This window comes from Chlamydotis macqueenii, chromosome 23, assembly GCF_036417535.1.
Source record: "Chlamydotis macqueenii isolate bChlMac1 chromosome 23, bChlMac1.mat, whole genome shotgun sequence".
In the NCBI taxonomy this organism is placed as follows: Eukaryota; Metazoa; Chordata; class Aves; order Otidiformes; family Otididae; genus Chlamydotis; species Chlamydotis macqueenii.
The window spans coordinates 6,071,235-6,133,764 of NC_141578.1; the positions used below are offsets into that span (position 1 = coordinate 6,071,235).

Genomic DNA, 62,530 nt, shown 5'->3' on the forward strand with positions numbered 1-62,530 from the left:
CATTCTCCTGGTTTCCTAGGTCCTGGCTTTGTCAGCACACACCTGACCCATCTGCCATCCCATCTCTTGCACCACACCAACAGTTTCTGTTCCCTCAAGGAGAAAGCTGGAAGCACCAAGACAAAATGCTGTGACGATTACCTTGTCAACATCTTTCCTTGAGCTAGCACGAAGGAGCAGTTGGGGATTCATCTGAATCAAACCCCCTTTTCCTGCTTCATTTCTTCCTGGCTTCTTGCGCTCTAACGCGGTTACATACCACGTGGAGAACGTTCTAACCCTAAGCCCAAGGCAGGTGCTCTGAAACAGTGCAGGAGAACACGAGCAGGAACGGACATCAGCCATTACCACGTGGGCTCAGAAAGACCAGACTGGAAACAGCTTCAGTTGCTGAGTAGATTTCTCTATTATTTTGCCAAGGTTTTGTTGTTTTAAATATTTACGATTAGTGTCTAATCCAGAGACCTTTCTCAAAGGCCAGGGCGGTGCTGGCAATGCCGCGATGCTCCCCAGCATGGGCAGAGCCCGCTGCCTTGAGTGGCCACAGGCGCCCAAAGCCAGGTCTGGTGTACCCCACACATAGCTCCACTGGCAAAACGCACCCGTGTGTGGCTCCCGCTGAGCTTTCCCACTGCTAGCAGAGCCTGGCAAGTTTCCCCTCAGGAAAAAAAGAAAAATAAAAAAAATTCAAGCTTTACCTACATGAGCTACTGAACGAAAAAACCACAAAACCCACAAAAGCCAACTAAGCAAACAAAAAGGAGATAAAAGCAGTTTGCTTTAAGGCAGCAGCTTTTCCGAAAGCCCACAGTAAATCTTTAAGATTATCAATAATGAACACATTCCATGTCTTTTTTTGTCGTCTCTTAAATCACTTCTTCCAGTGGAAAGAAATCATTCCGGGGGGTCGTTCATATGCGAGCTGCATTTATTATCAAGGAATTGAGACTGCTAGAAAGGGAGAGGAGTAAAATGAGCCTCGACAAGGCTGGAGGGGGGCGGGGGAGCACACCGCAACTTTACAGTCCTTCCTCCACCTATTTGTCACAGCACCCCAGTAATGAGCACTGGAATTCGTCTCTCTCTAATGACACTCACAGTGGTAGATGTTTTCCCAAATTTAGTCAAGTGACAACATGAAGTCTTTAATATGCAAAGGAGCCTTTTGTGTAACTCACCAGAACTTTGGTGTCTTGTCACGCCTTACAGAAATTCCAGGAGAAACAAATTGCAGTAATCATAGGAGAGAACAAGTCAGAAGGAATGTGTCACGGCAATAATGAAATCTTCTGTTGATTCTTGTGTACGTGTAGACATACATTACATAAACCTAAATGTAGTTTCTTATAAATCAGCGATTCAGCCCTAAGGAGACCACATACGTATCACACATCCAGGCAGCAGTAAACATGGTTGTCACTTCGTCACTCCTCCCGTTCCCCACCTGCCTCAAACACAAGCACTGTGCCTTAAGGCCCATCTTCCATTCCCGTCACATTAGTATTTTCCTCAGCTGCCAAGGCAGTATGAAAGCTCACGCTCTTTGCGTACATCAGATATTAGCCTGTTTGGAGACCAGGAGGACTTCTGGCAGGACCGTTCCCAAGTCATAGCAGAAGTGGTGCTGCCAGCTCTCACGCCACGTAAGGCGCAAGTTTGGCCTCAAAATTATGAGGTGGGCTTTGCAATCATGGAACTGAAAGGGGCTGGGCTCCCTACCTGTGCTGTGGGTCTCAGTTACAGCTAATGGGTTAGAGACACCCAAAATGCAGAGGGACAGGGTAAAAATAACGCTTTGATGGCAGCAACGACATGGTCTCATCATTCTGCTGATGATCCCCCAAATCTGCCTGTCCCCACAGTGCTGGGTGACACCAGCAGATGTCAAACCCACCACAGAGACAGGTCCCAACGTTCAGATAAACACAGTTAATGTCCTTGGGCTGCCAGCACACTGTGAAACCCATGTTTGGCCACTGCATGCAATATCAACAACTTCCCGCTGATTTTGCTCTTGGCATTCCCAGCCACCCTATAGCAAGATGCAGAATGGTTTCCCTTTTTCTTAAGTGCGGAGGAAATAAAACAAAATTACACTCTCCTTCTAGCCTCTAATTGTTATCTTAGAAAATCCTGGCTTAACATGTTAAATTAAAAGAACGCGTCATTTTCTCCTGATAATTTTTAATTGATCACATCTACAACATAGGTGGAGCTGCTTGGCTAGCAAGGGTCCACATCAAACAAAGCGTCCTATTTGCTTGTGATTTCCCTGGGGCATCTTTTAAACCATTAAAATTTACAAACAACTTGATTTCTTATTAACACAGTTTCTTAATTGCTTCCATGGGAAAAGAGTCAAGTTATTTGCATCTTCTTTCTTAGGGCTCCAGGGCTTTAGTGCAAACATTTCAGGATAAGCGTTCAAACGAAGCTAAAGCAGAAGCACCGCTCCAGACCCGGTCCAGGCTTGGACGCGGTGCAAGCGGAGTCATCTCTCCTCCCGGCTGGCTTGGATACATCCTGCAAGGCCATTTTGAACCTCAGACTGATGAGTTTGACAAACCAAGGGGTGGTTCTCAGGCACATTTTTGGATAACATATTATTGGCAGCTTGCATCAAAGCCAGCTTCCTCCTACGTTTGCCGAAAGCTTCAAACAAGCGCAGCACCAGAGACCTCCAGCTCTAGAATTTAACACCCAGCAGTGACCTTCCAGGAGATGACCTGTCCCATTCAAATTCACAAAAAAGCACTGTGTTCACAAAAACCCAGTGCAGATCTCTCAAGCACAGTATATCACAGCCAGCTTACAGGCAAGAGCATTCTTATTCCAACCGAGTACCTCATCATTTTAATGCGTTAATCAAATCTCTGCGGTTCAGGACTGAAGCCTCCGCATTCATCATCAATTTGAGACCTACCTATTATTTAGGTTCAGAAAATTACTCGCTAAACAATCAAGCATTACTTTCTCTGAAGTCTTTATAATCCGAGTGTTTTCCCCGTGCAGAGCCCGGCAGCAGCTCTCTCTCGGCTGGCTCTCCTGCCTCCTCCCAGGGCGGGTACCAGACACAGGACGAGCATCTTGAGAGCCACTTCATCTCGCTGCAGTTCAACTCTTCACCTGGAGTGAAGCAGACACTCCAGGCAGGCCATTAAACCAATTTTAGCATTTTCTGCCTGCCAGAGGCCCCTCCAGAACCCCGCACACCACCACGGCACGCAGCCTCTGCTCCAGTACTCGGCACAACTGAGACCAGAGTTTTCCTTGCCTGTGTTTTTCCTAATGGGGAGCTTGGAGAGAACAGGAAAATGTGCTGTCAGCTGTTAAAAACACATTCCCATGAGGCTTCTGACAACTGTCAGAGGCCAAGAGATACGTTACCCAAATTCACCAGACCGACTCTACCTGATGCATTCGGTAACGGCATCGGGAAAATGCAGCGGCGAGAGACCCACGCAGAGACCGCTCAGACCGACCTCTCCCTCCCTGCCCCAAACCCAAGCTCCCCACGGGCTTGGGAGCAGTTTAAACTCATGCTCAGAATTTTTCAACAGCAAACTGTGTTTCTCCAATAGAAGTGTTTGTGCAGAATGTTACATTTTGAGATTTTTCACGTATGCATTTCTATTTGAGAAATACTCCAGCAGGGTCTGGGGATCCATCGGCTGCCTGTGGGAACAGATTTCAAGGAAGTACCTACATCTGAAACGGAAATTCCCAGCTCCTCCCACACATTTTCCAAGGAGACCAAGCACTGTTCCAATTTGTGTGCACTCTCAAAAACTTGCAGCAAACGGCACCTAATTTGCCATAAGCTGTTACACGTCACAAACACACTTTATATGTAGACAAAAATATAAATCCCAGTGCTATATTGAAACTGGATATCCCCCAGATGTCAGGAGTCTATTTCTTGGCTTTAAATATCAGTGGAAAATACAAAGAGATCCTTTTAGTTAATACTAATTATTATTCAGTCTGTCATTAACAGCAACCGCACACACTTTGATAGATGGGTTGAGAAGCAGCTTTGTTTCATTTTACTGTCGATTCCGTGACTAGTTGCCAAACTTTTCTTATTACCGATAATTAGATCCTGTTAGTCTAGCATCTGCTTCTGCTCCAGCACCGAGTGCAGAGGGCTCCTCGTCCTGCATGGGGGGGGTCTATATCTAGGACAGGAGGGCATCTGAGCAGACTTGCCAGAAGTTTGAGTGGGCAGGAAACGCTGCCTGCACAAGAGCATGGAGGGGAAAAGTAAAAAAAAAAAAAATCCACACCAAAACCACCCACCTTCTTAGCCTCCTTGGTCTGAACCAATTTTAATAAGATGGAACACCATATGTTAAAATATATGCAATAAAATGACTGGCAATGGCAACATTTACAATTCCTACTAATAAACACGGAATGGCTTCAGGTGTGTTTTTGCACTTAGGACACATCCATCAGGGTATGGCAAAGAAAGCTGGGGCACAGAGAACCCACTGCAGGAGCCTCTCTTGAAATTCCAATCAGTTGATCCATACTTTTATAAAATACTCCGCTGGTGTCTCCTCAGGGCATAAGAAATGTTTATAAGATATCTGTTAGACACAGGGATTATGAGAAATATGGAGATTTATTTTCATATGTAAAACTGATAAGATCTCTGAAAATTTAAAACATTAATTTCATGAGACAGCAGTTTTGCAATTCCTTTGTTCCAGCAGACAATGGTAAACAATGTTCCAGTGACCTCCAGTGGGAACCAGGGGAAACACACCCATCCTCTGCTGGTGCAGCAGAACTCTTTGTTCGTGAAACCTGGAGCAAGGACAACTCGAGTGAAAGTCTCCCGGTTCTGACAGAAAGATAAGAAAAGAAAAAGCCACACAGACACCTTGCTGCTCTCTAAGCCTGGGTTCACGTCTTCATGGGACACAAAACACAAGAAATCAACATAACACGCATGGAAAGCATGTGAAACAACAGGATGCTTGATGCCAGGAGCAAAGCAGCATTAACTCCTTTCAGCTCAAGAGCGTTGATCTGCTGGAAGTAAGGACAATTCAATAATAAATAAGCTCATCATTATGGTCTAAGTTCAGAATTCTTCAACTTGTACATGCTGATATAGCATCTTTAATTGTTTTACCCTGAATTTTTAGTATCTCAAGAAATACAAGCCATGAGAAGTATACAAAGACATGCTAACCTCTTTAATCTCTCCAGTGGGGATGGGTTATCTGTGCCAAACTTGCGGCATGTGCCTGGTCTGCAGAGTAAAGATCATCTCCACCAGCAGCTGCTGATGTAAGGCTGTGCCGTATCTTGTACAAAGCGGCCCGACCCCAGTGAAAACAGAAGTGCTGCATAGTGGTTCACCCTCTCTTCTCTCAACACAAGTCAAGGTGTCTTACATCGGGTCTCATTACCCAGTTATCTCACTAATGACTTCTGGAGGCAGGCATCAATTGAAGCACTTTTAGTCTAAGATTAATCCACTCCCTTTCTTTTGTTGCTAGGGGCCCGGGAAGAAGAGGAGGAAGGTAATTTTTAAAGCAGAAGTCCTTCTTATCACCATCTGGCCCTGATGAATATGGGAAGAACTCTGTTGATACATTAATAAATCCAGTATTGTGAGGTAGAACAGATAGCAGGAAGAACGCATCAGTCATCAACATAAGAGACTCTGTTAAACTCAGAGCAATGACCTTCAAATTGAAGAGAAATAGTAATAGAAGGGAAAGCCTGTGTCACGTAATGCATATTCTGGCCCTGATTCAGGAGCCACTTGCCATTTGGAAAGTCAACAGGACTGAACATATTAAAAATCTTCTCCTGATCTCACCTTTCCATAGCCACTATCCAGGCCTAAGACCCACAGCAAAGTTCACCTACAAGCGGATCGCCTGGGACACCGTTCCTTTTAATGCATCTACAGAAACACACCACCTTCTGCAGCTTCTTGCTCTTGGAGAGACCAAACACCCACAGCCCATCGCTGGCTGTGGCTCCAGCAGTCACACCCCCACACTAGGGCCCACAGCATGTTGTTTTCCAAGTCATCCCCCGAAACAGAGCAGCAGGTACAGAAAACTCTTCTCCCGTACCATGTTCCCAAGAGAACTCACCTCACACTGTTTCTGCCAGATAGCGCAAGAAAAATAATTGTGCATTTTGCCTGTTTCTTTGTTTAATGAAAGAACTAACATTTCCATAAGAAATCATTTAATGTTTAAAACATCATTCCTCATTGAAATAACACTCCACAGAAGGGCAATTCTTCATCATGGAAAACACACTGACACAAGTGCAGGGTCTCTATTTGCTACTGTCTGCACAATATTAATGTAGAAAATAATATATTGGCTTGAATCAATACTTCCCCGACTCCTCCATCCATCAGCCCCCCTCCATTTGATATGAGTCCTTCCATGTCATGTTCTCCCAGACTGATGAGATCAGAGCCCCTCTTTCCAGTATGAGTGATGGTGCGTAGATGCGTAATTGCCCAATAAATCACAGCCTCTGGACCAAAGATCCAAGATCCTCTGGGTGCCAAGGAGGCACAGCAAACATCATAAAATACAATAAGTTAATTAATTACAGTGAGATTTTTACCACCTTTAGACAGGTTGGGTATTACTTGTCACATAAAGATATCCTGAAAGATTCAGCCAAAACCACCTCCCTGCAGAATCAGGGCCTGAAACTACAGACCTTTCAGGGCAGGGACTGATCATTCATGGAGGCAATGAGGGTGAAGGGCTCCAACATGATACTGGAACACAGTATCCTGAGCGCTACGAAGACCGAAGCATCACTGTTATTCCACGCCCACGCAGTGCCTGCTTTAGGACTTCACACAGGGCTTCCAGCTGTTACAGAGGACTCTGCATCTCAGGGATTTCATCACAGGAACCACAAGAACAGATCGGGCAAGGCTGGGGAGAACAGGTATTCAAAAGGGACACCTTGTCCGGTATCTGATGTTCATTAATTGTCACAAATATACAGCGGAGGGACTCTTTCCCTAGTGCAACCTCCCTGCACACACCCCTGGGTCAAGCTGGGAGCCCAAGGTGCCTCTTCTTCTCTGCTGACCCTCACATGTGCTGCTCAGCATCCCAGCACTACAGAAAAAAGCATTCCAGCTTGTCAGAGTGGGGGGGCAGGGGAGAACAAAACAAAAAAACACCAAAACCACAAAAAACAAACAGATCAAACCCACTCATTTCTGGCCCTTGTGCAGCTGCTGCAGGCAGCAGTCACATCATGCAGACGCGGCTGGCCCCAGGTCATGGGAGCCGCAGGACCAGACGCTGATAAGATGCACACTGTGTTCCTACACCCCACAAAGCTTCCTAACCACAGCTACAAGGCTGTTAGAAAACACAAATTGGGAGATGGTATTTCATAGCCACAAGGCGTAGGCATTATTTCAATTATTTCTGACAGAATTTAACACCAGCAAAGCCTGAAGGAATGAAGACCTCCCCGGCAGTTCCCACCCTCAGCCCAAGCCATGGGGCTCGTTCGCTCCAACACACGCGCTCACCTGAGCGAGCGAAGCCTCAGCCTGCTCACTTGAGTTGAGGAAAGCCAGCAGTGCCCAGAACCCCCTTGTTTTACAGGCATCCAGTTCCCCAACCTTTCATCTTTTCTGCCAGCCCTGCAGGATCAGGCATTAATATCTCCGTAACCTCTTGTTCTAATTACGATAGCAGATCCTTGGTATTTGCCTCTACGCTGGCTTCAAAGCCGAGCGCTGACAGGTTGCTGAAGTGTTTGTGCATTTTGGTGAGTGGCCCTTGTAAAACAGAAATTATAATGAACGCACCACAGGAAGCCTTAAGAAAAGCACGCAGTCATTATGAAGTGACTGGAACTAAGAAATCTGAGCTAAGCTTTGGAAGTTATCACAGGGGATGCTCGCTGTGGTGAACCACAGCAGCGGTGAGATGGCCCCAAATGCTTTGCAGTCACTGGTTGGAGACCTGGCCGCTCTGTCCAGGACCTGTCCTTTCCACAAAGCCACGTTTAAATGGCTCCAGACTTTCTGCTCCTCACAGCCTGCATCATCTTACACACAACATTAAAGCAGCAATGGCTCTGAAGAGCACGGCCAAAGTAGTTGGAGGTAAGCATATCAGCAAGGAGTCTGTCCTGTCCAAGCTACAGGAATTTTTAGAAGGACTTCAGATATGCAAACACGTCCCTGATGTTTTAGTACCCAGCTCAGTCCTTTGCTGGTCCAGCCCAGACATCTGCAGCAGTGGGAGGTTTCCAAGCCAGGGCTGCGAACCCAACCCAAGCTCCCCAGCACAGCCCAAAGCTTTTTTGGAGTCAGCCCACACGAACCAGGCCAGGAAGGTTTGACCCCGCTGTAGATGAGCCTCGAGCTTAAGGCACAGCCCAGGATGCAGGATTGAATAAAGTTTAAATCCCAAAAGCTGCTTAAGCCTTAGGATTGCTATTTTTTGCTTGTCTGTACCCAGACAGACTGAACTGATAACAGCCTAAGCACCTTCTGAACTCACTGTTTGAGATACCACAGAGTTACAGAAAACATATTTTACCGTTCCCTGTATAAATATCACCAACTCCCTGCCCAAGCAGCATGGGATGCCAATAGGATACAGCACAGACAAAAAAAAAAAAAAATACACATTCGCAAAGAAAGAAAAAAAGTGAGTTAAACTCTCAGGAGCTGAAATGACTCAGGTTCTCACTGAACAAAGAGAAACCTCATTGCTCCACAGCTTCTTTGGTTACACAGAGCCAGTTTGGTAAACAGGCTGCTGCCTCACAGCCCCAAGACCAAGCACAGAAGGAAAAGAGCTCTCAACTCCATCCCTCCTCCAGCTTCAAACAGAAGTGTTAGCAAACATGAGAAACACTCTGACTTCGAGAGAAACAATCCTTCCTTCCTCTGACCACCCACTCCAACCCTCCCAGCTTCCCCTACTACACATTGCATCCAAGCTGTGCAGCAACCAGACACTCAGAAATAACAAAAAAGCAAGAAAAAAGAAAGCAAACACCACAAATACCTTTTTTTTTGCCCAGCTTTCCAAGTCCTCCAAAGCCCTGCACGTCCATTTCTCTTCTGCTGCCCACCGCAGTCCTGGCTAAACAGGGTTTGCCGCGCGGCACTGGTGGGGCCTCGTCATCCCAACGCAGCTCACCTTTCTCTCGTTGTCCCGCATCGCCTCCACCTGCCGCTCCCAGCCAGGCCAGCCCTGCCCCGCAGCACCTGCTTCCAATAGAGCTGGTCTGGCCAGAGAGGTGGGTACTTGCTGGCCCTGGCAAAGATGCAGAATTAAAAAAAAAAAAAAAAAAGAAAGAAAAAAAAATATTGGGGGAAAAATAAAATAAAATAATTCAATTGGAAATTTCATTCCCTTTCTAAACATCTCTATCTGGGTTTCTTCTCATGCCAGTCTCTAACTTCACAGCATACTTGGCCAGCTTGGCCTTTGAAAAGATTTTTTTATTGATCAAGTGCTACACAGACATTTATGCGTCTTGGAGGGAGGAAGAGGCAGGGAAGAAAATTAAATTACTTTGCTTAGTGATCTTAATTATCTGAAATAATTATCTTCAGTCAATTCTCAAACAAGAACTCTCTGGAGAACGGTGTATTTCAGTTTGGATAACGGGAAAGGCGTTGAGTCCAAAGGAGTACATTTTGTAACTTATTTACATATACCTAATTAACCATCTGAGTGAGGAATCCAATCAAAGCTTCTCCATTACACTTAATTATTAAAAGAAATTTAGAGGGGAAAAAACAAAAGGAGGGGTCTAAAAGAGTTCTCTGTGACTCGAAGGATAATTTTAGCAAAGAACCGAACAAATGGGTGAAAGGAGACCAGAAGTAAAATATTTTTATGAGTAAAATCTTTTTAATAAAAGCGATTAATTTTCTAGCCAGGCCCCACTAGAGAGGCTTGGTAACGCTGGTATTTTGTACACAGCTCTACGCTGGGACGAGCGCAAAGGTTTTTAGGCTTCCCAGAACCAGGCCTGTTCTTCATCAAGACCTGTTCGGCGGAACGCAAGGGAAATGCTTTGTTCTTGCTGCGGCCGCGGCTGACAGCTTGCAGAGAAACGATCCCCGCCGCGTTCCTTACAGAAAGCATTTAAAACTCCTCCAAAGAGTTTTTGCACAGATTTCTGCACCCAGATGCCTGCCTCCCAGCCCGGAGCGCGGGAAAGCACGTCGTGCTGCCGGACGCTGCCGGTCATGAGTGAGAACGGGATTTGGCTTGGTTTCGCCAGGAAGTGACTGGCCGTACGCAGCTCGGGGCCGGTAGCCCCTGCGCATAGCCCAGGGCAGGGAAGCAGAGCCAGGGGCTGGCGGAGGGGCCGTTCCCCCGGCCTGCGCAGGGCCCAGCAGTGAGCATTCGCCTCCTTCCTCGCCCCGCGTTAGCTGTCCACAAACTTGTACGGCAGAGGAGAATATCACTTCATTTATATGTGAATATGTTCAGCGGGAATAACTCCTTCCGAAGGTGTAATAGGCTCCAGCACAGCAGGATATTCTAATTTTGATGCAAAAACTCTCCGCCTGCATCCCTGTGGCTCTTTCTTACCATCCCATCGCCTCTCTCGGCCTCCGCGGGAAGGGGCTGCGCTGGGGCCGACGGATCGGCGGCTGGGCTCCCGCCGGCCACAGCCGCAGGAACGTTTTTCATCCAGGGGTTTGTTAGATTGGCAAGGCCAAGAGGCCAACCCACTGCCCACTCACCTCACGTCTCACACAAATAACGGCAGCGGAAGGTTCAAAAGCCTGGAAAGCGCAAAGGAAGGATAAATTTATTTTACTTATTTCCCTTCTAAATTGCAAGGAAATTCTTGGTGTCTGTGGCTCTCCTGGTTCAGACAAAAGAAATGAGAAGGTTTGTATGAAACTGTTGCTTTCCCAGAAAAAAAAAACTGTATGCACAGGATTACATAAACAGGGCCAGCATGCCTGTCTCAAGGCCATTTGACCCATTTGTGTGTCTTTTGTCAAATTTGTGGAGAACTAAGACTGAAAATGACCTTTCACGCTCATCCAGCCCTTGCTGAGGTGGCATGAATCTCTGCTGTTTTCCTTTCTGTGAAATAAAACCAATAACCCGCTGCCGAGCGTGCCGGTTAACAGTCACAACACACTCCGGGCACCCCGGATGAAGATAAAACACTGGTTCCGTGCAGCCGGGACAGTTCCTCGTCACAGGGAGTTTCTCTCCTGAATTTCCTTGTGCAGAGAAAGGAAAGTCAGCCCTCAAGGTAGTTCAAGGGCTTTAAAGCAGGGTGCTGTTCAAGGGTTCAATCAAAGCAAACAGACTGCTAAAAATAAACTGGCATCCCATCTGTTGCCAGGCAGGGAATTCGGCATCAACAGCCAGGGAACGGGATGAAAGGCTGTGATAAACACCTTGAAATGGATATCTGAGGAATTCCATGGCCTCGGGAAAACGCTCTGATTTTCTCTTCCTTCTCTTGCGCAAAAAAAAAAAGGTTTTTTAATTTATTTTTCCTAAGGGGGAGAAGTGAGCGTAGGCTTCTGCAGTACGCGGAGGGAAGCGAACAAATAGCGAGTCTCAGGGGTTAACGACGTCCAAATGAACTGCTGCTGATAAACACGATGGGGAGCACAGAGGGGTGCGTGTGCCCCGCTCATGCTGCCCGCCCCGCTGCCGGACTGTGCCTGCGCCCCGCGAGCCACGGACTGAAATCCCATTCCCTGGGAAACTATCCCACATTCTGCTCCCTCCTGACAGCAAAAGCCATTCCGTGACAAAAAAAAACTTTGCTCAAGGAATAAATATTTTGCCAATCAGCAGCACGCTGATGGACTCCAGTATTGCCACAGCAAAGCACGGGAGCGAAAACACGATGAATAAATGGTTTTCATGCTGGTGAGGTGCCTGGACAGATCGGTTTGGGATATCTCTGCAAATTCATTAGTAAGTTCTGGAAGCCAGCTTCCTTTTGGCAAGCGTCCCTCTCGTTCCCCGAGGAGCTGGCATCCGCATCCCCCGGGCCGCTCACTGCTTGGCTCCGCGCGCTGGCAGCAATCTGCGCTGGTGTGTCGTGTGTGGTTGGGTGTATTTTTTTAAGCAGAGTAGGAAGGCAATGGAAAATAATGAGAAAATGCTTTGCTAGGGAAGGATCTGGTAGACTGGTCTTTGCTCTTCATCTGCTTCTCCATTAATTATCTGCAGAAAATACGAACATTTTAGTTCAGTGAAATACGACAGGAGCGTGATTTCAAGCCTGCATTTGCCCCTCCAGAGGCCCTTCTCTCCCAGGAGCACCTTTGCCTCAGCAGCCTGATTTTCCTGGCACTGAATCCCATGCCTCCTTCCAGCTCCCATCCTGTCTGTCCTTTCGCCTTTCTTTTTGTCCAAATCTGGTTTAACCCTGCACCTCGAGAGAAGGCAGCACTGCTCAAATCTCTCACGTGCACGTGGGTGCATAACCATGAAGCTTTCACAGTAAATCTGCCTTCACCGTGTGCTATCGCCATCGCGTCCTCAAACCCTCTGTGTGATTTCCCCCCGTATCCTTGTGAGAGATGCTTAGAGCTTTTGTTGTGATTCAAGCTGTGAGATTATTACAAATTAGAAGCTTGAAATGAAGCTTTAGGATGTAAAACAATAAGCATCACAGCCAAGAAACCTCTTCACCAAGCAAAAACAGAACAGCTGTTTAAAGTCAGGATGAAGATCAGTGGAGTTCCAAACATACAGACTGGCTTAAGCAGAAAAAAAAAAAAAAAAAAAAAAGTCCTAAGTGTTCTCCATGCTGTCCAGAGCTGTTTGTGAGGGTGTGGGCAGTGGCGGGACGTGCGTCCCCCCACGGCACGCTGGTGCTCTGCATGCCAGCACGGGCGTCCTGAGCAGCACCTCACAAACAAATAACGCTCTCACTCCTCATTTTGCTCCCTCTACAGCGGCCTCATGGCAGCTTCTCTTTTACACCCTGCACGTTGGCAGGGATGCTCAGAATACCTGGCGTTCCTCTCTGCCAATGCCAACCTGAAAACGGACACCTGACAGCTATTTCTAGTTCTTCGCAATATAAATAATGAATGGTTTCATACTGAGAGGAATCAAATGGCACCAGATGACTCTGGTAATAAATCAGGAGAAAGGCAGGTGGTCTCTTGTCTGGCATCTCAAAGCTGATGTGCAGCTTTATGAGGAGGGAGGTGGCTCTGGTACAAAACTCATCAATATAAATCTCAGACTTTAGGAGCTATAGCACTTTTCATGCCAGTTTTAAGCATTGTCGTAATTCTGGTCTTATATGAAAAATCCTTGGCAAGGGGGTGGGCTAAGGAACACACCTGCACCGCTCTGATTTTGGGGTTTATGCTCATCACCGTACCCTAAATCAAACTTTATGTCATTCATTGGGACAACTTGCTTGCTGCCAGTCTGGCTAAAGAAAATTCTAGTAAATACCTGGATATCTGGGATTGGGAAACACTGATCTAAAAATCACCTTCTTCCACTTAGCTTGACTTGCCTTCAGACCGCAATAATAAGTAATAATTGTCATCACATTAATAGCTAAGCCCCTCTTTCATCACTGCCACGCAGGCCATGATGTTCATATGTGCGCGCCCGCGCCAAGGGGACCCGCGGGGTGCCAGGGAGGGGACACCCCCGTCGCAGCGCCGTGTTTTTGTGCTTGAGTGAGGAGCAGAGATTCCATGTTTGGAAACCGCCCCTGCCTGAAACAACTGCGAAAAGGCTCGAGCTAAATAAAGGCTGCGAAGAGCGGGTGAGCTTGTCTGCCTGCCGACAGCTAGCAGCTCCCCCGGCACGCCGGCTCTTCCCTCGCCGCCGTCTGCAGCTTTCCTTCCCGGCACGCACAAATCCCAGGGACGCTCAGCACGTATTTGAGTCATTTATCCCTTTCTTTACCCAGCTATTCTAGCCTTACTCTCTAATGTACTTGGAAAACTTTTACTTCTGGGCAAAAAAAAACCCAAAAAGACCATGTCACCATACCAATTACCCACTTAGACAGCGTGGCTGAGGCGGACTGGCAGGTCGCCTGAGCAGGAAAGCCGTTATCTGCCATCAAATTTCATGGGGAGGAGGTGGGAAGGTTCCTTCTGACAAGGAACAAGAAGTGGTTTTGATTTAGTGCTGCTCTAACGAACTGCGCGGAGTGTCTGAAGATGACAGAGTACCTGGAAGGCAGCTGGTTACCCGTAAGGATAACTGCCACCTCCTTAGACAGAACAGAGAAATGGTTGGTTAAATAGGTTGGGAAATATTCCCTGTGTCATAGCAGATGTTGGCTGCCAGCAGCCATCCCACAGCCATTTCCAAACGGTCAGAAAACAGATATTCTGAATAATTACATCTAGCGGGATCCAGGTAGATAGAAATTTCTCTGAGGGATAATGGCCCATTATGAGTAACAGGACCTCGGGAATCGGTACCAAACCGTGCCTCTGGCCATCTTACACGTGGGTGAGTGAAGCGAACACTCTCGAGTGCTGGTGGTCAGCCAGGTCTCATGGGAAATGTGAGGAGAACTGAAGTGCAGTTTACAATTTCAGGCCAAGCCGGCTTTTATCGGTACTCCCACATGGCAAGAGATGGACTCTGTGACTGCTTATGAAATGTTTTGTCATCTAGCTTCCACTTTTCAGCAAGCTGATGAAAAAAAAACAAACATAAATCCATCAGACATGTTGTCTAACCAGCTCCTGATATGTTTTGGCTACTTACAGAGAGTAAGAGAAGTCTTTGGAGCAGATGTGAAATTCAGATCTTGTTTGCTCACTTGTCATCACTCAAAAAGCAAAACAAACACTCCCGCTCCTGCAGAAAATTCGCCCTGGTGTCCCGCACCCCGCCTCGCCGTGCCGCGCGCCTGCTCGGTCTCCCCCATGGGTAACGGCTCCTCTCAGCCCCCAGCCCAGTCCCACCTCCTTAAAACTCGCCGCGAAGTGCACGAGGAGCAGCGCTAGCAAGCCCAGGAGATTTTGTACACCGGTCTGGGCGGCAATTACACTGAAGACATCAGTGGTGGAAAATACCAAGGATGCCATCGTACGGCACCAGAGAGCAACAGGTAATCCAGAGAGAGGCATGGAGAACAATTTCACTGACAGCTTCCTAAGCATTGATCTCTAGCCAGCGTGCGTCTCAGTACTTTCACTGCGAGTTCCTCTGCCTCGAGAGGGACATTTTGCAGGTGCGTGGAGCCACCTACAAGCTCTGGATAACACAAAAAGCAGCCAGGATAGCCATTTATTACAAATGCTCATTTTCGTGCTGATACTTCAATGTGCTCTCCAAACTTCGTGTTCCTCACGCGGCACTCCGAAGCCCGGCACTGGTGCAGCAGGACTTCCACCCGCTTCTCCCGAAGCGGCGTACGCGGGTTTTCAGCATCTCCCTGTACCGCAGCTGCCTCCCCGGCGCTTGGCGGGGTCCCTGGGCACACGCAGAGCAGGGGCGTGACCGGCAGCGCCGAGGGAGGGAACGGCAACCCCATCCTCCGCCCGACCGCTGCGCTGTATCACTTACAGGAAGGGCTTTTCTTCTTCTTCTTGCACCTGTAATCACAGATAAAACAGAAAAAAAAAGTGATTTGAAGCTGCTATCCGGTGCAAGAGGAAAATATCTTCACAGAAACACACATAATCGCGCATGAGATGAGCCCAGAAGAACCTAATTGGATTCTTACTTAAGCCAAATTCTACAATACCGTTATCTCCTTGATTATTTACTGCACACAGGAGTAAGCAAACGAAGAAAAATTGCTCTTGGTAAAAAGTCTTTCAGCCAGATTTCAGCATCCTGAAAGATTTCTTTTTTAACTGAATAAAATAAAGCTACATTTTTACTGGGAATACCTTAATAGTTTTGGGTTTTAACAGCCATCACGTGTGCAAAAATAATTGTTCTGGAAATTCTGAATTTTATTGCTCCTGTAATCTTTTTTTTTTTCCCTGTAACGACTGATGTATTTAACCTTCTCCCTGCCCGGATTACACAGCAGGGAGGTGTCCTGCCATTCGCAGGCAGGCAGTTTCCCGTTCAGACCCGGCACGTCACTGATGACGTTCAGAGGACGCTGCCAGCACGCGGCCGAGGCTGAAGCTCAGTGGCAATCGCCAGACGGAGCTGCGGGACCAGCCCTCGGTGCATCCCCAGCACTTCTGTGGTAAGGGCATGGAAAATCAACCGAAGCACGGATGCAGGCTGTCCTTGTCTGCGCTTTGCATCAGTTATCCCCATCTTTCCAGCCAGAGACGGTCGCTTCCTCCGAGGCTCTCCGAAGAGAGGAGCGGTCACAGCAGCGGTTGGAAAGGACAAACGTCTCCAGGCTTCACGTGCATCACCAGCCAGCACTCACCATCATTTCCCAAGCCCAGCCTCCCCAGATGCACAAAATTACATTTTGCTTTTTATGGATGCATAATTAACCCCACGAGTAAACATCTATTCAAACCTACATAATTAGTACTTAATTTTTCAAGCAGCTAATGAAAGGCCCCTTTAGGTTGCTAATTGGCTGCTACTTCCTATTAGTCAACTCTGAGGACGAACTATCAGCACGGGGAACGCACGGTGCAGCCCGGGAACGCCAGGCCCAACGCCGACAAGAAGGATGGCCACGCATCTGGGCACGGGATCAAACGCACCGCGCGGGGGCTGTCTTACCAGGCGGGCGAAATGGGATTCCCAAGCAGCTGTCCTTCAGCTGCAGAAGTTCAGTCTCAGCCCCAAACCCACAGCGTTTCATTTTTAGCTGATGGGGTGGCTGTAAAGTCGGGGACGGTGGTTTGCACAGGGGTCAGGACGTGTGCCAGGAAGACAGTTTTCTATGAAAACAGCGGCCATGTAAGAGACGTGCTAGCTGGAATTATTTAGGGACATATAGTCGAGCTGTAGAGTAAATGTGCCATTGAACAGCGTAATTAACAGCACACGCCTATCAGGAGCTAATTGCATGATTCTTTACCATTTTAAAATGAATGGCTACCACTTAGTTCCCAGGAACATAACTCCAAGGTTAAGAGGAACCTGCAAAACCTGCGACTAAGTTGTCTGGATAACGCAGTTACCAATCCAAATACTTTATTTATAAAAATAAAGCTTGAAGAAAAGAGCAGCTCTTTCCAACGGAGACAGTATGGATACAAGAAGCAGCATCTACGCTCGCAGCATCCCATTCCCAGTCACGCTCTGAACGAAGGAACCTCCTCACTTCACAGGCAGCCTCTGTCATTTAAGGCAGCGAAGGAAAGCAAACGATGCTTACAGATTCCACTTCAGAGGAAAACGTTATTGAATTGCTCATTACTTCAAGGAGCTCATCTAGCACAACCCCTCCCCTGAGTGACTGCTCAGAAATCCCAACAAACTCCCGGTTCAGTGATTTCTGCTCCCAGGCCCCGCTGCTGCGGTGGGCTGTGCTGCAGTGCTCTCTGCTGGCACCAGCCCGGGAATTCCCTCCTCGGGATCCATCCCAAGGCAAAGCTCTCTGGCATTGCCTGGTGAGCAGCACCCAGCACCAGGTGCTATTTTCGTGAAAATCCCCTTTGCACGCTGTTCACCGGCCGCCCGCGGCGGGGTCGGGGTGACGGTGCCTTTCGAACACCCCTGCAAGCGGGCGGCTGTAACGCGCGCATTGTGTCGCGGGTGCCCATCACGCCTCCTCACCGCTGATTCACGCCCTTAACAACGAGACTGCTGCTCGCTCGGCGTGCTTTGGTTAATAGCTGCCGCTTTAACTCCAGCCCACCGAGAGCTCGGCCAAAGCCCCTGCACTGGGTTGCCCGCTGTCCCAGATTTCCATCAGAGGAGGTGGAGGGCCACCACCTCCAGTGATTCTTCCACAGCAGAGCACACGAGGGAACTTTCCCTCTGACTCCCACGGGGCTGTTGGGGTTTTTCTCGGCATGTTTCTGAAGGTCACGCTCAACACCGGTGACGGGGAACATCGCGGCTCTCGCACACCAAAGAGCCCTGCTCCACTTTCCTTTTTTTCAGGCAAGTTTCTCCCGACTTCTAACTGGTGGCTGTCCCTAGCATCGCCCTGCTGCAGCCGTGCTCTGTCTGTAAGATTGATATTACATCTACAGCAAGTGGCACAAGAGCCAGACAAGGCGTGTGTACCCACTCCAGCTTATCAATCACCACCGTCTCCTCTGCCACACAACTGACCCAAGGGCTGGAATCCAGTAAATGCTTCCCTTTTGTTCTCATTATCTCTGCCTTAAACTTCTCCCAAAGCAATCACATTATCACAAATCATGGCATTTTTAATTTCATTTCCCCTTAATCAGCCGGAGAGCGCTCCTCCTTGCAAGGCAAACAAAACCCAGGGGGCCAGGCACCCGCATCACTCACGGGGAGGATGGATGCTCGCGCATGGATGCCAGCTCGTTCTCCGTGCTGGCGCTCTGTTTGGAACCACCGTCCTCGAGAACCTGTTTCGGTCACGGGTTTGGTGCTCTCCTCCTCTCCCTTCCCCGTGCACAGGCACCGTGCCTGCAGGCAGCACTGGGCTCTGCTGTGGGCTCCTTCAACTGAGTCTGTCCCAAAATGCCCTCCATGGCCCAGGTCTCCGTGTTATCTGAGTTTTAACTGTGGCTCTTAAATTTGAGTTAGGATATGACTGCTGAGAGCTTTTGAGAAAGTAAAATAAGTTAATAAGAAAAGCCCAAAATCTTATAAAATAATAATAAGTGAGCTGAGAACTGAATATGACAAAGACAATAATACTGAAAGCATTAAACTGTTCTTGTGTTTTAAAGCTGGAATTAACAGACGGGGATGAAAGAGCAAGAGGCAGAAGTGGCCAGCACCTTCCAGGTCTGTCCCCAGGCACGGCGGGTTTTACACTGGGGTGCAAACGGAAACGTCCGTGCTGCAGCAGGACCAGAGGGATTGACCCGCACGCCCGTGTTCATACGTACATATGTGTCAAGGCATGTGTCTATAGGTGTGTATACACCCTAAGCCGTGACCTCACATTACTCTGATGTTGGTGTCTCACTGCCTGCTCCTCGCTCCAGAGGAGGCACGGATGGGGCCGCACGAGGGCTCGTGGTGCTGCCCCACAAAGACGTTAAAGGGAGGAAGAGATGAAGCTTTGTGAGGGTTTCAGGATCAGATCAATGCAAATTCCACCGAAACCTAGCACTAAAGAAATCCTTAGCATGCAAATCCACATCCAGAAATTCTGACTAAAGTCCCCGACACTGTGGAGTTCACGGTGATGGAGTCCGGCCAACAAAGAAATGAGGAATACCAAACAGCCTTCGCCTAAGCTGCTGAAAAAGAGATGTTAGGAAAAACAATGTGATTTTCTAGTATTGCCTCAGAGTGGATTTATTCCTGATATAAAACTAAACTTTGCAATGACATGCACCTTTTTCATGCATTATTCTAGATGGCAGTGTAAATCAACCGAGAGTGCAGTCAGTAAAGTTGTTATTGCCATCTCTAAAAATCCTACACTAGAAAAGATTCAAAGAATTATTACTATTTCCTATATTCATATGTGCTGTGCTTCGTGGGAAGGCACACACACAGAGGTTTTGAAAGGCAAAATAGAGCCACTCTGTGATTTAAAACAGTCCCAAACTCCGGTGATGGAGATTAATCTCTGCTGCAATGATTTTTCTCTATGGTTTTGTGCCTTCTGAAAATGGTGGAGAGCATCACCTTCCCCGTGTTGGAGATGAGAGGGCTGGAGTACCGGAGCACCCCGTTGGGACATCCCATCCCAGTCCAGTCCTGCTCCATCCTGCGCTGCCCCACAGAATCCCCAGCATCATATAAATGAAAATGAGGCATTTTTAAATACTGAGAAGTCATTTGTTTGGTTAAGGCAAATCATGTTTGCATTCCACCCAGGAATATTGCAGTACCCAATTTGGTACTTGCGAGGAGAGGCTGCTGCCGCACACCGGGCACCATTTCTCCCCGCGGCAGCTGAATCCATCCCCGCCGGCGAAGCGCTCACATTCCATGTCCGCGCTGCCAGGTACAGCCGACGGCGTATTGACGGCGACGTGCACGCACCGCACACCCACGGCAGCTCCCGCGCGTGGGGATTTGCTCCCCGCCAAGCGCTGCCTGGTTACCACCACGGCGGAGCCATCGCCGCCTCCCGCTGCCGCCGCGCGCCCCGGCGGGCTCTAATCCCCCCAGACCGCCCGAGCGCGGCCGGAGCAGCACACAGGAGTTGCTTTGTTCGTGCTGACTTGGGTAAGCAAAATGTTATTTCCTTAATAGCCGTTTGCTTTTCCGGTCTGTTCTGTGAGTGAAGCAGGTGGGATTCCGGCTAACCTGGTTTTTTAACGGATTTTATCAGTAACAGGGAATACTGGAGGACTTCTCTGCGCAGACTGCCAGTCTGGCATCCTACAGCACCCATGTTATATTTAGCACTTTCATAGAAAGCTGCCTTCTGACATCTTACTTCAAAAGTATTGTAAGGAATCTGAAATATTTATAACAAAAACTGTGATTTTGCAAGTGTTTACCAAGGAGCGCTAAGTTAACGCTCTGCTGGGGAGTGGATGGAGCGGTGGGATGAATACGAGACGTTTGATGTGCATTTGTTTTTCATGGCGAGCTCATGTTTTCAGTTTGTTGTTCTTTTGTCCCTGAGCACAGGGGCTGGTCTGGCAGTTGGTTCATTCACATGCAGATTGCTTGTTTTGCGGTGTTTTTTAAAGCAAAGCCCTCTGACTTTGTATTCTGCTTTTTTTTTCCTGTAAACTTCTAATTCTAAAGGAAAATCAGGAAAGCAGCCTGCATCTCCCCCTCCACACGTAACTTTGTCACAAGACTATTAATCATGTCTTACAGTGGTTTCGTTAATGCAGTATATCCATTCGGAAGCAGAGCGTTTGTCTGCAGATGGATTTGTTACTGCGAGATATGAAAGCGGAACAAATTTCCTCGGGAAATATTTAAGCAAGGTCATAATAACACCCATTCCATTCCAAGCAGTGATGCGTCCGTTGCCGGAGCAGACGGGATAGCAGCAGTCACGTTTATTGACTTAGTCTGCAGAGGAGCCCAAAGGTTTGACATCAATATCGAAACCATTTACTACTTCCCACATACGCTCGTCAGACTGAAGTCCTGCACACCGCGTCGTTTGTTGTGGTAGGGAAGAGGGGGGCTAAACAAACCAATGTTAGGTACTTCGATTTAATCACCAGAGGTCTTTACCTACATTAATTTCTGAGCATTTCCATTTCATTTTACAATCTTAACACTCGAGCGTTCTCGCGCTGTCAAAGGGTGAGCGGGCAAACACAGACCCGTCTCTAGATCAGGCGTTTAAAATGATGCATTTTTGGAGCGTGCGTTGGGTGTGCTCCGTCCGTGCGTCCCACTGCCGCGGCTGTGGACGTGCCCGCCGAGCCGGGGGCGATGCCGCGGGACGGGGTGTCGGGGTGGGTCTGACAGACGAGGTACGTCAGGAGCTGGTGGAAGCGTTCAGATGGACACAAGGGAAACCTGCCAGTCCAAGCACAAAGTTTGTTTGCCCGACTTTTCTTATGATGTTTTCTGTTCCCGGGGAAAGCAAAGCTTCTTCAGCTAAGCGAGCAGGTACATTAAACCCCCTTACCCATGTGCTGTGTGCTAGAACTGAGAAAGCTCTGGACATCGTTGGGCCAGAGCCTGAATAAATAACAAAAAACTAACAAATATATCAAACATTGCGTTCTCACAAACTGCTGCAAAGTGCAACAAGTGGCTTAACCAGACTGGGAGACAAAGGTGAGATCCCAGAGCCCGCAGCAGGACAGCCGCAGGTCCCGTAATCCTGTAACCACGGCGGGACCGCGAGGCCCCCGCGTCCCACACCAAGCCCCTCTGCAAGTACCTTCCTCTGTGCCAGAAGAGGAAAAAGTGCTGAGAATAATAGGATCCAGCACGAGGAAGGGGGAAGGTGGGCAAGTGCTCATCATCCGAGCACGTACGCAGCTTTACATCTCAGGGAATTCAAACATTTCATTATTTTGCTCTCAGAATAGCAGCACTTACTCCCCTTCCTCCCAGCAAGGCGAGGAGGCAGGAAATGACTCGTGATGGCACAGAAAAACTGAGAAAGCAGGAAATCAAATACACATTTAGGGAGCCGGAGCTGCTCATCCAGCCCGTCCTCCAGACACCAGCAAACCCAAATGTGTACACAGAGCGACAGAAGGAGGAACTATAAGACGAACAGATGATTCACAGGAGACTAAAGCAAACAAGACACTACCTTCCCTTAGAAGCAAAATCCATTTTAAAAATAAATTTGTTGAATTCACAAGGAATTAAATACAAGGATACTGAAGAATTGAGCTTAAATGAGCAAATGTTGGGCAAATTTGACACTTGTGCTGGAATGGGCCAAATTCACAGAAGTGAGCGTACCTGGCCCCGCTGCCACCTCCCGCCTCCGTCCCGGTGCCGTGGCCTGGCCCATTCATCCCAGGAGGGATCACTCTGCGCCGCGCCGCTCCCGGGCTGTCCCCAAGGAGCTGGAGCCAACTGGGCTGCGCTTCAGCAGGAACGGAGACTAAAATACTGCTTGTCCCTGGGGCCAGGCTGGCCTCTTTTTTTTTTTTTTTCGCTTCATATCCTTTATTTGACAGCAAGCTGGGAAAGAAACAGAGAGGTCATCTAAATTTTACCTGTCATTCAACACCACACTGGCATCATGCAGTTAATATTTATTTAAAGTGGATAAGACTCACCTTCCACCAGCAGCTGAGTGTCTCTGCTGAAAATTCTCTTTTTGTGACATTTCAGTTCTGTAGAGATTTGGGATGGGCGGACGACTGCGAAAGAAAACTTTATTTTTGGGATCAAAATATCAGCAGAAAGGTTTCTACTAATTGACCAGCATTTCAGTGAAGAATTTTTGATCTTCACTGGTTCTAAGCAGCAAGATAGGGCTGGTTTTTATAAGGAGGTGTATTTCTGAGAGTGACACATGCGTCAGAATCCAGAAGGTAAATAAAGGTCAAGTGCACACTCTGGCCTGTGATGGTTTTATAGACTGAAGCCTTCAACTGCTTACAACTGAGGCAATTTTGTTTTCAATGATGTTAGGTTAACCTTTAAAAAACTGTGTCAAGGAGCTCAAAACCCTGAAACCCTGCTAATTAAGGAGATAAACTAGGTTCAGGGGGAATTCCGTATCTAAGTTGTCTGTCACGGAACAACATCTTTCGGCTTTTTCTCTGCTGTAATACTCCTGTCTTTTCCAAATGCTTATTTTTACAGAAAAGACTGTGCTTTGTCTGGGGAAGGCTCAGCTGCGTCCCCCAGGCTCTGGGGCCGCGGTCCCTGCTCTGGAGCAGCGCGATGCTCCCGGGGCCAAGGGCGCTGCTGCCGGCACCCAGGGATATTTTCAGTCCATTTCTTTTGTACCCTGACAGTGTGGACAAGCCACCTTTTTTTTTTTTTTTTCTAGTCTCAGGGCTTCGTTCTCACCTTCCAGCGTACTTCTAGTTCTGTAATGTTAGACCTGATCTTCTTAAGGACGCTTAGATATTTGTTTCACATTTCACACCTCCCAGATCTCACACGAGCTCTAATTCCCCGCCCCCAGCCCCCCCGCTCCGGTGAGCTCCCCAAGGCCGACACCGCTGCTTTTGGCACTACAGCGGCGCTGCCCAGCCTGTAAAGAGCTTAGCGGTGGGGAGGAGGTGGGGGACCGGGACTCGGCCAAGGTCAAGGTGCCTGCGAGCAGCAGCGCGTGTTCCAGACGCACGGATCAGCTGCGGGTCCCACAGCCGTGCTTACCGACAGACCAGATTTCCCGCAGATCCGTCCTCCAACGCCAACGTCCTCCAGCCAGCACCCTGCGAGAAAAAGGCAATGGGAAGGTTATGACTCAGAGCGAAAGCAACCTGTCAGTTAACAAAAATTAAAGACGACAGCAGCACAAACTGTACAAGACAGAGCAACAAAATGTTTTATATCAGTTCCCCTCCCTGCAGTCATGAGGTCTTTAAATTATTATTTTAGCAACAGAGCAGATCAGCTGTAATCCATCTCCATCACTAACTGTACCTAACCTCTAATCCATTAAGTCATGGATGCTTTAATTAAAGTTAGCAACCATTCAGCAGGGGTTTTGAAACCACTAAATATGAAGCACGACATAAACATTTGTGATTGCCAACGTGCGCTGAGTGAGTACACTGACAGGAGAGCATCGCCACGTGGTCACCTGCTCCTGCCCTGCTGATCTGGTACTACGCTGCAGGACGGAACGGCAGGGACGTGGTCAGCACTAACAGTTGTGGGTAGCAAAAACAGCACAAAATTTCACATACTTGAAAAGTCTGACTCCTCTGGCCAAGCAAACACCACTCTCAGCATCCCAAATCCAGCCAGCTCCGGGGTAGTCCCCTTTGTCACGCAAGCACCTGCCACATCGGTCACCTCTCTCCTCCTCCTCTTCCTCGCAGCGTTCCCTGCTTCCACTCTGGAGGAGATGGGTCGCAAGGAAGAGGACGACAGCAGCTCCTGGAAGAAACAGACGAGCAACATTCGAAAAACATTCATTTTCATGGAGGCCCTGGGATCGTAAGTACCACAGCTGCTCCCCAAACAGAGCCACCCCCAGATCCCGGCCGATGGGGTCAGCTCCGCGCGGTCCCCTTTCCCGCTACGCCTGCACGGCAGCTCAGTTAAGGTTTTGCTCTTCTGCTGAGCACGGTGGTCCGCTGCTGCAAGGTCAGGCAAGGCCGGGGCTGGCTCTCGAGGGGTATTGCAATGCCGAGTTGTATATTTAGCTCCCAAACCCTGACTCAGTTGAGGGATGAAACAAGAACACGGATGTTCAAGTTGTACAATACTGCTGTGTGAGTTATCAGCTTCATTTGCCTATTCATGCGAACGAGACAAGAAAACATTGCCAGGGTGGTGGAGGAGGAATTGAATTACCTCCGCCAGCGAGTTCCACCACGGCAAGGTTTTCTGTGACTTTAGAACCCCCCAACGCTCCTAAAAACCAGCAACTCTGAAATCTACTGAATTATCACGTTCCTTGTCAGCCTCAGAAATCAGTTAATTTATCCAGCAGCTTCCTCTAAAGGAATGAGGTTAGGAAAAGCTTTGTTCTCTCCTAGCCAACTTGTTGATTCATCATTTTTTAATAAGGGGCATAATTATCATAAACTGTTTGGGACAGATACACAGAACAGATGCCCCAGCATCTGATTTGTAGGTTGTTCATTTCCTACTGTGACATTAATGGGAAGATTCAGCATTAGAAATTGGGATTTTTCCCACATGCAATGCTTCAGCTAGCTGAAGAATATAAATGAAGATCTGGGACCTAAAACTACTTGGAAAGTCACTATCACCTTCCCCCAGCATCCACGACTCTTGGATCTGGGACCTTAGCAAGCACGTCCCTGCCTGTTCCCGGAGAGCTCTCGGGAAACCCGAAGGCATTTCCACAAAACAGCCCTCGGAGCTCAAAGGGATAAAAGGAGAAAAACGTGTGAAATAAGGAAAATGTCCCAACCCCACCTGCTTTTGGGGCTAGAAGAGAGAAGTCCACTGCACATTATTTACTGAGTGAAACAAAGATTTGAATTCATCTGTTGGGATGCCTTCCCACTTCCCAAAAATCTATGGGTTTGGTTTTTTTCAGGGTTGTTTTGTTTTGGTTTGGTTTTTTTGTACAAGGAATCCCTCATCCTTGCTAGGAAGCAGTCCTGGCAGAGCCCCATTCCTCACAACCCCAACGGTCTTGCACCTTGTTTTGACAGCACCCAGGGCCCACAGGAGACAAGCGAGGAGCGGCCTTTGGCCTCTGCTCCCCCCACGTCATCGCCGGCTGCCGCTCGCTAACAAAGGCACGCGAGATGGGTACAGCTCCGTGCTCAGCCAACCTATCTGCAGGGTGTGCTGGATGCCTGCTTTGGTGGGTTACAGGAGAGGCAGGGTTTCTGCCCTCGCTTGTTGGGTTTGCTGCCATAGCGTCCCAACCGAGACGGCGCTCACCGTCCTCGCCCTGCCCTCCAGCTCCCCGCAGGGCTCTGCGGGCTCGGTGGCAAGCTGCATTTAACTGCCATCCATTAATCTGATGAGGACTACCGAGGATTGACCTGGCAAAGTGTGCACTGTCACCGTCCCGAGACACGTGTTCAGCTGCCTAAGACAAAGCTTTAACAGGATTGCAAGCTTTAGGCATGTTATAAATACCCGCTCATCGCTGCACTGCGCTGAATCCGTATCAGGAGCACACAAGACACTCATTGTCACTTTGTCACTAAGGGCACACGGGTTTAGCAGTCTCTGACAACACATTAGATGCTGAATGAAAATATGAACTGAGGTTATCTGGCCATTTTGCACTTTAGATACACAGAACGTGGGTTGATATACCCAACCTCAACACAACGGGGCTCTCCTCGCTGCCATCGCCTGCCTCAGGCCGAGGGGCAGCGCTGACCGGGGAAAGTGAAGGGCTGCCCCAGGACAGGGGACTGCGAGGAGACACGGTTTGTACCAGGCAGGGATCTGTCCCCATCAGAGCGGAGGCTGTTGAGATCTCCCGCGGCGGGTCGTTAACCCCAGTGGGCACCCGAGCTGCGGACTGCCCCAGTCACTGGTACTGAAACACAACTTCTCCTCTCTGCAGAGGAGCCTTTTCGGAAGTTTTCCTGGTGAAGCAAAGAAGCACTGGCAAGCTCTTCGCTCTGAAATGCATCAAGAAGTCTCCTCTCATGAGGGACAGCAGCTTGGAGAATGAAATAGCAGTGCTGAAAAAGTGAGTATGTACCCACACCATACTGCAAAGTACAACAGACATCCGTTCCCATCCGTTCCCTTACGTGCGGCTCTGCAGTAAGGATAGTATAAAGACTGTTGGGTTTTCCACCCGAGAAGCCACTTTGTCCTTGCCACACTTGTTTCTGACCCACATTTATCTTTGCAGAATAAAGCACGAAAACATCGTGACCTTGGAAGACATTTACGAGAGCACAACCCACTTCTACCTGGTCATGCAGCTGTAAGTGTCAGCAGAGCCAGCTCTCTGTGCAGGGCCAGGGCAATGGACCCTGTTTCAGCATCTGCACTCCAGAGCCCCTCACACGTAAAGGCGGCACGCGCCAGAGCCGCTCCAACACCCCTCACGACGAGGCGAGGGCCGCGTGGTTTGAACTCACCGGGCCGCTTCTCCTGCTGCCTTGGCCCACGCTCATGTCAGCAGCAAGTTCTTAAACCAAGATTAGGATTGATTTATGCAAATTAATTCATCGCAGTTTAGCAGGGCAGAGACAGACGCATTTCTAATTAAAGCTGTGCCACGCAGGGTTTCTAGAAATGAAAACGGGCAACGTGTCAGCGGCAGGGAAAGCAGCTCGCTGTGGGCATCAGCTCTGAGCACCCGGCTGCTGCTGCTAACTTGCAAATTCAGCTAAAGCAATCACACAAACACACGGATTCGCTTGTGCAGCGGAGCCCCGAGGCAGACCTGCCCGCAGTGCTGGATGCCTGCGGCTCAGACCGGCCTCCTAACCTTACCCAAATTCCCTAGGTTTACCAGTAACGCTTACTGGTACCCTGAAATCGCACTCAAGAGCATCCATCGGCCTCTCAGCCTCACGAAAACTCTTGCCCAAGGAACGGTTCTGCTGTAGGTGGAGTTGTGAAAAGACCAGAAAGTTATCTTGCCTTGTACGGGAAAGCGTGGTTAGCTTTGCTTAATCTTTTTTCTCAGTCTTTTTCTTTCTGAACTACCATTTCCACAGGGTATCTGGGGGAGAGCTATTTGACCGAATTTTGGAACGAGGAGTTTACACCGAGAAAGACGCGAGCGTGGTGATCCACCAGGTCCTGACAGCAGTGAAGTACCTCCACGAGAACGGGATAGTTCACCGCGACTTGAAGGTGACTCCTGTCCCCCAGCAACCGCGGTGCCTCGGGGAGCTGGCGTGGCTGCCGGCTTTACCTGCTCTGCCCCGCGGCTTTCTGTTGCTCCTTTCCACTTTTCTTCCACAAATTTCAACCTCCGACCTCTCTGTGTTCACAGCCTGAAAACCTTCTTTACCTTACTCCCGAGGAAAACTCCAAAATCATGATCACAGACTTTGGCTTGTCTAAAATGGAGCAGAACGGCATCATGTCCACCGCCTGCGGGACTCCGGGATACGTTGGTAAGGATCGGGAATGGGTTTGTGCTGGTGGGCTGTCTGGGAAAAAGGTTGCACACCTACAGGACATTGCCTAGCAAAAAGGAAAAAAATACATAATTACGTTAACAACAACAGGCTACTCCCAGGCGCATGTGAGTACGCTCACAAATGAGCGTAGCCTGCAAAATCCCAGAAAAGTGCAAAGAAAAGGATCATTTTAAGACCAATATATTTCAGCATTAGTCATGTATTTACTGAAAAATTACAAAAATAATTTTAACACAATGGGATTTTGACATCCACCAGATTGCATTGGCTTGATCCACGGTTTACTGGTGAAATCCTCAGGAAGCAGAAATTTTCAGTGGTTGTCTCTACTCAACGGCATAAAACAGGCACAAAAAGCACAAACCAGTCCAACTGGTAAATGGGGCCGTTGCTGGCTGATTCCCTGCACTGGCACCTCAGAGGCCAAGCGTACACCAAACCATTGCTTTTCCCAGTATTGGATAATTTATTATGGCTTAGCGTTCTCATTCAGCTTTGCTGTTCTACAGCCCCCGAAGTCCTCGCCCAGAAACCGTACAGCAAAGCCGTAGACTGCTGGTCCATCGGCGTCATCACCTATATCCTGTGAGTAAGAGCAAACAGCTTCCCACTTCTTTTTCCGTGAGTTTCCCAACTCCTTCCTCGCTTCAGACACCACTGCAGAGCGGCAGCGCAAGCGGAGGCGACGCCGGCCCTCCCGCGTTGCTGCGGGAATACCGCAGCCGTGCGTTCCTCCTTTGTCCAGATTCACTAGACCATAGAAATGAAAGGGACGTGAGGAACCAAGTACTGAGCGGAGATGAAAGGAATCACATTTTCTCTATTATGTGCCTCATCCTATGCTTTGTTTTTTTCAGTTGCCTACAAATACCATTCAATCTTCCCCGGTACTTTTTGTTTCATTTCCTCCCACGCCACGCAGCTATGTACCAGCTGTGGCTTTGTCCTTTCGCTGCTGCAGTCAGGTTTTTCACTCTTTTCTGCAGCTTTACCCATACCCCGAGGTGCCAGGGACAGATGGCTGAACCGCGCAGCCTCCCCATCACTCGCTGGCACTGCCCGCGCACGTCCAGCCTGGCTGGGCTGCAGAGGAACCTGCGCGGACACGGAGGGCAGCGCTGAAGGGCCGCGGGCTTTCTGCTCTGTTCCAGGCTGTGTGGGTATCCGCCTTTCTACGAAGAGACCGAATCCAAGCTGTTTGAGAAGATTAAGGAAGGCTACTTTGAGTTTGAGTCTCCCTTTTGGGACGATATCTCCGAGTCAGGTAAAGCTCCCTCCCACATCTCCAACCCAGTGCCCTGTGACCCACGGGAATGGTCCCACACCAGCTGAGCCCCCACGCACCCCCCGAACGCCCTGCGCCCGCCTCAGCGGGGACGGGAAGGGGTGCAGTGTGGAACCGAGGCACCCACGCAGCAGCAAACCCCCAGGCGCGGGAGCTGGCCACAGAGGCTCCCCATGCTGCAGCGGCTACGATGCCGGAGCCAAGCTGCGCTGGCAGAGCTTGGGGTGCTCCGCGTCCTGCCCATAACGCCGTGTCCTCGGCGGAGCCCTCTGTTAACCTAACCCTGCCTTTCCCAAACTATTAGCGACCTCAGCGCTAATTTCCCTTGGAAGCAGGGGAACTCCAGGTTTTTTTCACCTTGTTCTTCCAGGATTTTTTTTTTCCTTTTCCTGTTCCCCTTTGGTTTTCTTCCCATCAGGTCACATTTCCTCACAGCAACGCCGCGAGCCGTGTCAGCCACGGCGCCCTTCCATCACTCGCCCGCTTGCGGAGCGCACCTGCAGTTTACTGACACCAGCATCTTAGCGGCGTAATTTAAACATCCATCTCTGATATACACAAACAAAACTAGCAGGAGGTTTGTTGGGACTTAATAACAAACACCGCAAGCCTCTCTGCAAAAAAAAAAGAAAGAAAAAAGAAAAAAAAAAAGGGAAGGATGCAAGTGCTCTTTAGGGCAACTTCTAAATCTGCTCAGTTTGCCCTTTCTTATGTTTTTAGAGTTATTTTTTAGCTGAATAATTCAACTCAAATGCATGTAATTGAAAGGTGAAGTTTGGTGCATCTCCAGTTAACGTTTTTTCACCCAGGCCCTTCACATCTCCCTTGAAGGGAGAAGCAGCACGAGCAGCTCCTTCTCAGGGCTGACCTTTGCGATGCTCATCCACCGGTGTTTGCCGTGTCTGGTTAGGATCCTGTCTTGGAACAAGGAGAAAATAACTTCTCATCTCTGCTTCTCCTCCTCCCAAACAGCCAAGGATTTCATCAGACATTTACTGGAGAAAAACCCGAACACGAGGTTCACCTGTGAAGAAGCCCTGCGGCACCCATGGTGAGAGCACCGGGCCCCGGCAGCGGCTGTGCCGCGGGGATTTGCCGCCTCCGCGTCGCGCTCCACGTGCTCGGTGGCAGCCGAGAACAGGGGTGTCTCCCCAGCCCCCTTATTAACGTCACCACCTGCCTCCGCGCGGCCCTGGGTGTTTCTTTTTCGCGTGCGAGGAAGGAAAACGATGAATAATTAAAGATGCAATTTGTGTATATTTGCCTCCATAAACAGAGGCAAGGAAGAAATCCCTTTCTGAGCTTCTCCAGGCTTTGAAGCGCGTGTTTGTGTTACATTTTGTTGCTGTTTTTCCTTTGGGTTTAATTATTGCTGATTGAACGTAAAAGCAGTTAGTTGCCTCCAGAACGCGGAATGCCTTACAAATGCCATCTGCCTACGAGCCCATTTTCTCCTCTCCCCATCTGCAGGATTAATGGAAACACAGCCCTTCACCGTGACATATACCCATCTGTCAGCGCTCAGATCCAGAAAAACTTCGCAAAGAGCAAATGGAGGGTAAGTCGTTTGCCGGGGGAGCCCGGAGCCATTTCACCAGCAAACCCCGGTTGCTGCCACCGAGCAATGAGCACGGCTTCGGCTGTGCGGGTGAGCGCCCGCAAGCTGAGCTTCTCCAAACCTGCCTGAAAATTGCACGCTGTCAGTGTTTAGAGCAGACTTGGACCAGTATTCCCTGCTGCAATGCATACCGGTGGATTTACCACAAACATCGCGCCATAATGGCCTCGCCAAGAAAGCAGAGGGGAGGGGAGAGGATGATTGCCTCCAGACTGAGAGAGGGGAACTGGTGCTCCTTCAGCAGAGCTTTGGGGAGCTTCATCCAGCTTTTCCTCCTTTCAGCCTGGAAGATAGCTTGGGAGTTCATTTGTATCAAGAGTTTTAGTAAGAATTTCAGTGGGCAGAGGAATGTCGTAGGAACCACGTGTATGACAGCATTTTAAATATTTGCATTCAAAACTCAGCTCTAGTCTCCATTTCACACTGCGGGGTAATTTACAGCTGGTTCCCTGATTTCCTCATGTGGAAGTGGCTGTAATCTTCAAAAGCACCTGCAGTTTGCACTCAATGGAAACAGTGGTGTTGATGCCAGGAACAAACACATCCCACTTTTCACATATCGTGCAAAGAGCCAGTGCTAGCCGGTACAGCGCTGCCCGCCCTGCGCGCACAGGCATTGCCCGAGGGGGCCGGCCTGTTCGTCCCGCAGCACCCACCCAGCCCGGCATCACCATGGGGTTTTTGTCTTCTTCCCCAGCAAGCCTTCAACGCCGCAGCCGTTGTGCACCACATGAAGAAACTCCACATGAACGGTCACGCAGCGGCTGACAGCACCCTCCCCGTCATACAAGTCTCGGAGGCGTCCAGACCCAACACACCCATGGTGGCCACTCGGCCAGCAACGCCAAACGAAGACAAGGACACGTCCCTCCCTCTGGTCCCCGTGCAGGGCTGTCCAAACGCTCCCGCTCCGCTGGAGCAAGACGCAGGGATGAGAGAGGGAAAGCTGCAAAGCCACTCGGAGAACAGACCGCTGCCGGCGGGCAGCAGCCTGGTCCTGCCGGATAACCACAGCCCACCACCCAGAACTTCTTGCGGCTGCAGTCCAGCCTGCGTGGGGCACGAGAAAACGAAGACGTCCTTCTGCTCCGAGACGGTGCTTCTCAAAAAATCCACGAAATCTCAGTAGGTATCTGAGTCATTAGCCATAATTTCCAACGAAGTATACAGGAATAACAGTCTCTGGAAGGAGCTGCCTGGCACTGGAGTTGCCAGCCCCAGGTGGAGGTAGAAAGAAGGGAGGAATAAGGACAGAAGCAAACGTTTTGGCTGGCTGGGTAGCGGTGCCCAGCCAAGCGTCTTCCGTGCCTGTGGGAGCATCAGGTGAGGCGCGTGGCCTTGCGTGGCAAGGCTTGCCGTGAGCTGAGCCCACCGACTCCAGCACGTTCGCTCTCCAGACTCCACAGTTGCCTGTGGTTAAAGCTGCTGGTGCCAGTTTCTCAGCTGGTGCTGAGCGACTGGACCTTGCCTTTGCGGCAGTGCTGACCAGCGCCCAGCTCTGCTTTGCTTTCAGCAGCTGGTGTTCTTTATATTAAAAACACAACTTCAGCTGCAGAATGATTGTAAATATTGCTATTTCTCTTTTTCTCTTCTTTCTCTTCTTCCATTTCCAACCAGCCATTTCAAATCAGGAGTTCTTGTTCCAATGAAAGCCGGTAAACACTCCTCTCACTGTGGCACTGGGCAAACTGGAGTTTGTCTGATCATGTGACGAGGCAGCGGCCACCGGGCTCCCCACGTCGCCAGCAGTAAGTGCTCCAAGCTCTCATCACCAGTTGCTTTTAATTAATCCCATTATGGCATGGAAAAGGGAAATGCCCAAATAGCAGAGTGATTGTACATGAAACAAACTGACTCTCAGGTTTTTTTGCAACAGAAAAAGCCTTACCTAAACCATCTTTCAAGGAAGAAATAATCTTTCAGCTTCCATTAAGGCCAATTCAGTAACTCTGAGTCTGATTTTTACACTTATAACACGGTGTGCGAAAGGAAGACAAGCATGGTGGGCCTGTCATATCAAACTCTCCAGTTACTGAAAGCTGCTCACTGGGAATCACGCTGGAACCAAACAGCCCCATCAGCTGGGATAAGGGCTCTTCCGCTGGGTCTCAGCTGTGGCCATGAGCAAAGAGTTGACCACAAGCTGCTGGTCCGTGGCTGAGCACAGGCAGGGTCTCTCTGCAGCCTGAAAGGCCATTCCCTTTCCCGGATTTGGTCCAGGCAGGTCAGTTAGAATGGAATAGACTCTTTCAGTTGGAAGGCACCTACAATGACCATCCAGCCCAACTGCCTGACCAGTTCAAGGCTGACCAAGCTAAAGCATGCTGTTAAAGGCATTGGCCAAATGCTTCTAAAACACAGACAGGCTTGGGGCATCCACCTCCTCGCTAGGAAGCCTTTTCCAGCATTTGACCAGACTCTCAGTAAAGAAATGCTTCCTCATCCCCAGTCTAACCCTGCCCAGCACAGCTTTGAACCATTTCCATCCTGTTTGACCGCAGCTGGTGTTAATTCTGGACTAGCTAAATCGTTATCAGTTGCACCACATTACACGTGCATGGGAGCATTGCTGTCAGATCCTGCAGTACAGCCTGCTCCCCGGCTATCAGATCCTGCAGTACAGCCTGCTCCCCGAGGTGAGCAGATGCTAGCATAGCTCTGCACAAAAGCTACACAAAGTGAGCTCCTGTCATCGTTCATGGCAGTCTCTACCGATGCGATTGTGTGAACAGAACTGTAATACACAAAGGGTTCATAGAAGAGACAAACGCAATAAGATCTACCAAAGGCTCCAGAAAGGTCCATCCCAGTGATCAGTCACGCAATAAACCTTTGTAACTGAGACAGACGGAGGGATCTGAGCTGCTCCTAGCCCCCATGCTACTGCTTGTTAACAGAGCACGTTTTGACGGTAGCAATCTAGCGAAACAAAGTTCAATCCTCAGCTGACATTCTCTCTCTTGCAGAAACAGAAGGGCTGTTTTACTCTTTTCTGCACTTCAAAGCCAGACACCAACAGTGCACGCGGGAAAGGAGGCTGTGTCCCGCCGGGAGCAGGCGGGCAGCAGCGTCTCAGAGAGCAGCGACCGACCGGTGAGGAGCACAACTTCGTCCCAGGAACCCATCAGTGCAGTGACCTCGGCGTGTTGTGGATCGTTAAAGCTGGGAGAAGGCAAGGGAAAGTCTGAGGCTACTGCTAGCGTATTCAGTGTATATGATCCATACGACACCGCTCCATGCTACAAGCTTTTGTTTTAGTTGTCCGATGCATAACAAGTGCACTGCACAACATCAACCCTCTAAACCAAAGCCATGCAGAGTTCTTCTCAGTGGCAGCTCAGTAATTTTTACAATCTGTGTTCTATCCATGCTTGGATTTTCGTTAGTCTCAGGCCTCGGCACCTCTGAAGTGCGGCGTCAACCAGCTGCCTGGGCTGCAGAGTTCTCACTTCAGCCACAAACGGAGCGACAACCTGCTAGTAATTCTCCTTATGTCTGATAGAAGTCACAGCAAGGTCTGAATTCCCTGCTTCCCAGTCTGTAATTGCACAATAAATACTTGCTTAATAAAGCTGAGTTTTGTTTTGTAAAGTGCCTGCTGGTTATTCATAGAAATTTGGTGTGGAAACGGTCTGTTAATTCCCTTTTAAAGCATCCCCCGTGCATCCGCAGACCTGCTCCCTCTGGTATTTTTCTGGCAAAGCGTGACATGGTAAATAAGCAGATTGCAGCAGAAAGTCAAACAAGACATTTGACTTCACCTTTAAGTAGGAGATTGTGTTTCTCTTATTTAGATAAATATAGGTACGTTGTATAGATATTACAGAGATAAAATTCTCCATTTCTGCGATCTGCTTTGAAGAAAGATCTAGGAGGGAAGCACTGAAGCCACAGCAAGCTTTAAGGATTAACTGCAGTGTAGATAAAAGGTTTTAAAAGGCCCCACATGAGGGTTTTAATTTGAACTTGAATTGGCTACAACAAGAAAAAGAAATGATGTCTTGGTTTATAAACCCCTCTGGAAATGACAGCTTTGGGGATGTTTTTATTTGCAATGGAAGATGGATGTCTCTCCCCCTTCTTCCTCCAACCACTGGGCAGCTTCAGCCAGTCCAGCCACGCTGAGCCCTCTCCTTTGGCTCGGTGCAGCTATTTTCCAGAGGTACAGAAACTCAGTTTGCTAAAAATAGAGACGTTAGGCACATGAGAACTCCAGCCAGAAACTGGGACTAAGCACACAAGTCCGTGTCTGCAGAGGAGGAAGGCAACGTGGCTGGAGCGCGGGCAGCTCGCTCAGGAGCAGCTCTCGTAGTAGGCAACGCGCTTGTTGATGGCATCCCGGATCCTTCCCACCTGCTCCTCCAGGCCTGCCAGCCTGGCTGACTTGGACATCAAAGCCTCGTTGCTTTCCTGAATTTCCGTCTCTAAAGCTGAGGAGAGAGAGCAGGAAAGGGTTATGCGGTGGTCAGGCAGGAACAAGGCATCATTTCCCTCCCCATTGCCTTGCGCTCAGCCTCCACTCCCTCCTGCACAGCTCCGACGGGGCAAGGAAAGCCAATATCACCGCCTCCTCCTCCTCCCGCACTCCCCCTTCTCCCCCTCAAAAAACCCCAACACAACTGCTCCAAACAAAGCCATTAATTTTGAACGCTTACAAATGGAAGCGAGCATGCAGAGGCAACTGGGGGCACATGGGCATTGCAGGCAGAGGGTCAGGCGTGGCCACCCACGCACCCTCGCAAACTCCAGATTTACTGGCAGATGCAGCCCAAATCTGCACCATCTCACTGCCAGAAGTACGTTGTCTTCCTTGGAGTTTCTTTCCCTCACCCCTCTGGGAATCAGAAGCCCTTCCCCAGCGCATGAGGTCACTGCATTGAGCTCACGGAGAGCCTTACTTTCCATCCTCAGCATCATGGCCAACGTTTCCTCAAACAGAGCCTGTGCCTCCAGGTCTATGCTCTGCACCCTGCTGCCCTGCTCCCCGAGAGCCGGGCTCTGCTCCGTCCTTCTCTTCAGCTCAGCGTACAGCACTTTCACTTGCTCGAAAGCCTGTGGAAAAGCAAATGAGCGGTGTAGGTAGGATCAAGCAAACAGACTGAGGAAAAGGGGATTTTCCAATGCTGAATCCATTTCAAATATTAAACGGATACTGCACTAGAGCTTTGCCATGATATGCACTCATGTTATCATGCAAACGCCTAACAGTTTGTGATGCGCTCCGAACGATGCTGATTGACGGCTGTAAGGACTACTCTGCCTCGGGCGGGAGATACAGCAGAGAGAAGTTTCCAGCAAAAAGCATCAGGATTGAGAAAGGTCCTGGAAAAATTCAGCAGTGGGGTACTGCATCAGATTAATAAGAAGTGACACCACACCGCACAAGCCGTGCCCTGAACAGAAAAGCCTCCTCGCCTTATCTAACAACGCTCCAGGCCACAGCTGGCTTGGCTGTCTAGTGACAGCGGGGATGCGGAGCTCAGCTGTGGCCGCTGACGTGCCCGAGCCCGGTACCTGCTGCGCACTCCTGGCCTGCTCGCCCGCCTCCTCAGCCGTCTGCCGCGCGTCGGTGGCCCACAGGCGGTTCTGGTCCACTCCACGCTGCAGCTGCGACAGCCTCTCCACCAGCCCGTCCAGCTGGCCCGCGATGGACTTGACGTTCTTCTCGGCTGAGCCCAGAACAGCCTCGATCTAAGAGCAGAGCGCTCCATATTAAGAAGGAAATCACATCCAAATCCCACTCCTAATGTTTTTTTCCTCTGCACAGGGACCAGCTACGCTGCTGGACAGGCACATCGCAGAAGCGGGGTTTCGGCAGGGAGTGAGGACTGGAGTTTGGAGAAGCACACAAGTGAGGCACAGCAGAAATAAGAGAATTTTACAGCAAAAGCCTCACCAGACCCCATTTCCCAGCTGTGCTGGTGCAGGGCTCTACCAAGCAGGGAGGTTTCAAAGGAGCGGTGAGCAGGGCACAGTGCCGATACTTGGGAAGTCACCGCACATCACTTGCCTCGTTGACGCGCTCCTGGATGAAGCGGAGGGAAGAGCCAGAGCCCCTGATGGCACCCCGGGCCTCCAGGAGCACCGTGTTTGCTCGTCGCAGATTCCCCACCACCTCCTCCACGTTGCCCTCCACGGCGTTCGCCCGGTTCCTGGGGAAACATGGGAAAGGGCCAGGCGTGAGTGCGGAGAACGGTACGGGCTGGAAGGCAGGGTTGCAGAGGCAAAACAAGCAAGGTCGAGAAGGCCGCAAACTATTTGGGCTGGGTGACAGAGCTCGCTGTAGAAAGCCAGGCTCCCTCGTCTCATCACCCAGCAGGTTAAGCAGGTGTCAAGACACTACCAAGGAGTTTACCTACTTATCCCCCTAACCTTCGTGCTGGGATATTGCTGCGAGCCAACACGTGACAAAGTAGATGCTCCAAATTTGCAAGGACGCTCTGTAATTACTTTTTAAGGGACCATGGGATAATCCTCCCAACTTTCACCCAGAAAACAAACAGCCCATTTAATCTCCTCGTGCTCTCTTGTGCAATTAGGATGTAGGTCACCAATATCTAGTAATACCAGGGCAACCCTGTCATCTCCCATCACAGGGACTTAAGAGATAGAGAAAAGCCTCCGTTACTTTTGGTAAAGACCTTCTTGTTCCAGAACCTAGAACAAGATCTGTTCTGGGCAGCTGGATTTCCTATCTGCATTGAGGCACCAGAGAGGTGTCTGTAGAGACTGCAGACTCATTCTTTTAGGTGCAGTACAGACATAGAAGATCCTGGGCTGAAACTTCCGATTGTGCAAGGCAGCACAGCTCCAGTGGAGTGAGATTTCAACCCAACTGAGAACCACCGCGTCCACTCCGGCTGAGCGACCCTCAGCTGCTGAGAGCCCGTGAACCCCAACTGACCTGGCTTGTTCTGCCTCCTGCTGAAGCTCCTTGGCCTTAACGATGTCCTCGGCCGTCTGGGCAAGGATGCTCTCCGGGCACTGCAGCTTAGTCGCCAGATTTTGGATCTCGGTCATTTTTCTCAGGACTGTGGCAGCATTCGTGGGGAGACGTAGGGAGAGAACAGACTCACTGATCTCCTGGACAGCGGCGGGGTCCATATCCTTGTCTACAGAGCAGACAGACAGATGGTGTGAGAAACGGGAGAGGCGGAAGGCGGGAGTGCAAACGCAAGGGAGGATGAGGGCGAGCATCCGGCCATGCACGCTCTCACACACACAGTCTCTTCCTTTCAGATAGCTGCCATGATCCACTCTGAATTTAATCCCCTTGAATTTAATGTACTTCTCAGTGACATCAGCAAAACTTTCAGGAAAGGACAGAAGTGATCCCTTTAATTTGGTGAGGAGCACACCATGGCTAAGGCCAGAGCAGGGTCAGGTGGACCTCACTGAGCAGATGAGGCGGTGTTTCAAGCCAAGCCTTTTGTTATTTCACAAGTGCAAGTTAATAAAGGGGCAGGCAAAGCCCAAGGGACATTAGCCCAGCAATTAGCTCAGAAATACCTTCACTCATCATTAACACCAGGCAGCACCAAATGACCTGATTTTCTTATCCAGCTAATGCTCGTGAGGCTCATTATGTCATTACAGTCTGTCCGCGAACAATACGTTATCCCATCGGTTTATAGGACAACAAGGAATTCTCGTTGGATTAATAGTCTGCTCCAGAGAAGATTCATTTGCCTGTTTATCTCCAGTCAGCGAGCGTTGCCGCTAAACTTCTCTGCATCGGGTCACCGCAGCAAATCCTCAGAGAGCACCAGCCCAGGGACGGGTTTGGCCTCGAGCCCCCGCGACGGCACGAGGCTCTGCGGCAGAGCGCAGACAAAGGACCGGCTCATCCCCAGCTTTTCACTTGCCTTAGTTCAGTCCATTGTTTAAGAGCAGTTCCTGGGGGGGTGTTGGAGACCCCTCCACGAAGCCCTGGGCACAGGTTGAGGACGTGCGGTGCCTCCTGCCCTGCACACCTCAGGGTTGGCCCCCAAATGTCCCCAAAAGGAAGCGGGCAGGGTCTGCGCCGGTGACATCCCAGGGAAGTCGGCACAGATAAACCAGCCAGGATTCATTTGGGTCGATCTGAAGGGCACGGTCAAGCCTGAGCAAGTCAGGTGGCCAAACTGCAACTCCTGACAAAATCACAGACTTCTGCACGGCTGAAATCCCTTCTCCGTTTTCCAGAACACACAATCCAAGCCTGCTTCACTGTCTCAGAGGATGCGCACTGCCTTTGCCACGTAAACACCCTTGTTCAGATAAACTGGAGCTTAGCTGGGGTGACCTGTTCAGCTGCCTCCCTTGTACTGTACTCTCATACATAACATCACCGTAAAAATCAGGTTTTTCCGTGCACAAGCCGAGCTGCACACACACACTTTACAGCTTCGCTACCTGACAAGAAGTTCCGAACTTGCTGGACGAACTGCTGGATGCGCCGCACGTCCCCCTCCATCTGCGTCCTGGTGACACTCATCTGCTCCGCCAGCCGCCGAGTGTTGCTTTGAATCTCATTCGCAGACATCTCTGTTGTTTTAATCTGCAAATAAACAAAAGCCTGGTAGAGCTGTTTCTTCTTGACCTGGAATCCCAGCAGCCCTACCTCAACTCGGAGCGAACTGGACAGGTCGCTCTGAAATTACGCTGTTCCCCATTTTTAATACACCACTGCTTTACAGGACTGTGAATGTTAAAGACGGGGGGCTGGATTTGCAAAGGAAGCTCTCAAAGAGGGGCAGTACTGTTTAGCTTTCTAAAACACCTTTGAAATGAATTTTGAATGACTTTGAAAACCCACTTTATGTTTGTGAGCACCCGAGAGGCCGCAGGGAGAAGCCACAACAGCGCTGACACACGCGCTCTAGGCTGCATCCAACGTTAGAGCAGAGACACCTGCAGATTCAGAGGGGTTTCCAAATCCCCCCTGTCTCTCCCATACTAATCCCACACCAGGAGGAGGAGGACAGGGTTCCTCGTGGCATCTCCAGAGCCCCCTGCGTGCCTTCAGCTCTGTGGCTCCCGCGCCGGGTGGAGGCAACTCCCACGCGCGCACCAGGGACTCTCCCACTCAAAAACCCCTGAATTTCTGAAGCTATCCAAAAGATGAAGCCTCAAATACAGTTTGGCATTGGGTATTTCACCACAGCCGCTTCTTTCCACAGCGGTCCCCCCAGGCTCTGCTGCTCAACCCCGAAGGACGGAGCGCGGGGCTCGGCCCGCTGCCCGCGCTCACCAGCTGCGCCGTCTCCCGGAGCCGGGTGCCCAGGCTGCGAAACTCCCGGGCAGCTTCCCCGGCCGTGGCGAGGGCCCCGCGCGACAGTGGGAAGATGCCGCGGCAGGGCCGGCCGTTCCCGCAGGCGCTGCTGTTGTCTCGCGGGCAGAGCTGCCCCTCGCAGCGGGCGGGCGTGCACGTCTCCGCTCGCAGGCCACCGCAGATCTGGAGAGGGAGAGAGCGATGGGTCAGCCAGGGCCTCAGTGCCCTCAGGGACGCAAACCGGCTCATGACAGGGGCCAAAGTTCCTCCAGACCCTCGCTAAGGCAGCTGGGGAACAGCAACTCTTCCCCTCGGGGCAGGGGAACCCTCTCCAACGAGTGCAGTTTGCTTTAGGAGGGGGAACGGGATGAGAAGACCCTGCTCTCCTGCCCAGACATCAGTGGTTTTAATAGCACAGCATCTTCTGGAGTTACCGCCCGCCAAAGCGCACGCTGCAGCAGGGGCACACGCAAACCCAGAGCCGGCGCAAGCAGCAGCGCGGGCTTGGTCGCTTGGGAACGTGTTGGTGCCCTGAAAATCAGAGGGGAGGCTGGTGGTCTCCACAGCAACCGTGCACAAGGAGACACCGAAATGGATCTCCATGGCAATAACAAAGCAGCCAAGGAGAAATAAAAGAAACCTCATCCAGAAATTAAGTGGGACTTCGAGATACAAGAACTGACACACGAGAGTGTCCTTGGAGGGAAAAGCGCGTGCTCGGGCGGGGGCAGCAGGCAAGGCTTCGGTGTCTGTGATCCCCAGGCAAGGGATGCTCAGGCAGTTCTCCACTGATGTCCCAAAGCAGGAGGCTGCTTGGGTGCCATTGATGAGCTTCTCTGGACAGAGACTTTGTCCTGCCATGCTGCGCTGTTTGAGGGAAGACGCACGACCGCAGGACGAGGCTTCTGCGTCCTGAGCACTACAGTGCCCTCCTGAAACCTGGATATGTGCAGTGGGGAAGCCACAAAACCACTTTGTGTCTTCACCTTATTTATGAGAGGAGTCAGGTTGGGGGACGAGGCCATCTCGCCCTTCAGGGACAGCAGCTTGGAGGTGGACCCCGCAAGCCCCCGCTCCAGCTTCGCAGCTCTCCCGCGGCTGTCCCGGGATGTGGCCAGCAGCCCGGAGGCACCGGTGACGAGGCTGTTGGCATTGGTGGACGTCTGGTAAGCAGATCTGATTGTCCTGAAGGCTCCTGCAGGAATAAAACCGATAAATGACACAAATGCCTCCGTGACTCATAAATGCAGCAGAGCTACCCAAGCGAAGGCATTGACTGTACCCTGCGAGTGGATGTGTGCAGAGAAGAGGGGGCCAGCCGGAATGATTAGTCACTAAGGCATCACGAGAAAGCTCCTTTTATTTCCCAAATGCCTTTCAGCCATTCCTTCAGTGAGCTACAGAGCTTTCATGGAGAGAGTTCTGGATTGGGGTTAAAAGATCAGAACAAAACTAAAGCACGACGACGTGCACGTGCTGGATCCCGAGCTCTGCTCCGTGCAGCCCAGAAGGGCTCTGTGGGGCAGGACGTGGCTCTTCCAGAGCCCTCTCCCTGGCTCCCGAGCTGCCCCCACCCTTCCCCTCTGGCCCAGCCTGGAAGGAGAGCGGCCAGGACACGGAGCTGTACGCCCTGCTCGACGGCAAGGTGCAGAGCAAACTGCCCCGGCAGCGGCAAACTGCACGCGTCCCCGGCCAGCTGAGCCGCATGGCAGCGGGGAGGGGGAGGCAGCAGGGAGACGCTTGGAGAGAATGAGCTGCAGCAGGGATTTAATGGCAGCCTACCACCAGCATCATCACAGGGCTTAATTAGCTCCTCTCCTAAGCGCCTGACAGCTGCCTGGCTCCCTTCCCCACCCCTCCATCTCCTCCATCTGCGCACAACCTTCATTATCTCTGCTCCATCCCGGGTTCGGTGACACGATCCCAGCGGGGCTCCCCGCTCCCCGCTGCGCCCCAGCGACAGGGTTTGCGCCCACGGAGTGAGCCGCCCAGCCCCAAAACACCGGAGCAAATAACCCGACAGCGTGAAATCCCGGGTCGTGGACCAGAGGCCGGGCAGAAAGCATCCCTCTCGTCGGGGAGGGAAGATGCAGTCGCTGTTCCTGAGCTAACAGCAGGTTAAAAACTCCATCTCACCCACCAGCCTGTGGGAAACCACCAGGCACAGTCATGTTGAAGTAAATTAACAGCTGCAAATTAAGAGATATTAGAGCTGCAGCAATGTACCTGACAGATCCGTGCTGCGGCTGGTTTCAAACTGGGACTTCTTGCTCTGATACTGGGTGTTAGTGACAAGCAAGCTGCTGTTGAGGGCTTCGAGCTCCCTCGATAGAGAGGCAGTCTCATCCAGGAAACGAAGGTCAGGATTTACACCTTGGATCTGCTCTCTGGAAGAGAAAAAAAAAGCAGAAAATGTGAATTCAAGTAGAGAGTCAAGCACCTGTAGCCAGAGAGCAGGGCTCTCCCGTGCTGGGATGCTGCCAACAGCCGGTGAAAACGCACTCCTGAGCCCGGAGAGCTGACAGCTGAGGACATGCCATGGCCTTGCAGGTCTGCAGAGGTGCCAGGCTACATCTCGCATGGCCGTGCCCACGCAGGGACCGGGCAAGATGCCGACCGCCCGGCGCCTGCCCGCTGGCCTCCTGCCTTTGCAATATTTTGCACAGGATGGGCACGTGTGGAAGCGCTGCTTTTTTGCATCCGCAGCCACTGGATGAGCAGAGCAAGATTTTCAGGTACAGAAACGAAGCAGAACACGTGCGAGCAGCTCAGCGTGACAGGCGGAGCGAGCACGTGGAAAAAGCCAGCATCCCCTCCCGGCTAAGGGACGCACCCCGTCAGCGGCAGCCATCCCTCACCTGATCGCAGCGAGCGCGCTGCCCGCCCGCGCCAGGCTCTGCTCCGTCGCGGGAGCGCGGCCGAGGATGCCCTGCGCCTGCTGCACGTTGCTCTCCGCCTGCGAGAGGCGGGGGCCGAAGCGGGACCCTCCGCTCCCCGGGGGCAGCCGTGAGGTGGAGTTGCCGAGGCCGGCCTGGCGCAAGCGCAGGCGCTGGATGTCGCCGTCGTAGGCGCGGAAGCAGGGGTGGCACAGCTCGCAGCCGGGGTAGGTGCTGCAGTAGCCCCGCTGGCACTGGTCACAGCGGGGGCCCGTGACGCCGGGGCGGCAGAGGCATTGCCCCGTGATTTTGTCACACCCCACGTCCTCCGTGCCCTGGAAGTCGCAGTCGCACTCTGGGGGATGGAAAGATGGAGAGACATAGATGGAGATATATACATTTAAATTTATTTTTTTCCCTGACCAAAAGGAGAAGGAAAAATACATTTAAATCTATAAAATCAGGCCCTGTTAGTGGGGTGCCAACGCAATCTGAAGTCCATGGCCAGGAGGGGACTGGCGGATGCCTGGAGATGAGGGAGAGGAACAGGCATTAACTAGGAAGCTGTTCCGGAGAGGAAATGTCTTTCGAAAAAGAGCATGGGAAATGCTGATGTCAAGACACAGGCCAGGTGCTCTTTCCCAGATAACCCGGGATTTCACCGTGATAAACAACACCAAGCCAAGTGGATGCTCCCTACCTGTGCACCCGGCCCGGACGTCTCCGTAGTGCCTGTCCGGGCAACCCTGCTCCTGCGCAGCAGAGCACGTCCGTCCCGTGAAGCCTTCTCTGCACGGACACTGTCCTGTGAACTGGGCAAAGCGACACACACCAGTGAGCCCTGGCGCTCAGAATTTGTCATGGGTTTGTTGGTTGGTTTGTTGGGTTTTTTTTATATTTAACTTCAATTTTCCCAGTTGTCTGTTAAGCCTGAAGTGACACATATGCTTTTCATTGACAAACAAGGATAATTAACTTGCCTTCCCTGTGTGCAGATCTCTTATTAGGGCTTCCTTACTAAATACCAGGCCTTTTTAAATCGCTTAATTGTGCCTTGATAATTACCATCTTCTTTCATTTTCCTGAATAGCCTGTCACAGTGTTTTCTAGGAAACGGGAACACAAGAGCAGGATGCGCTAGGGAACGCACGGCCCTTGTGCGGAGGCTCCCAGGGACGGGACGGGACAACGGAGCCACCCCACGAGCGGTTCCGATGCTCTGAGGGAAGCGATCCCCAGCGCGGTGCTGCCCCGCGGGGACACGGCTCCGTTGGCAGTGGCACCCCTGGCTGCGCAGCTCGCCCCCCGCACCGCCCCCGGGCAGCCCCTCTCCGCAGCGCTTGCAGAGCTGGGAAAGGAAAAAGAGCGCAAGCTTGCAGGTGCACAGGGAAATAAAACAGAAACACTGCTGAAACACGCTGAATCTGCCCTGAGGACGCTCGGGGCGGTCTGGCCGGTACCTGGTTGCAGCGGAGGCTGCGGGAGCCGTGCGGGTGGCAGTCGCAGGGCCGGCAGCCCCGGCCGCTCCCCATGTCCCAGTGCTCGGCGGCGCACTGGTCGCAGTCATTCCCCACCACGTTGGGCAAGCAGAAGCACCTCCCCGTCTCGTCGTCGCAGGGCATGTCCTGCCGCGTTCCCAGCACGTTGCAGGTGCATCCTGAAACAGGGAGCGTTTTGTCACATTAAAAATGGGGGCAGAGCACCAGCTCGGCTCCCCACAAAGCCAGGTCCACGGAAGCAGCTTGCAGCCAGCCCAAGACAAGCTCTCCCGTCTCTCCCTTCACCCCTGAGCCTGGCACAAAGGAGCTGCAGACCCGCTCTCACCCCACGGTGCCCACCCAAGCGCCGGAGCAGCCCGAGGGTCTCAGCGCCCCTCCAAGCCAGCCGCACGGCGACGCTGACCCAAACGAACGGCTGCCTTCTGCATCCGGCATCCCCAGCCCTGCGCACTCGGAGGGGATACAGCCCCAGGCATGCTCCAAACTCCACTTTCCCCACGCTTTTTTCCAAACTCAGACCTCAGACAGGCCACAGCCTGAGCGCAGAGGTTTAAAAGCCTTTGCAAAACAGGGCTTTGGCGTGGGAACCCCAAATCAAAGCTGAGAACCACATCCCTCTCAGAGCCACCGAGGATGCTGGGCGCAGAGGCGGGGTGGGAGCGCCCTGGGAAGCGGGGGACGTCTCGGGCCGTACTCACTGCGGCACCCCATGGGGTTGGCGTTGGCCAGCTGGGTGAACCCCGGCTTGCAGAGGTGGCAGCGGTCCCCCTGCACGTTCTCCTTGCAGACGCAGCGCCCCGTCAGCGGGTCGCAGATGGAGCCCGGCACGGCGCCATCCGGGTCGCACTCGCAGGCTGGAAACGTGCGAGAAACGGCACGGCTGAGGGGGGCGAGGGGCAGCCGGGGGTGCGGGGAAGGTGCTGCGTGGGGGTAAGCGGGCACTCACGCAGACAGGCTTCAGGATGGGCAAGATCCTGCTGCTGGTTGCGGAAATAGTTAGTTCTGCAGCGCTCGCAGTTGTGGCCTTCGGTGTTGTGCTGGCAGTTGTCACAGACGCCCCCGCTCGTCCCGCCGCTGGCACGGAACAGCTCCGGGTCGAAGTGGCACGATGTCGAGTGACCGTTGCAGTTGCACTCTGAAAAAAAAAAATATTCAATGAAACAGCCCAGCTAGCGCTGCAACCACGCGAGCCCCTCCGGCACTAGAGGGTGCCCACGTCCCTGCGTGGCACGGTGACACCCGCCACCCAAACTGCCACGGCCGGACAGCGGGGCCAAGCGCTGGGGCAACCCCGCAACCCCAGGGCATCGCTCGGCCACAGCCCCGCAGAGCAAAGCCCAGCGTGCAAACACGTTGGGGTGCCTTTTGCAGAGACGTCGGTGCTAACGCCCAGTTCCCAAAAGCATCCTGCTAAAAGGTCTCTGAGCTCGCTCCCGGTCCCGTTGCACCCGGCTGGGAAGGATTTAGGAAAGGCCTCGGGAAGAGCAGAGTGGAAGGGCACTCGCCGTACTCTGGCACTCGTGGGGATCGCCGTCCTCCGCGGGCGCCCACGGCCGGTCGTTGTAGAGGGCAGCGCAGCGATCGCAGTTGGGACCGGTGGTGTTGTGCTGGCACACGCAGTGCCCGTGGACCTGCTGCAGAGACAACGCTTTACCCCTCCTGGCTGGTGGCGGCTCAGTTCAGAGCTCCATCCTCCCATTGCCTTTCCAGCACACCCCCAGCCTGCTCCTGCCCCCACGCAGCCCCCGTTCCCCGCGCAGAGATGGAGCTCCAGCCCCCAGACATCACTGCCACAGTGCCGGGAACAGGCTGCTCCTCATTCACAGCAATTCCCACCGCCTCCTCCACCTACCCAAGGACAACCACCTCAAGGGAGAGTGGACAAGCATAAGCTGGGGACAAGAGAAAAGGGGAAAGACCCCACCCCACCACTGGGGAGCACCCCTGGGCGTGTGGTGGAGCCCAACGTTCGTGCTGGGGTTCAGGGATGGCCTGACACCTCGATGCTCACCGCAGCATGCAGGTCTCCCGAAGGGGCGCAGCGGTCGGCATGGCCGTGGCAGAAGCAGCTCCCCAGCACCCGCATCTCCGTCAGGGCGTAGAAGGTGCTGGGCGAGTGGTAGCCTTGGCGCGGAACGTGGGGGAGCTCGGTGAAGTTGACCCGCAGGTTGGTGAACCGCCCCAGCTCTGTGAGGGAGGGAGGAGAGGCGTGAGGGGCAGTGGGCACCAGCTGCAGAACTGTGTTGCAATTTGTGTGGGGGGCTTGGAGCAAGAGCCAGGGGCACCGGCGTGAAGAGCAGCAGCTGAGCCATCAGCAAAGGCCAAACGCCACACCGTGACACAGCGGAAGTGCCGGGGCAGCAGCCGAACATGCAGCTCGAGGCCTTGTTTGCCTGCTCCCCCGCGGGGTTACCCCGGCTCAGCACTCTCCTTCACACGTAGGAAGGACCATGAGGCGACGAGGAGCATCGTGCCCCTCTCCCTTCCTCCCTCCTCTTTCAAGAGGCTGTTCACTTACTATCAACAGCCTGGCTGTGAGAGGTGGTGATGGTAGATGCCAGGTCCTGGACACTGAAGTTCACCTTAGAAGGAAAAAAAATAAGAAAGTTCAGAAGCAGGAAACGCAAGGTGTTTTCTTCTCGCGCTCTGGGCAGCGCGTGCTCTGGATGTGATGCAGAACATCACCTAACACAGGGAAAAGGCTGCAGAGGATTTTGCAGGAAGACCAACATAACGCCTCGCTCCCCACAAAGCGGGGAGGGCTTTTCTCCCAGAGGAGCAGAAATCCTCCCGTGTGGGATGTCCACGGGCTCCGTCCCTCGCCCAGCGTAACAGGTGTAAAAGATCTCCAGACCACCCTGTGCTTCTAAGGTGTCCTGCAGACCACCCGCCCCAACCCCAGGGTCACAGCGTGAGGAACGGGCCCGCGCGGGGGTCCCTGCCGCAATCCTACCTTGCCCCCGTGCAAAGGGTACCCCTGCAGCGCCTGGCACCGAGCGTCCCGCCAGCCCTCGGGGGAGCCCCGGGGGACGCGGGGGAAGGCGGCGGCGCAGTCGGAGGCCAGGTACTGGTACACCTCCCAGGTCTTGCCGAAGTCGGTGGAGCGCTCGATCAGCATTGCGGCGGGCAGCGGCGACTGCAGAGCGGGGAAAGAGGTAAATCTGTGACGCAGTGCACACCAACTGACTCCCACCCAGGGCCCGGGATGCTTCTCCTCCTCATCCTCCCTCAGCAGGCCGCTGGAGCAATGCCCTCCCTCACAGGTCATCAACACCACCCGAGCTCCCCCCTGCCCTCGCCCAGCCCTGCTGCAGCCCCGCACTTGCGGCCACGAAACACAAGGAGATTTTTGGGCAGACGGTCATGGGATGGGAACCCACCGCCCTGCTCTGCTGCTCCCAAATGCCCAGGGGAATGGCCATGCAAGCAGGGGAAACTGAGGGCTGGGGGCACGATCCCTGGCGTGCTTTCGATCCGGAGCCCGGATGGAGCTGTGCACCGAGATCCCCACGTCCCGCAGAGAGCCAGTGGGGCCGTCATCTGTGACCTCCTCACGAGCAGAGATGCTGCAGACAAACCCTGAAGTGAAGGCGGATGCCGCTGAGCTGGAATGTCTGGTCCAGGTCCAGCTGCAAGGAGACGCGCTCGACACCTGCGGGCACAGAGAGGCAGCTTCAGAGGTCAGGCTTCAGGAAAACAAACCCATCGGCTGCCTGAGCCCAGTCATTCATTTCCTTCTTTTCTTCCAACCCTTCCCCACTGCTGGGGGCGCGGGGGCACCCCAAGGCGCCCGGTGGTACTCACCGTTCTGGGACTGCCACCAGCGCGAGTGCCCGGCGGAGGACAGGACGTTCTCCACGCGGTGGCCGTTGAAGGCGTGCGGCAGCCGCGAGTCGCACCTGCAGCATCTCATGCTCCACTGGAAGAGAAAGGGCGGGGGGAAGCCACGGTCCCGGCTCGGCTGCAGACCCCGACCCTGCTGCAGACCCCGGAGGCGAGGGGCCCAAGCGCAGCACGGACTCACCGAGGAACCAAAGCATCAGTACAGCTGGTTTATCTGAGATCTGAAGAGCTGCGGTCAATAAGACTAATGACACACAGGACACTCAAGTGGCCCCCTTCACACCCCGATGAAAAGCACAGCTCATGGGTTTATGGACTAAAACCAAAACGCTTTCGACTAAAACACATTTTTGGCAAACTATCAACAATGCCTTCTTCAAGCAAACCCCGTTTTCCACAATGACAACACTTGATAGAAAGCTCCTTGCAGCTTTTCAGGACCAGTTTGCCTTTTCCACACAGCCGAGGGCTGTTTATCTGGGGGAACAGAAAGGCCTTTCTCTCCCATCCAAAAGCCCGGGGCGATGCTCGTCCCCCCCGGGAGCGGAGCGGGAGCAAACAGCTCAGCGGGTGAGGAGGCAGCGGGTGGGAAGTCGAGCGGCGCAAAGTTCAGCCCTGCACTTGAGTAAGTCATTCAAGGAGCAAACAGAGATGCAGCACGAGTAACTCCAGGGCTGGAGAAAACAGGGTCCCCGAGGAGCAAACAAATTCCCAAATTTTGACTAACCAAGCAACGCTTCGATAGGGAATGAGGAAGCGTTGGGGAGCAAGGAAGGTCTGGGTGCTGGCCAAGGGGAGAGGCAGGCACAGGGTGGGCGAGGGCCACCGCGAAATGAGGGGGAGACCCTCCAGGTGAGGCCAAGGTGGGGAAGGGCAGGTCCCAGCGCGGTGTTAAAACAGCAGGCAGGACACAGGGGGGGCCCATCCAGAGCGCCCGGTGCCGGCCACGCTCAGAGCGGAGCAAACGCGAGGCGCTGCGGAGGCCGTCGGGGAGGGAACGCCGGCGCTCCAGGAGTGAAATGAAGCCCTCGGCACCTCCAGCCTGGCGCGGTGGAGAGGAGCCGGTCCCTCTCTCCAGAAAGGCTCCCGGGGCTGTGCACGGGACGCTCGGAGCTGTACAGGCTATGGGATACCACTGTCCCAAAAGTGATGTCAACCACTGCAACCAGAAATTGAAGTTGTCGGTGGCCCGAGCAGTAAAGCAGCCTCCCAGTCGGAGCGGCGGGACACGCGCCTCACGCCAACACATCCCAAAGCCTGAGGAGTCAGGGAAGACTGAGCACAGTGCCAGCCATGGCAGCGCAGGGCAGGACGGCTCAGAAAGGTCGTCGGGGAGGAAAGCAGTTTTGGGGGAGAGGGGGGCAGCGCATCTGGCACAAGGTCTAACAGCTGACACCGGGAAGGCAACGCGATACCCCGCTGCGAGGGCTGGCGAGCCCAAGATGGCACAGGGTGACACCGGGGGCACGGGCATGTTTGGGACCCCAGTGATGAGATCAGCTTTCAGTGGCGGAGCAGAGATATTGGGTGGCAAGTGACAAGAGGCACTTCACACCCACCCCTGCGCCGAGATCTCCCCATCCAACACTTGAACAAACGAGCCGGTCCGAGAGCAATCGGGGAGCAGCACCCTACGCGCGTGCCGGGGCAGGGGCAGGGGGAGATCCCTGCCTCCCAGCAGCAGTAGGAAGCGGTGGCGGGGGGCACAGTGGCACCAGGATTTCTGCTTTCAAACATAAATTCCCCGTTTACACATTTCCTTACTCTGGAAAGAGGCTCACCTAAGCCAGCCAAGTCTCTTACTTCTACAGAAAGGGACTACCTTTTTTTTTTTTATTTAAAGAAAAATTCACGGAAAACTTTGTTCAGTTACCTTTTTGCTTGCTCTCGCACAAAACTGGAGAAGGCGTCAGCTGGCTTTGCCCAGGAGGCACCAACCGGTACCAGCGCAGACGCGAAGCCGCCGGCCGCTCTCCCCGCGAGCACGCAGCGACGCGCGCAGCCCCGCGCAGGTGGGAGCTCAGCTCCGGGGTGGTTTTAGCTCCTGACAAAGCCCAGACCCGACCCTGGTGCGTGCCCGGACCTGGGAACCTCTCAGCAGCTGGGCAGATATGAGCAGAGATCCTTGCCTAAAAGGGATCCGCTTCCATAATATTTTCCTCAGCCTTTATGTTCTGTCTATAAGTGCCTCAGAGCAGGAGCTGGCTAACTACAATATTTATAACAATATCGCAAAGTAAGCAAACAGAGAATTCAAAATATATAATCATGCAATTTCCCTGGCTCTACCAACTCCTCCTGGCTCTGGCTGTAAGAATCAGAAATTATTTCACTGGGTCCAGGCAGATCCCATTTCGGGTAACGACGACCAGCAGCAAATTGTCAGGAAGCTGCAGGAATTATCCACAGAAACAACTCAGAGAACAATTCCCAGTGATGATTAAACTCCACAGCAGTTCTGACTGTGATTAGCAGCGAGAGAAGAAAGGCTTTCTGCAAGGGGAAAGGTTAATCTCGGCTAAATGATTCATTAGGAGTGATTCACACATACTTATTAGACCATTCACATCGACACCAGTACCTTCCAGTAGCTAGAACGCAATGCTGGCAACCAAGCTGCAACCGCACTTAAAACACAGCGCTCGGGGAAGACGAAGCTCAAGTCATGTGAGACAGACCTTCCCCAGGCTGTGCTCCCTGCTAAACATTTTTTGGTTTTTTTTTTTCCCCTCCTCCCCCCCCACCTTTTTAATTAAGGCTAAAATTAACACTGGAAACAAAATGCATTTCACATCCCTGGAGCAAATTGTGAAACCCTTCTATTGCACAACAGGAGGACTTGCAATTACTGCCTGGGAGTATGTGTCTCAAAGTTCCTCGGGACAGAGGGAATTACCAAAAATGACACTCCAGTGCCGGGCTGAGATTTACCAAGCGAGCTCCTTTCCCCCGCTCTCCCTTTTTTTTCACTTTTTCCCAGCACAGCAACAGACTCGGCAGATCCCTTCCCTGCCAGGAGCAGCCCAGGGCTGTGGACGTGACAAAGGGAAGTGAAGCGGCCAGGGTCTAAGCTGGGTCACCAACCCGTGGGACAACCCCAGCCCCGGCTCTCCAGGCCCTTTCCACCGTCCCCTCCCTGCCAGGCACCCCGGGCCCCAGCCCCTGCGCTCCGGCTGTTTGAGCAGGTTTGGGATTTGGGGCCGAAAACACCCACCAGAAGGCACACGAAGCTGTAGGTCTGCACAGAAACCGCTAATTGCCCCTCTGTGCCTCCAAGCTGCTCTTAAAAGTCACCCAAAACACAGGCTGTGGAGTTTCAGGGTTTGAAGGAAATCCCTTCCAGCCTTTTCGAAGGCAACTCACAAGGCAGACGTTTTAGAGGGAAAGCTAGCATGTTGAGAATAAACAGATTTCATGTTTCAGAAATAAATGCTGGAGGGAAAAAAAAAACTCTATGTAGGAAAAAAAAAAAAAAAACCAGTTGTAAAAATTGCCCATATAGTACATCACGAATCTGGGATGCTGCTGCACGGTGCGCGCAGGGATGCGGGTGCAGACCCAGCCCTCGCCTGCGCGCTCTCCGCAGCTCTGCTGCGCGTTTTTGCCGCTCTCCTCCTGCTCTGACCTTGTGAACCAGTTGCTGGTCAGCTTCCCATGCTTCCCTACTCACAGAGGGACAGAAAACCTCAAACAATTTAATCTCGTGGACTCGGACCAAAGTATTTTAAGTAGCTGTAGCTGCCATTTTAATATGAGTAGAGAGCCCTTGAAATAAAACCTCCTGGCATAGGTGCACAACCCAAAATAAACCAGAGTTATCCATCAGCAAAAATGGGAAGCTGCTTCTCTCCGGTCATGAAACGAAGACCTTTCATAGCTGCAGGGCCATCGGCAGCCCTGCGTTTAACCCAGCTCCGCGGCAGCGAGAGGCACTGTGTCAGTCGGGCTCCTGGCACGCAGCCTCCCAGACGGGAGCCTGGCCGGGTCGTGCACAACGGACATCGTACAGCGACAGCAGGTACCGTGCAGGTTTGCCTGGGGCAGTCTGGAAGCAGTGGGAATTCATATGGATACAGAGAGATGGCGGGATCCTAAAAAATAGGGTGGGCAGCAAGAATAAGTGACCTTGGACCAAGGGTACCTGCTAGGGCCAAGTTATGCAATTCTCCGTTCCAACCACGCTGACACCAGCTGCAGGACACTGCTGCGCCAGGCTCGCGGCGCGGGGCTCGTCCTGCCTGTGAAGTACTCCGTACATTTTCCATGGGAAAACATGGTAGCAGTTACCCACGGTTATGTCATCGTGGTGAAACTTCTCAGCGAGCAATCGGTATTTGCTAAATTTGGAAACACAGATACATCTCCTAGCCATAGCCCCTCATGTCCCACCCTTGCTTGGCTGGTCAGAGGCGACCCTGGAAAGCGCGCTCCGAGGTGATGGGCAAAAACACACAGCAGGCTCTGCCCCTCAGCTTGGTTTTACCGGAGACCCCCAAATTCAGAAGTGACAGCAGATGGGGGTGCGACACAAGCTGGACAACCATCCCAGGTATGGGGTTTAAGGAAAAGGAGTTCATTTCTCCTGCTTAAAAGCGAGCACGTGGGTGCCTGCTTTCCTCACCCCATCTGTTCTCACATCTCCCCTCAGTGAAACTTCATTTAAAATCTGCCAGGACCAGAGCCTGCAAAGCCCATGCTGCAGCAGCTTATCCCCGGGGTCCCGCCGCCTCTGCAACTTCTCTGCCAGGGAGAGACAGGACGTCTCCCAGCATATGTGTCAGTTTGCAGCCGTGTGGCAAAAGAAGATAGAGAGAACGGAGGCGGAGGAAAAAAACCCCATGGGAAATCAGCTTTTTCTCCTGCGCGTTCACTGCAGGTAGGGACACATCCCCGCAGCGCAGAGCAGGGTGTGTCTGAACGCCAGAGTAAGATGAGATAAGCTCCGAGCAGCAGCTCCTGTTGCTGTATTACCTTCAACAGGTCGAGAACACAAAGTATTCTGTGCAAAATCCTGAAATGATGAAGGAATACCCAAAGCTAGAAGCCCTGCTTTGAGCAGGGGGTTGGATCTCCTGCAGTCCCTACCAACCACAATTATTTTGCGATCCTGTGGATGCGTTCTTCTGTGTAAAAGACTGGAGTTTGAGTGGTGAGGTGGGTCTAGAAAGCAAACGAGCTGGGAGGCACGGCGGCTTTTCAGCGTGCTCTCCCCTGCCCCGACACGCCTCGGGCCCGCCGAAGCACAGGCGGGCAGTGAGCTTTGGATCGGTACCGAGCTCCCCGGCCGACTCGTGCGGGTGGGCAGGCAGACGGACCCGTCAGGTGGTGGCGGTTAGGCAGACAGAAGCACTAGGCTTGCACGTACTCCCTTTGGCAGACGCTGGCCTGTGTTTTTGGAAGCAGCCAAAGACGACTCGGTGCTGAGACGCCGCAGGGAGAGATGCTGCGGAGCAAGCCCTGCCAGGCAGCTGCGGCCGTCCCCCAGCGAGGAACCCTCTGCCAGGCCAGGAGCGCTTCTGCCTGCGCCCACGCTCCCTCCCACTGACCCACGTAGGGATCGGGCTCCTCTGGCCGCTCTCCTCTCCATCCCCACCCGGCTGGCCCTGCATCACCACGACCTGGGCGCTGGTAAAGGCGACTTCCCACCCTTTGCTGCTCACATCCACCAAGTGCCCATGAAAAGCAGGTGAGAGCAGGCAGAAAACCTTGCTCCTTGACCTTACGCAAACGGCATTTTAACACCCAAGGTGTCCCCGGGCCGGGGCGCAAGGACTCCGTATAGTCACCACGCGCACCAAGCGCTCCGCTGCAGGAGGGAGAGCAGCACACAAGCACAAGGACACCCAGCTTCGCTCCTCTCTCGCCTTTCCTTTGGCAAAGGATTTCGTGGCAACGCGCAGGGTGCTTTGGGTACTCTTCAAAATTAATAAAACATCCAGAAAAGTCTGTAGCCATTTTCTGAATACATCTTTAACCTGAAAGCATTGCACAAGCCCGGAGGAAAGAAGTGCTTTCCTCCAGAGAAGCATTAACCTTGCTGGTGCCAACACGGCACGGCACGGCACGGGTGCCGCTGGTTCCAGAGGCGCAGCGAGGAGCCGCGGGCGCGCACGGCCCGCGCGCTGTCTCTGGGAAGGGCCAGGCCAGGGGACCGGGAACCCGCTAATCCGTGAGAAAGCCACACCGCGCCTTCCCTTGGCCAGGGCGAGGAGCGAGCCACCCCGTACTCCCATCAAAGCGCTATACTTAGCATTTAAGTAACTAATAATAATAACGAGTTAACCAGGCCTTGCTCCGTGAGAGTCTTTCCACACACATCAGCGCCTTTAGGATGCCAAATCCAGGCTCGCTTATTTTCCTCTTGTATTTTCAGTTTCCCTCTTGCTTTTACTTTCCCTGCTGACTCAACAGCCATTTCCCAAGCGCTAACTGATTTCCCGGCCACACCATTGGTCTGCCCGGTTTCCTCCCTCCATCACTTTTCTAATCACCGCCGCAGCCCCCTGCGCTATAAACGGCAACGCCGCCTCTCCCTCCCGGATTTCACTAGACCAAGCCTGCAGCCAAGGGATGGAGCAATCGGCGGCGTGAAGTATAAAGGTCAGAGGGGTTCGGAGCCGCGGCAGACAATGGAGCGGAGGCTGAAGCCGATGTCCACAGCGAGTGACCCCCCAGAATTGCAAAAGAGGGGCCAGCGCGGGCTGGCAGGAGGACCAGACAGCAGCCAGCGCGAGCAACCCCTCCTCCCGTGCCCTCTGCTGAGATTGCAAAACCGACTCCAAATTTGTACCCATTTGGCAACAAAACCACAGCAAGACTTGCAACCAAAAGTCATAAGAGTCAATAAATTAAATTACTTACTTTTTATGGGATGGGAATAGGCAAATTTAGTTCAGGGGATTAATTTTTGCTTGAATTAGGCAAGTAGAAAAAGGGAGAAAAAAAATCAGGAAATGCTTAATGCATGGGCATTTCTCCTGCAAAGAGAGGAGCTGGTATACTCAAACCTCCCGTCAGCCATCACAACTGCAGGACAGAAACAAGGGTCTTGGAGGAATTTGCCAGCAGTAACGATGCACCCCCCATTTCAGCAAAGGAAAGGATTACACATATGGAAGGACGCAAAGGCTGCGTTCTCAAAGCTGGAATGGGAGAATCCAATTTAACGTATCAGTGTCATCCTTTCATATCCCTTCTAACCCTGGTACTTGCGAGGCAAGGTGTAAGGAATATGAAAAACAAATAGTTTAGGAAGTTGAGGACTAGCACAGAGCGCTGCAATCCTGCTCTCTGCCTTCCCCCGCGGTACGGCCACCAGACCTCCCTCACGCGTTCTGCACCGGGCGGACCATTTCTGCTCCAGGGGCACCACGGCCACCAGAGAGACGGCCGGCCTCCGCCCCAAAGATGGCAAACGGCGCAGGCAATTGTAACGGGACGCCCTTCAGAGCCGTCTCTGGTCAGGCAAAGGGAGTAAGCAGCCCCCTCCAGATGGTACCAGGGCAAAAGGCTCAACCAAGGTTTTGCGGACGCTCGCTTCCCATAGTACGAGCCCCCTCCTCAAGTAAGAGTCACTGCCAAAAGTCAATGTTAAGTAAAGATTTCAGAGGTACATTTATGTACAATTTTCCTCAAGTACAAAGAGAAATTGAGAAGGGAAAGAAAAAAAAAAAGTCAGAGCAGAAAGAATTGCTTGTTTTTTCCCCGTCCGTGGCCCGCACACCCCAGAGAGGCAGCAGGGGTTTGCTGGGGAGGCGAGCAAACAGCCCTGCTCCCCGCGAGCAGCCAAACAGCTCCAAAAAAAGTGAGTGGGAACCTGAACGGAGGAAATGCCTGACCATATCTGTCAGCCTGGAAAACGGCCTGACGAAGGACAGATGCTGCAGCCAGCCCCGCGTCCAGGAGGAAGGGATGCTCACACTCGGCAGGGCCAGGGAGCTGCCTCGGTTCTCACCAACCAACAGCTCCCAGCCCCCCCTGAGCCCTCAGAGGAGCTCTCCAACCCAGCGAGAACACCACCGGCTCCACAACAAATCCACTGACTGCCATGTATTGGCCTTCAGCTGGAAGGGGAATTAAAACCAGAAGTAAGCTGACTCACTCCAGCTGGATTTCACTGTACCAAGGCTGCCTCGCTGGAGGTCTGCCACTTCCTTGCCTCTCCAGCATCTCTTCCCACACCCGTTTTGCCTGCCCTGCACTGAACCCGCTCCCTTTGGAGCTCCTCCCGCGGCAGTTACAGGGTTAACAGTGCCAGGTGGACAAAGACAGGCTTTGGGAAGGGCTCCCACCAGGGACATCACCTCTGCGGGTTTTCAGCCCCCTGCTCAGGCAGGTTTATCCTTAAACTCGGATTTGGGGGCAGCTGTGGAGCCTGGGACTCTGCAGCTGGCCGCAGCGTTATCCCTCCCAGCATCATCTCCTGCCCCCGCATGGCCAGCGTAATTGAAAACAGTTGCTCGCTTCAGAAGCTTTTCCAAGTCTTTGTGAAAGACCTGAAACGTCCCCGTTTTTGACAAGTGAAATACGAGTTCAGTTTATAACTAAAAAATCCGGGGATCGGAAGGCTTGGGATATTTTGGATGCAAAAGCTTTCGTTTTGCCCCCAGTGCTCCACGCCAGAGCTTTGCTGCCCGTTCCCTGCCATCGCGTTCGCGCTCAGCTCCTCCAGCCACGGGGATGGTGGAGAAGGGCTGGAGGGGGCACCACAGATGGAGCAGTGACCCAGCGCCGTTGGGAGGGGGATAAGTATGGAAAATAAGTTGAACGCATACATGAAAAAAGATGGGAAGGACAGGATGGGTAAAGGCATCAGCATCCCTAGGTGAGGTTTGGGAGCGCGGGGGGGGGGCGGCCGTACCTCTCCGTGGGGCGTGCAGTACGTCTCGGGCCTGGCGAGGCCGCAGGTGGAGGAGGCTGCCAGGCGGTGGGCTCGTCCCAGCAGAAGGTCCCCGGTCGGGGGGTAGCAGGCGCCCTGGGAGCAGGCTCGCTGCGCGCCCAGCAGCGGCGGGACAGCTGGAACAGCAGGAGAACAGGGCGTGGGGTGGGGTCAGGGTGGCACACAGACATCTACCGGCATGTCTGCCGCTTTCTGCAACAGACCAACTACAAAATGCATATGCAAAGGTATTTTGCCCCTGAATTTCCTTTATTTTTAATAAGAAAAAGGCACTTTTAAAGTGCTTTGTACCAACAGTTGTTTCTGAAACACTTCTCTGCCACGGCCCCAGGGTCTGGGCTGCAGGGACGCCCGGCTCCCTGCCCATCACACTGCCCATCCCCGCCTGGCGTCCCCTGTTTTGCTGCCGAACACCAGCGCGATTATCAAACACCAGCCTCCAGCCACCACCGCGGTGCTGCTGCTGACACAACGCAACGTTAGCGGCGTTTCTGTTCAGTCCGCTCCCCCCAGAGCTCTGCGTGGTGAGCCTTACCCAGCAGGACAAACAACGCCCATGGCCAGGGCTGGCAGCCAGGCTCCATGCGTCCGTGGACACGCCCGCGGGAGAGCCGGCAGCACGAGGGAGAGCAAGCAGAAAACGCCGGTCTAAAGCTCAGTCCAGGTCCTTCACATTCCTTCTCCGTTCACAGGCAGATAATTTTAATTGCTCTGCAACAGAATAACATGGATGAAGAACCAAGAGTAACGAAGACGAGAATCAGAAGCTCAGATTGTATTTGGTTTCAAAGGACAAAGCATCCCAGCTTTTCATCTAACTCAGGAAGCACGCGCAAGGTTCTCCTAGAGCACACAAGAGATCACGCTTTTCCCCAAACGCTATCTTTAGATCTTTACGTTATTGCTGAGGTGAACCACAGCTACCAGCACGGCACCTCGCTCTCAGCAGAGCCGCAGTTCCGGGCTGCCCAGCCCCCCGGGACATCGAGAAGCCGCGGCCCCCCGCGCCACGATCCGCAGCGGGCAGGGAGTCAGCGCGATGCCAGGTCGCAACGCGTGGCGAGAAACGATGCCGTAAGGCATGTGTGCACATACACCCCCGCCCCAGCCACCCCTTCCCAGGCACGCTGCGCTTGCTCTTCTCCAGCCCCACCTTTTGCCCCGCGTTTCCAGAATCGATTCCAGATCAAAGCTCGCCTGCGCACGCGATGCCTCAGAGTCCTATGAAAAAGAAGAAACCCATAAAGATCGCTGCAGAACAAGCGTCTCCAGCGTGGTGTCTGCAGATAAGCCCTGCGGGAGAGCCCAGCAACCAGAGACCTCACCTGCCCTCTTCCCTGCGGGAGCACGGTCCCTGCAGTGCCCCCGGTTCCCGCGGTGTCCCCTCTCCCTCCGCACCAGCCGATCTGCAGCCGCAAGAGCCCTCTGAGCGCCGGCTCTCTCCTCTCCCGGCTTTTAACGCGCAGCTGCCTCACCTGGGAGAGAAGGTGCCTGTGGGTGCAGTAACCATAAAGGGAGTGATTCAGGGAGCTTCAGACACACACACCCAGTTACCGTGTAACTCATGACAGCTCCCAGACAGGGCGCGCGGCCGCAGACGTAAGTCACTGCGGAGGATGACGGCAGCGTGAAGCAGCTGCTCGGCAGGTAAGCAGCAAGCCAAAGCCCATCTGTGGGTGACCCCCACGTATCTGGGGCACGGCTGGCCACGGGGACGTCACCAACTCAGCGTGAAAGCGGCTCCCTCCAGAGCCGCTGCACAACCCTGCGTCGGGGCGATGGACCCAAATCTTTGCCCACCCTCTCAGATGGGTTTTGCACACCATGCTTGGCGCCGTGATGACAAGGCAGCACCGCCATCAGCACTTAAACTTGGTTATTTAAAGCCTAATCAGCCATGTCCAGCGAGTTACAGTCGCACTGTGTAATCACACATCAGACTTCAGCCTGAAGGCGCCCTCGAGCGCAGCGACTGGGCTCTACGGGCAGATCCGGTCACGCAGCCCCTCTCCTGCCTCCGGTACTGGAATTCCTCAAGACACAAAATTACATAAGATGATCTTGAGGATTATCTACAAAATGCAATCTTGTGAACTCACCAGCTGTGAAAAAAAAAGTTAAAGAAGAGTTAAATTTTTAAAGAAATATTAATTCTTGTTTGGGTACCTAGAAAAGCACCAAAATTTCCAAAATAACTCGATTTATCGCAGAGGGTAAACCACAGGATGGTTTCCAGTGCATGCCCAGGGATGAGGAGCCCTTCTCCTCTGCTTCCGACCTAATTCAGAGCTGTCTTGCACTTGTCGTGTTTCAGTGGTCACTATTGCTTTACATGAGTATCAACAGAAATAGCATCATAAGCTTATTTTTTTTTTACTGTGCCAGCAAAGGAACAAGTCTTTAAGAAACCTGTTTAAACTGCTGCTGTTGGGTGAAGGCAGCCGGAGCACGGCTCAGGAGCCTGCACACCCAGCCCCACACACACAGGGCTCCCAGGCACCGCTCACGTGCTGCGTTTCAGCTGAAATACAGGTTTTCATCTTCAAAAAAAAACTTACGTCAAGCCTTTTCCACTTCCTGCACTGAAACAGTCCCAAAATCCCATCCCTGCGCTGCTGGGGGGCTCAGCAGCCCCCGTCAGACCACTCCAGCTCTTTGCTCCGGTCGCCTCGCTGCGCGTGCTACCTACCTCCCCGTCCTCGCGCTGAGCGACACGGGCACCTGCGAGCCGAGGGTCAGGAGCTCAGAGGAAGGGTAACACACAGCGCTGGAAAAAAAAATAAACATTGTCCCTTAGGCTATAGTTTGTGAAAGGCTGGCTCAGCTTCCGCCTGGGCTGAGGTGCGCCCGCAGCGCGGGGTGTGCCTGCCCTCGCCCTGTTGTGCTCAGCAATGCCGTACCACCACATTCCTCCCCGGCCTCCTCCCCAGCGCAGCGGGCAGCAGAAATGAAGCGGGAAGGAACACGGGAACGTTTTACAGAGAACGCAAGAGGCGAGATGTGCTGCGAGCCGCCGACACCATTCCCGCGCGCTGGCTGCGAGCGGACCCCGTGCAGTCAAACCATCACCAGCGTAACCTCGTGCGGGGGTGCTAACCACCCACCCCAGGCTCTGGGAGAAATCCCACCAAACCCTAACCTCCTCCTCTGGCAGAGTGACTGTGCTGGAGGAGGCAGACGAGAGCAAGGTCTGACCGATGTGGGTTCCTGCAAGGCTGCTGGTGCTGCTGGACGTGGCGTTCTTGCAAGTCTTGGCTAAATGTGCGCTGCTGGGTACCTGTTCTGCTGGTTTAAAGCCTACCCAAACACACTGGCAGTCAAACCCGGAGGTTTAAGGTGCTCTGGGAAAGACTGTCACACATCAATCCCACCAGAGCCTGTGATACTGGGCATTAACACGCTCTGAAACAGTGATGCTCCACCCTAAGTTACTGTCAAGCGCAGGACATCACAATTCTGCCGCGCAGACAAGGGTGGGACTAGCAAACGCTACCTCAACCACAAGATGTTTGAACAAATTATCCAGAACACCTTCATCCATCCTTTCCTCCTCCAGCCTGCCCCCGGTGACTTGCCAAAGCAAGGGAAACCATCACCTGCAATTTCAGGCTCTGCAAGTTCAAACAAGAACAAAAGCAAGGAACAGTCTCATTTACAGCGTGTCTACTGCAAATCGATAAAAGCACTAAAGGGGAAAAAAAAAAAGCAGCTGTAATCAGCTGGGTGCTATGGGGATCCCAGACGCAGCCCTGTGCCCCTGATCGGACCGGGCTGGAACGCTGCTCCGGGCTGGACTCTGCCCGCTTTACCACGCAGAGACGGCAGCGGTGTCCTGCGCACAGGGAGAGATGATGTGTCACAGACTGAGACACACCAGGACAGCAGGGCTGGCTAAATACAGAAGAAACACAATGGTAAAAACGCGCTACAGAAGATCAAAGTGTTGGTGCCATCCAACAGTGGGAGGGACAGGAAAGATGCTCTCAGCACTGGGCGTCCCTTTTCAGTTCAGCCGGCAGCTGCACCAACCGGCTATGCCCGAGCCTTGGAGGGCTGAGTAAGGCATTCCCTGGAAAACAAACAAAACCAGCTCCTGCAGGAAATCGTGCTCTGAGTCACGGGACATACCCTGCCCTCACACAGCTCTAGGCAGCGTCTTCTCCAGGACGAGGTGCATGACCAGCTCCCGAGGAGCTCCCGCTCCCCACCGTCACGGAGCTGCCGCCTCCTCGCACCCGCTGACACCTGCGTGGGCAGGACGATTCCAGCTCCTGCTCTGCGGTGCACGTGTGGGAGCTGCTAAGCGGCTTCTCCATCCCGGCCCGGAGGCGTCTGCCAGAGGCAGAAAAGCTCTGCATCACACGATCCTGTACCTGTGGCAATGGGCTGGCATCAGAAGATCTTCGTGCCAGCGGTGGGCTCAAGTCCCTTCCACACTGGGAGCGACCAAGAAAGGTGCTGCTGGGCTGGTTTTTAAGTTTCAGGTGGAAAGAGGTCACGGCACTGAGAACCGAAGTGCATTGCAGCCAGCTGTTTAGAAGCTGATGTCCCCCTAAAAATGAGGGAGGGTGCAGAACAGCCCGGCCAGCTGGGGACACGTGTGTCACCCGGGGTCACAAGCCCACATTCTGCGACAGCTAACACCTGCCAAGCCTCCGCTTTTCTCATCAGGGTCCTCAGCTGGACGGGCAGCCAGAGCCTCGCTGCCACGTGCGGTCGGATTCCCCGCAATCTTTCCAGGCTCCGAAGCCGGTGACGGAGCAGGACGGAGGGGAGGGAGGTTGGTTATCCCTGGCAGCTCCCTGGGTGCTGCACCCAGAGCGAACCCGGTAACGAACGCGCTGGGGCGGCGGCCGCCAAAGCTGAAAAGGATGTGACTCCTGCGTGAGTCGCTCCGTTTCACTTCCTCTGAGCTGACATTAGCTTGCTGGTCACACCAAAGGCACACGGGCACTTTACTCCTCCGGGAGCTTTTCCAAGGACACGATCCGAGCTCAGCAGCTTTCGATTCGGTTGTTGAAGCGTGACACTGGTTAGTCAGCGCTGACCAGTCTGGAACGATCGT

At 52.6% G+C, this 62,530-nt stretch overlaps 2 protein-coding genes across 4 annotated transcripts; one reads left to right on the forward strand and one right to left on the reverse strand.

The window, feature by feature from the left end:
* The first annotated feature begins 20,003 nt into the window (after window positions 1–20,003).
* On the forward strand, window positions 20,004–34,686 carry CAMK1G (calcium/calmodulin dependent protein kinase IG). Of its 2 annotated transcripts, XM_086765629.1 has the most exons (13): window positions 20,004–20,240; window positions 24,461–24,578; window positions 26,647–26,775; window positions 26,944–27,018; window positions 27,761–27,899; window positions 28,042–28,165; window positions 28,702–28,777; window positions 29,344–29,456; window positions 30,450–30,528; window positions 30,948–31,035; window positions 31,793–32,220; window positions 32,713–32,843; window positions 34,062–34,686. In XM_086765629.1, exons 2-12 carry the CDS (start codon window positions 24,487–24,489, stop codon window positions 32,804–32,806), a joined length of 1,437 nt encoding a protein of 478 aa, XP_086621755.1. In that variant the 5' UTR covers window positions 20,004–20,240; window positions 24,461–24,486; the 3' UTR covers window positions 32,807–32,843; window positions 34,062–34,686. The 2 variants fall into 2 exon arrangements, with proteins under 2 accessions (XP_086621755.1, XP_086621756.1); XM_086765630.1 differs by lacking the exons at window positions 20,004–20,240; window positions 24,461–24,578 and having other exon boundaries at window positions 26,647–26,783; window positions 26,951–27,018.
* Window positions 34,687–35,020: 334 nt separating this feature from the next.
* Window positions 35,021–60,275, reverse strand: LAMB3 (laminin subunit beta 3). Of its 2 annotated transcripts, none has more exons than XM_086765628.1 (25): window positions 60,155–60,275; window positions 58,791–58,956; window positions 58,619–58,686; window positions 58,001–58,176; window positions 57,427–57,581; window positions 48,528–48,642; window positions 48,302–48,375; window positions 47,677–47,859; window positions 47,242–47,305; window positions 46,735–46,910; window positions 46,234–46,354; window positions 45,670–45,858; window positions 45,422–45,577; window positions 44,685–44,881; window positions 43,925–44,036; window positions 43,207–43,579; window positions 42,575–42,735; window positions 41,335–41,543; window positions 40,328–40,531; window positions 39,490–39,634; window positions 38,000–38,207; window positions 37,106–37,247; window positions 36,610–36,786; window positions 35,994–36,147; window positions 35,021–35,525 (listed from the first exon to the last, which is right to left on the reverse strand). In XM_086765628.1, exons 4-25 carry the CDS (start codon window positions 58,047–58,049, stop codon window positions 35,389–35,391), a joined length of 3,501 nt encoding a protein of 1,166 aa, XP_086621754.1. In that variant the 5' UTR covers window positions 58,050–58,176; window positions 58,619–58,686; window positions 58,791–58,956; window positions 60,155–60,275; the 3' UTR covers window positions 35,021–35,388. The 2 variants fall into 2 exon arrangements, with proteins under 2 accessions (XP_086621754.1, XP_086621753.1); XM_086765627.1 differs by having other exon boundaries at window positions 46,234–46,357.
* Window positions 60,276–62,530: the final 2,255 nt, after the last annotated feature.

Excerpts from the sequence above, each read along its gene's own strand:
- CAMK1G (XM_086765629.1), top strand. The coding sequence starts at position 24,487 with ATGGGTCGCAAGGAAGAGGACGACAGCAGCTCCTGGAAGAAACAGACG. Across the intron at positions 26,776-26,943 it reads GAAATAGCAGTGCTGAAAAA|AATAAAGCACGAAAACATCG; the intron begins GTGAGTATGTAC and ends TTATCTTTGCAG. Across the intron at positions 32,221-32,712 it reads AAAAAATCCACGAAATCTCA|CCATTTCAAATCAGGAGTTC; the intron begins GTAGGTATCTGA and ends ATTTCCAACCAG.
- LAMB3 (XM_086765627.1), bottom strand. The coding sequence starts at position 58,049 with ATGGAGCCTGGCTGCCAGCCCTGGCCATGGGCGTTGTTTGTCCTGCTG. Across the intron at positions 38,208-39,489 it reads AGTTCGGAACTTCTTGTCAG|ACAAGGATATGGACCCCGCC; the intron begins GTAGCGAAGCTG and ends TCTGCTCTGTAG. Across the intron at positions 37,248-37,999 it reads CAGGAGGCAGAACAAGCCAG|GAACCGGGCGAACGCCGTGG; the intron begins GTCAGTTGGGGT and ends ATGTTTCCCCAG.